This window comes from Nelumbo nucifera, chromosome 6, assembly GCF_055504915.1.
Source record: "Nelumbo nucifera cultivar China Antique chromosome 6, China Antique-T2T, whole genome shotgun sequence".
Lineage (NCBI taxonomy): Eukaryota > Viridiplantae > Streptophyta > Magnoliopsida > Proteales > Nelumbonaceae > Nelumbo > Nelumbo nucifera.
The window spans coordinates 15,214,743-15,286,831 of NC_142654.1; the positions used below are offsets into that span (position 1 = coordinate 15,214,743).

At 37.8% G+C, this 72,089-nt stretch overlaps 3 protein-coding genes across 6 annotated transcripts in view; 2 read left to right on the top strand and 1 right to left on the bottom strand.

The window, feature by feature from the left end:
* Positions 1 to 7,526, top strand: part of LOC104589890 (uncharacterized) — a 12,928-nt gene extending 5,402 nt beyond the window's left edge. The window contains exons 4-8 of one of the 4 annotated variants that reach the window (XM_010248349.3): positions 582 to 823; positions 4,612 to 4,698; positions 6,166 to 6,265; positions 6,885 to 7,083; positions 7,183 to 7,526. In XM_010248349.3, coding sequence (XP_010246651.1) covers positions 582 to 823; positions 4,612 to 4,698; positions 6,166 to 6,265; positions 6,885 to 7,083; positions 7,183 to 7,463 — 909 coding nt within the window. In that variant the 3' untranslated portion in view covers positions 7,464 to 7,526. Of the gene's footprint in view, positions 1 to 581; positions 824 to 4,611; positions 4,699 to 6,165; positions 6,266 to 6,871; positions 7,084 to 7,182 lie in introns of those variants that run through there. The other 3 variants (XM_019196385.2, XM_010248359.3, XM_010248367.3) reach the window with 3 other exon arrangements.
* Positions 7,527 to 18,458: 10,932 nt separating this feature from the next.
* On the top strand, positions 18,459 to 42,102 carry LOC104589916 (uncharacterized). The gene is made up of 6 exons (XM_010248395.3): positions 18,459 to 18,587; positions 18,680 to 18,726; positions 24,132 to 24,298; positions 24,382 to 24,504; positions 38,703 to 38,921; positions 41,498 to 42,102. Exons 3-6 carry the CDS (start codon positions 24,137 to 24,139, stop codon positions 41,888 to 41,890), a joined length of 897 nt encoding a protein of 298 aa, XP_010246697.1. The 5' UTR covers positions 18,459 to 18,587; positions 18,680 to 18,726; positions 24,132 to 24,136; the 3' UTR covers positions 41,891 to 42,102.
* Positions 42,103 to 44,370: 2,268 nt separating this feature from the next.
* LOC104589920 (cytokinin riboside 5'-monophosphate phosphoribohydrolase LOG7) lies at positions 44,371 to 49,040 on the bottom strand. The gene is made up of 7 exons (XM_010248401.3): positions 48,916 to 49,040; positions 47,727 to 47,824; positions 47,060 to 47,090; positions 46,419 to 46,518; positions 46,255 to 46,325; positions 45,467 to 45,610; positions 44,371 to 45,154 (listed from the first exon to the last, which is right to left on the bottom strand). Exons 1-7 carry the CDS (start codon positions 49,024 to 49,026, stop codon positions 45,062 to 45,064), a joined length of 648 nt encoding a protein of 215 aa, XP_010246703.1. The 5' UTR covers positions 49,027 to 49,040; the 3' UTR covers positions 44,371 to 45,061.
* Between the last annotated feature and the right edge of the window lie 23,049 nt (positions 49,041 to 72,089).

Sequence of the window (72,089 nt, forward strand, 5' to 3'; positions counted from 1 at the left end):
CCTCTGATTTGGTGTTTCAACTCCCCCTCCCCCAGTCTAACTTTTCTCAATTTTAGTTATAAAAACCTTTTCAAAAACTTCCTGCTGAATACTAAGCACATATGCATGTGTTTTGGAATTTGGAGATGGAGACCAACCATAGATAGTGCCATGACATGTGGTGAAATGCCTTGCTGCCTGTGGAACTTTTTCGAAGAGCAATTGATGCAGTGTGAGATGACTACTAGAATGACAGAACATGCCATACAATGGAATTTGGTCGTAGTAGGTGTGAGAAAATTTAAAATGATGACAGACATTTAAAAATCATATAAACTCATTCTTTTGCCTGCCAAGATTGTTGGGCATATTGCATTTTTTGCCCAACTTCTAGTCAATTTTATTATGGTGTTGATATTGTTATCTCTTTCACAAACTCCCTTGTTCTCCATTATCAGGTAGTTCTGAGGGTTAGCTCTCTCTGTTTTGCTATTAGGTTATTTTGCTCTTGCTTTCTTGATAAGTTACATGTGATGCTGATTGGAAGAGCTAAAGGGAAGCATGATAATTATTACAATTATATATTCTCCATATACTTACAGGTAGCTGAAAGACTATCAAACATGCTTGGCATCTCAAACCCTTTAGGAGGAGGCTTCTCTTGGACTCTATTAAAGCGTATGAATGAAGATGAGGATACCATCTCGGGTCACAGGCTATCTTTTATCATGGAATGCAATGTAAAACTTTCCTTGGCTCTTTCTGTACTGGATGAATGTTTCTCTCCTTTGGTGGACCCCAGAACAGGTTTAAATATGATTTCACAAGCAGTTTACAGTTGCGGGTATATTTCATCCTTGAGTATTAGTTCCTATTTTAAGTTGAAGACTTGAAGTATCAACTTTCTCATGTTGTTTTGACGTTTATAAGGTTTGATGACATATCTAAGTCCTTTGGAACCTTTTTTTGAGACAACAAACTAAAATGACATGTCAGAACTCAAAATTTACATGATATGGAAGATCAATCCCATTTACATAAAATAAATTGCACAATTATCCACTGATCCATAGGCCACAATGATCCTCAATCCTTTAAATTCTTTCAAGGTAGATTCCTAGTCCAACATGCATAACCCAGCAACAAATATCCTGCTGAAATTTCATCAAAGCCATTAAATTTCCTCATTTTCTCTTCTTCCACACACCCCAATAAATAGCAAAGGGTAAGGAACTCCACTAAATTTTCTCTCTGGGTCCAAAAAGAATTTTAGGTCAGGGAATTAACACACCTCACCATGGTGGGATTTTCTTGTATTGCGAGAGAATGGTGGGACTCTCTCTTATCCTACCTCCATCCTTTCTTGTAGGGATACCACGGGCCTTCTATTGGTTTTGTCCTTTAGGTATTTCCATTCCCACAAAATATAATATTGTCTTACTGGTGGTATTTGATATTCCATAGTTGCATAGGTTGGCCTTTCTGTCTTTTCAACTATTTGTGAGCAAACTTTACCTCAGATTAATCAGCTAAGTATATGCAACTGTAATATTCTTGGAAATGTGCTATACTATTGTGCAGGAATCAGATGGAGTAGGGAGCTAGGTGGAGATAGGTCTGGTGGAGAGGTGGATGTGGTAGGGAGAGAGAGGTTCTTGAACTTGAAGGTGAAGAAGAAGAGGGGGAATGGTGATGGAGTGGAATAAGGTTAATAGAAATACTTCCAATGATAAGTCATGGACAGAGGATGCCATGGAGGGGAATTTCCATTCTGTCTTAGGGGTGATCATGGGCCAGGCCTGATTCCAAGCTGTCTTTTATATATAAAATATTACATATATATACTATTTTATATTAAATGGCATATAATATGTATATAAATTTATTTTGTACATTATATAATATACAATCTTATATATATAATATTATTAGTGTCGTATTATAATATTTATATAAAATATATAATATAACATATGTACATTTGTACACATTATGTATAAAATACATTATATTTAACTATATGTGGGCTGGGCCAGGCTTGAAGTATTAGGCTCAGGCTTGGCACTGAAATTTGCAGGCATGATGCGGGCCTGGGCCTGGGCCAGGCCTGAACACAAAATGTAGGCCCAAGCCTGGAATTTCCATTGTTTCTCCTTTTCTGTATTTTTTTTTAACTTTTTTGTTTTAGGATGTTGATTCATTCCAGTTTCAGGGCTTCTCTCTTCTAGCTATGTAAGGTTGTGCCTGGGATCTTGGATTCTTCTTCTGATGTAATTATAATACAATATTCACTTACCTATCAAAAAAGAAATCTGGCAGATGAGTTTCGTGTTCTTGCTGGCATTTTTGCTTTGCATTCTTGAGAGGTTTGTGAGCAGGAGAATTGAAGCTTTTTTGTCCCCCACCAGTTTCCTATTTTTCTCCTTGTACACATATGTTTGTTTCTTTAAGATTTTTTTTTACTCTTTAGACAAAAGAAATATTGGAAACAAAATATATGTTCATTTTCTATGCACTCTTTGCTCTTCTTTTATAGATTCCTTTTCCATGGACTTTGTTCACTTGGGAAGACAAGAATGTATACTCATTTATCAAAAAAAAAGATAAGAATGTATACTTGTATATTCAGAATTCCAAAAATTATTGGATGGACAAGCACAGCACCTTCTTGCAATTAGACAAAAGTTTATGTGAGTTCCACTTTCAGTTTTAGTGAATCATCTTTGCAGGGGGGCTAAAGGAGGAATGAAGTTAGCAATAGTGAGTATAACCACATGGAGCAACCACAAATGCTCTCAAAGTGCCTCTGCCTATGAGTACTTTGTTAGTGTTGAGAAGCATCTCAGAAGATTCGTACTGCCTTAGCCAAGTTAGTTCCGGTGAGTCCTTGGTGGTCATCTCTACTTTAGCAAAAGTGGTGAGATAAGTTTGTGAAGGAGTGGTCCCATTGGCTTACCAGGAGCGGAAATTCCATTAAGTAATAAAAAATGAAGGTTTGGAGATAGAAAGATTATGGTCATATAATCTGGAAACCTGTTGGGCTCTAGTGGCATGTAGGATGAGAGTAAGTGTTATGTAGAGAGTGGTGTCTTTAGGTGGAACTGGAGCCTCCAGTGGTTCAAGTTCAGATGATCTGATGATGCAAATTAGACTCCTAACTTTTGAGTCCCTTGTTTAGTTGATAAAATTTTGGGGTTGCTAGGTGTTACAAGGGACTGTTTTTTTCAAGATTTTTATTTTTGGTTTTTAGGACATAAACATGCAGCTGATTATTTTTGGCATTTGGAGGGGTAGGAGTGTCAGAAATGGGTCCATTTTAGTACTGTAATGGGTTGGATCAGGGCAAACCCAATCCCGACCCAATAAGTAAATATGTATAACCAGCGTTGGTGAGGAAGGCAACCGAACAATTTGAACTGAATTGAAGGCAGGAAAGCAATAAGAAGACTGCAGTTGAGGAAGGGGGTGGGAAATGGGAAGAAGGTGAAGGAGAGGAGTTTGACCTCGTTGATGAAGAGTGTTCTGTTGGTAATGATGCAGATGAAAGGGTGAGGCTTGGTTGTCTTTGGTTGTTTCTGCATTGGTTCCCGGGCTTAGTTTGTGTTCTCATGCAATGTTTCAATTTCTGGGTTTCAGTTTTTATGTTTTCTATTGGGGTGGTTGGTTTTGTAAGATGTTTGAGGGTCTGATGTGTTGGGATATGGGTGAAAAATATTTCAAAGAAAAAGTGCCTGGGAGAATGTTGTTCCTTAGCTTTGTTTTGGAGGTGTTTCCTCAACACCTCTCTAGGTTCTATTTGCTTTTTCTTTTTAATGAATTTTCTTTTTTACTTATAAAAAAAAACTGTTCTGAACCAAACTCCTAATTAGGATTTTCCAGTTTGACCCATTAAGACCAGAATACAATTGACATCTATACTTTTAACCTGTACTTTGATGATAAACCTACTTATTTGTTAAATTGACACATCTGGACATCATAATGTGATATACAGGTATGCCATGAGAAAAATAGTTCTTTTTTTAATGATGAAAGAGAAAATAGGTATTAGACTGGGGGTATCTTTGTAATATACCGATATAACATAATTATATGTAGAGTCCTACTATGATACTGAAGAGGATACCTGAAATTTTGGTAACCCTATATAATTGGGTTGGTTCAGTTCGAGTCTGTCAGGTCTGCCCGACCCATTGAGAGCTCTAGTCCATTTCGGGTAGATGCTGTCAATTAAAATTACGCAAAAGTAAAATGAAATCATTCCAGTTCATGTGGTATCCAAACAGGTGATATATATTGTTACGTTAGAAACAGATTTGAATTCAATGCTTATGTATCACACCTAATTTCTTTGCTCATTTCCTCTAAATTAGATTTTTAAGAATCAACAAGTTATGAAGTAAACAGACAGTATTTGGTACATGACAAGAGATCGATGATGCTACTTATTTGTTAATTGTTTATTTTACCTTTTTTGCCACGGTGATCAACACCATATGATTATTTGGTTATTGTCATTTCATGCAAGGATTTTTTAATATTAAAATGTTAATTTTCCTCTTGTAACTGATAGATACAATGTTTAGATACTGAAGTGTTATTTTGACATCTAGATGCTTATTCTTTATTCAGATCAAATTACAACCGTCTTAATTGTGAAGGATTTTACACCATAATTTTGGAGAAGGATGATGAAATAGTTTCAGTGGCAACATTAAGGTATGGTGTTTCAGTATAGCATTTTCTGTTTCTTTAAGGAAATTCTTGTGGTACTTATCTAAAAGAAAGATTCAGCAAAGACTATTTTCCATTTCCCTCATTGTTCCCTTGCTGAAAAATGAGCATGCATTTGTTATGCACTCTCAGTAGTATAGATTGCTGTTAGTTTCTCATAAGAAAAAGGTTTTAAATTTCTTTTCTAGAAACACCTAAGGTAGGTTTTATTGCATGAAAATTTTGGTTGTCTATAAAATGGAAGAAAATCTTCTCGGAGGAAATGTATACCACCAAAAAATAAAAAAGATAATTGTATTTACCAGGGCTATAATCGAGTTGAATCCAGCCATATATGAATCCAATTGGATCTATGGATTTTGGATTGGATTCTGATTCGAGTCTGCATACTTGTCTTCAAAATAAAGAAAAACTAAAAAAAGTTAAATACTTATTAACTTATTTATATAATTATAAATTCAGAATCAGATCTTAATTGGATTGGATGTGGTTAAATTTGCAACCAATCTGATTATTAAATGGATTTAGGTTATAAAATCCAAATCTGACCTGATCATGCAAATGGATCATCTTAATCCAAAATAATGGGATTAGATGTCAAATCAAGCTTCAGACTTTCAAATTCCATTGACAGCCCTTGTACTCAAATGGATACAAGGGTTGGGTAACTGTTTAGCAGATAACCTGGAGAGAGGAGGTATAAGATGAACTGGGCTGCACTCCTTTCTGATGTATTACCATTATTTCGCTGTCTTGATTGACTCATATTTTGGGTCTATTTTTCCTGCTCCAGATCATGTTAGATGATTGTTCATCCATTTTATACCTCATTAATAAAATTCTTCTGATCTTGTTTTAATTTAATAGAAAAGGCAATAAAGTTAAAAGTATTTCTGGAGGTGTAATATTTGGAAAAAAAAGGTAGAAATTCATGGCCAAATTGGAAAATTTCATGATCAATCAATTAAATGGTTTGGATTTGGTTGTCATATTGTTACACATATACCCGGAAAAAGTGGTCACTTTGTTATTGATCAAAAGGGGAAAAGTTAAAAAAATGAAGTCACTCTCTTTTTCTCATCCCCGCTTGGTTCCAAGCATGCACTTCTAATGCAGAATAGTTGAACATTATATATAATCTTGCACACATTTATGACTGAGATTGAGCTGCAGAACTTTGGAATTTTATCATGGATATTGACTCAATAACTTGTTTCTTTCATTCTTCACCCCCCCTCCCGCTACCTCTATATGTTACATTGTGTTGATTATTTTCTAGGTTATTTCTGGATGCTTCTCAACTTAGTGTATTAGTTAAGCAACAGCCGTTTATTATTATTATTATTATTATTTTGATAGATGTTAAGCAATGCCAAGCCATGATCAAACTAATGGTTTTCTCTTATGTATGGTGGCGTATGGGTTCTAAATTACATATTTCTGTCTCCATAGGCTCCATGGTGTGCGTTTAGCAGAAATGCCATTCATTGGAACACGACCTATACATAGACGAAAAGGCATGTGCCGTCGCCTTCTCAGAGCCATTGAAGAAGTATGCAAACTTGTAAATATGGTGTTATTATTATAAACTAGATAACATGGTTTATGCCATTTAGCATTGGCTTCTTTCAAGGAACCTTCCAACCTAAAAGCTTAAGCTGTTAAGTGAGGTCCCTAAATAGATTTTTATTCTCTTACACGCCCCCTCACACAAAAGCCCATCAGGCTTGAAACATTGACAAGCACAGGCCCACCCATACCTTGTGCTGAAGTTTAATTAATTATAATGGGGGCAGTGAGGTCCTCCTGAAAATGGCCTTTTTGAGGTCATGGTTTGTTTTTTTACAACTTCTCATTGTACGAAGGACTTTTTGATTACTACAATTATACTTTACCTTTTCTCAAAATAACAGGGGTAGTGAGAATCAAACACTAGACCACTTGGTCAAATAGATTCTGACATGGAACTGTTCAACAGGCTTAAACTTTTAGGTTGAATGGTTCATTGACAGCTTCATTTTAGATTTTTTTTATCACCATAAATTTCTTTACCTTATATGGTTTGTTGTTAAAGATCAATTTTCATTTAAACCCCAAGCTTTTGCATTTTATTTCTATCACAAGAAATCTACTATGTTTTTTTATCAACTTTATTTAGTTCTGTTTGCTAGATGTTATCTTCATTACACGTCGAGAAACTGATCATCCCTGCAATCTCTGACTTGCTGGAGACATGGATGACATCGTTTTCCTTCAAGCCGCTAGAGTTATCCCATAAAGATGAGATTCGGAATTTGAGCATGATGATCTTTTTAGAAACAACATTGCTGCAGAAGTCCTTATGCAGCATAAAAACAGATGATACTAAAGGTAATTATTTTCACGATCATGGCCTCTCTTAGTTGCTAAAATCCTTTTATGAAGTTCCTTTTTATTTATTTATTTTTTCAACTTCTGTATTTTGTTTAGTAGACAAACAGGTTGACTCTGTTGGAACTTGTGATAAAGGCATTGATAGGACCGGTGACTCTCACAGCACTGATGGCCCAGTGGTTCCATGTTTCTCTTGCCCTGAGAATAGTCAACATGGGCTTACTGGCTCTACCCTAAAACCACTTGAAGATCCGAGTTCCACTGAAGATGTTCTGCCGTGTTTCCAAGCAAAAGCTTCGAGTGGATGTGTTTCTGAACTTTTGCCTACTCAAAGCACATCAGTTAGAAATCTGGAAATGGTGCCACAGAATCTTTGAACCCCATCAATCCCATTAACATCAGTTTCTGACACAAATTTAGGCTCTAAGATAATTTCCAAACATGTTCCTGGAGGGTTAGAAAGTAATGAGGAGGCTAAAGGTGCTTGTGTTTATCCAATTTTCTGCAGCCTTCCTGTTGATGATAGCCTTCCTAGCATCAGAAGCTAAGCTCTGGCTGATGCACAAATTTTGTTCCATTAACTACTAAGAGGAGGCTTCTATAAACATTCGCAATAGATAGCCTCCTTAGTAGAACATGAACGTTTGATGGTTTAGAAAAGAAAAATGAAAGAGAAAATGTTGCCTCATTAACCACTAACATTTCTTTGTATGTTCAGATTATCCTTGGTTCATACCAAAATAAATAGAAGATTACCCCTGACCACTGAATGTTACATTGTTTCCTTTGGTTCATGTTTTCAGCTTAAACGAGTAGCTTATTTTCTAGGTTTGTACTTTGTACACGGTATCCAAATTCCAAAATCCATAGAGGAGATGACAATCTTTTAACATATTCCGAGTTTATTTACTTGAATCGGGAGCTAGATTAATAAATTCTTTGAACAAAATTAGTCATAAGGGTTCCCCCTAATAATGGGCCTGTGCCAAGGAACGGCGTAATCGGATGGCTTTTGGCCATCTGATTCTTGCAGGTTCTGACATGGAACAGATGCTGCTAAGTGAGATGCCTGTCTCATCTTGGTCTAGCATAATCTACCACTGGTTATAGACTTGGATCAGACTTGATGGTCAGAATGTGCAGAACATGAACAGCAGCACTATATCTCTAGCCGTTGTTGATTGATGCTGCAAATCCGCCACTGATTCTTGATGGTGCACGATTTAGATACTCTTAGCTAGAAGATGATCTGAATTCTAGTTGTACGGAAAGCTGGACCAAGCTGTAAAATAATAGATCAGAGAAACCGAGGTGATTAACCTGACGAGATCGTTCTGATGCTTAAGTCAATTCTATACTGTGGATGCGAGCTGAATACTTGAATGCTTGAGTGCTAGTAAGTAAATAATCATGCGTACCTTTGCCTTGGGGTTTGATGTCCTTATATAGTGGAGTAGTCGTGGACCTTACAAAAGAGCTCTGGGATCTCTGGGCTGTGCGGATAAGATCTGTTTTGTTTTTTAAGGAGAGCAATGCGTTAGTTGATAAGGTTTATCGTTTTCCTCCGATTCAGGCGGAGGTAGGAGGAGTCTCGTCGTGATCCCGAGAAATTTGGGGTCCATTAGGGAGGCCTTTGGGGTCGATTACATGGTGTTTCGGCTCTTTAGCTCCGAATTGGTACTTCAGTTCTTTAGTTCCAAACTGGATTGGGTGTCGAGGTATTTCTACGCCAAGGTGGTTTTTGGGCCGAGGTGACTGAATACCTGAACTTCGATTGTTGCGGACTGGGTTCCTTTGGCTGAGTTGTCACCTCTTGAGCAGATCGCGTCCACGTGATCTCTTCTTACTAGGTCGTGCCAAATCACCCTTCATCAATTCCCATAGAGCTATAGAAATCACCCGCATCCTTTTCCTTTGAAGCCTCCAATTGATCCAATCTAGTTGACAAACTATCAAACATTTGGATGACCTGCTTCTATCATCAGTTCTTGCACAGTCAGAAGTGAACCCCTTGCTCTCCAATTGTGTAATGTGTTCCAAAAAGGCTAGGGTCCATCCCCATCTCTAATACCATTTGTCATGTTCTTGGGTAGGATGTAATTGCTAATTCATCTTCTCGAGGGAGACTAGAGACTTCCAATTATAAATCTTAATTGATAAGGATGATTTTATAGCATGACATGTCATACTACAAACAAGCTATTTAAACTTCTGGACTTGGACCCACCATTGTAATCGGGTTGTGCCACCCATGGCCTGGCATGGCACAAGTGTGTGTGTCGTGCTACTTGCGGCCTGCATGTCGGCACAGCCCGATCCATATATATAATAATATAATATATAATTTTATTTTCAATTTTATTATATTAATTCATTTTCTTATTGTATATATAAACAATTGTATACATCAAACTAGACCTTTTTTTAATTTTTTGCCCTTTTTGTTAATTTACTTTGGATTTTTTATTATTTTTTTCATTTTTTAAATATACCTCTCATGACTTGGCCTGGCCTAGCCCAAGGCTTGACTCGTGGACCAGATTGGCCTGCGTGGGCTTGGGCCATGGGTCGTATCGAGTTGACCCATCGAAGTGTCCCAGGAGAGGGAAGCACGACATGACCAGCCAAAAGTACAAGTTGCCCATGAGTCGTGCTATGTCGGCCCAGCACGACCTGATCTACACCTTTGGTTGGTTGGTAAGGCCTCCTACTAATTGTAGCAGATGTTTGGGATCAAATCTCGCATGTATCAAGGTTGGGGGTTATGAGTTGGGGGATGGGCTATCCTCTGTTGTGTAGCCCCATGGAGGAATAAATAAATAAATAATGACTAATGCATGCCTATAGTGTCCAATGGGTAAGGATGTGGGTGGGAGATCCAAGCTCCACCTTGGATGCATTACATGGGTTCTAACTGATGCAATGTAAATACTTATGTACTAGTGGTGACTTGTGTGATGCATAGGCTGCTTTCAAAAAATGTATTTGTGATGGAAAAAATGAAATAATAGTGATTCACTAAAGTTTTTATATATTTCTAATTCTTTACATATAAAATAGTACAAAAAAAATTCCTTCTTAGTTATTGAGCTTCAAATCCCATCATTACTAAGGTTAGGGGATGTACTACCCCCTGCTATAGTCCTATAAAGCTAAAAAATGTGCTTAACATAAGATCAATAACCAAGTTTAAAAAAACAATTTCAAAATTGAAATGACAAAAATAACCAAAGGCTCATGTTAAATGCCTTGTGCATTTTATTGTTAAGCCAGAAGAACCCATGAAAAGAATCTACATTAAATGAATAAATTAAATAGGGAAAAGCCTAATAATCCATTAAAAGGAGAAATGGTTTCTTTAGACTTTTGTATCAAAAGAAAATTAATTTACCCCATGTGGTGGGCAAATTTGGGTTTTGATATTAGTACTTGTTTGTTTGCTCTAAGTTTTGACATCTGAAAGTGCAATAATTACATTAAAAGGTATATTGGTATTGATGAACTTTTCTTTCCTTTGACTTTAAATGCAGAGAATGGTGTTTTGAATTATAAATTCTAAAAATTATAAAATATCCATTTTGACCCATATATGAGAGTTTTTGTTTGTCTTTTTGGGGGTATTATTGGAAAACAAAAAGTTGTATGATTGTACTTTAAGAGATAAAAGATAAGAGGAAATGAACAACCATTTTTCTCTTAAAGTTAAAAGATTCCTCTTAAGAAATAAGAGTTAAGAGGAAACGAACAAGCCCTTAGTTTGGGTTAGACTCCAAGGTAGTGTTAATTTTGCCTTGTTATAAACACACATGAGAGAAAGGAAAGTAGGGAGAGACACATGCGAGCTTTGTGGTGGACCCCTCACCTCTAAGATTGGATTCAATGCTCACACCATTTGCACAGTCTTTTTATAGCCATTCATTAGAAATATCTCCGTACTTGTATGCTTTTTTCATGGGGAGATATTCCCAATGCAAGGTTACAAATGATTGTGTGAACATATGAGCTTGGTATCATGAGAATCAAGTCCTATTTCCTCACCCTTCCAATATATATATATATATATAAACAACATCCGATTTTTGTTTGGTTTGCCGCCTAAACCTCAAATTCACCCCGAACATCCGATCAGACCCTTCAAATCTCCCCGAAACACCCAAAAACCCAAAAAACCCAAATTTTACCCCGAGAGCCCTTAGATACACCGTTAAACTTGCCCAATACCTATCTAATGGCCTCGATCAACCCCTACTTACACCTCAACCATTAGATCAGACATAACTATCAGACACAGGACCTCCCAAAATACCTACCCATGGAATTTGAACTCAAGATTCCTTCATTCACCCGTACATCAAACCGAGATTCCATTTTGACCTCTCTCGTTAACCTAAACACTTGGAACCTAGATTCCCTTGATCTTGCCACATCCGAACCGATCAAACTATACATTGAACTTTGGATACATAAAAACATCTGCCCATAAAGTTTCAACCCCGGATTCCCTTATTTGCCCTTTTATTAAACAAAGATTCCATTTTAAAACATCTTGTTGACTCAAATTCTTACGATCTTGACCCTCTAAGACTAATCAGACCTCACCATTAGATCCCGAACACCCCAAATATTCACCTATGAAATATCAGCCCAAAATGCCTTCGTTTACCCTTCAATTGTACCAAGATTCCATTTTACGGCTTCAAATTGACTGGATTCCAAATCCACTCCATCCGGGCCCAATTGGCCCAATACAACCTTACCAATCACCCCAAACTTCCCAAAAACCCTACCTTGTAAAATTTCACCCAAAATTGACCTTGTTTGGCCCTTGATTACACAAAGATTTTGTTTCAAGATTCTATATTGACTGAATCAAGCCCTTTCCAATTTTGTCCAACCCGGGCCCATTTGGGCTAATCCAACTCTAACAATCAACTCAAAAAGTCCGAAAACCCCACCCTGTAAAATTGCAGCCAAAAATATCCTCATTTACCCTTCTCGTTTCAATTAATCTCGCTAGCCCAAACTTACACAACCCTCTTTGTAGTCCGCCAATCTCAACCCCTCATTTTGACCCAAAATCTCAGATATTGATCCAATACCCCCGGTTTGATCCGTCAAATTCGGTTTGACTTAGTTTTTTAAAATTACCAAAATACCCCTAGTTTTTTCTGAAATCACCTTCGTCCCTCCTCGACATGCAGCGGCGCAAGCTACGGTAATCCCCCACCTCCGGCCCTATTCTCCCTCTCTATATCTCTCTTTCTTCTTCTTATTCTTCTTCTTCTTCTTCTTCTTACCCTTGTTTTGCACGACTGCTACTGCAACTCTTAACAGCAACAATTTTTAGTCTGGCAATCTTCTCCAGCTACGGAGTATCCTCTCCCCCTCGCCGATAAACATACTAGGAATCAACCGAATCATTTGTTGCAGCATTCATTTCAAGCCAACATACGAGTTAAGTAAGTTCCCTGATTTGCAACCTCCAGTTATCGGAACTAATGGTGAAGCTCTGCTGAACTGGTCCCATTAGAACCCTTAAGACCCATCCCGTCCCATCACAGCTTCCGTTTGGAGCTTTGATTGTCGCATGCTTTTGTTCATTAAGGAAGATAATTGCTAGAGAATAGACCTCCATTTTTTTGTTTTTCTCTGTCAATGATTTACAGACCTAGCAATTGGGTTGGGTAGGTCGGGTTCGGGTTGGGTCAAGAAACTTCTGGTTGATTTTGGGTCGATAGAACTTCAGGTTGGGTTGCCAAATGGTAGACCCTAACCCTAAATGTTCGGGTTAGGGTTAACCCATGGGTCAATTCAGGTTATCCCAAAAAAATTAATTAAAATTTAAAAAATAAAGATTAAATACATGAAAAATGCCAAAATTAAAGGAATTAACCTTAAAATTCTAAATATAAAATAATAAAACTTGAACATTTAACAATTCAAAGAGTAAACAATAAAGAGTAAAGGCTAAATAGTAAAAATTGAAGAGTGGAAACTTCTACAATGCATAAATAATCCCAATTAGACCTAACAATCAAGTCAATGGGTTGACTCATGACCCAACCCAGTTTTTTTCGGGTTGGGTCAGGTCATTCTCACATTCGGGTAGTTCAATATGAAACCCTAGCCCTATTTTTTCGGGTTGCATTCACAGATTGGGTCAACTTTTTGCCAAGTCTAATGATTTATATTCTCTAATGTTTACAATAGAGTGATGTTCACTTAACTCTGTTCTTCATTTTAACCTTAGTATGAACTATCTGAATACAGGTCCTAGGTTTCAGATCTCATTTTACTAGATTGGTGTTTATTGTGTTTATTATGTTGAAAGGCTCATATGAACATGGCTTTCACTTTGTTTCCTGGGTTATCAGCTTGTTTATCATCATTTCAATTGTAGGAATACCAATAGAAGATACCATGGACAGGGGAAGCTATCAATGCTAAACCTCGATTATAAAAAACCTATTCAGACCTAAAAAAAAATTAAAAATAAAAATAAGGACAAATTACAAAGACCCCCCTTGTATTAAGGGGTCAATGACAAAGTTCCCCTGTACTTTTTTTGTGACAGAGACCCACCTGAACTTTAGCGGTTTGACAAAGACCCCTTTCGCTATTAAGTCCGAAAAGCATTAAATGACCAAAATACCCCACTAAACTTTTTCTTGCCTTTTTTCTCTTAAAATCTATTTATATCTGGTCGTGCACAAGAAATTGCTTATGGAAAAAACAAAAGTGCATTGTAAAGATAATTATAGAAGAAAATGGATCTGTGGTCTAGAAAAATAATAAAACAGCAAGGTAAGTCGTCTTACCCAGCCTTTTTGAAGAAATTGTTCAGTTCATCGCTTCTAGACATGGGTAAGCACCCCTCTGTGAAGCCAAACAGCTCGGAACTGTTTTTAACGAACTGGGTGCAGGGTTGTGGAGGGCTTCCCGTGTCGTATATGACCTTATCTTGCAAGGTGCCTCCTAATCTAAGCTTCAAAGGTGAAAAGGCTGCAAAAAGATTTGAAGAGTTCTACTTCAGATTTTCATAAAGAACGATGAACAAAATTAATAAATTCAACCATTAGGAAGTGTTTATTAAGTACTATCAGGATTCTGTACCTTTCACTGCATTTAACAAAACAGTGTTGTTAAGATCCTCTAAAGAGCAGAAGAAATATGCAGATTTCAGAAAACCATCAAACTCAGAATCCATTTAATAATTTATATCAACTTTTTTTTTCTTTTTTTACTTTCACTCAAACAGAAAAATGAGGTAGAAAAGAACAATCTTACCAGGAATAAAAACCAAAGAGGGGAGATAAAAACGGATTGAGAAACCCACATTAAACAGGGTATGGGATTTGATAACAGGAACTATAGATTAATAAAATTTCTAGCCCATTTTCAGTTGAACGATATCATAATGTGTACTTAAATTTAGATGGAAAATGAAATCGATAGCCAATAGATAGAACTTACCAGATTGAGCATAGAAGCATGACCCCACCTGCAAGTCCCATAGTCACATTTCTCTGGTGGCCACCAGTCCATTGTGGCACAAATAAAATCATCGTCTATCCTCTCAATGGAAGTGCTTCCATTAATTAAGACAGTACCTTCAATAGTTCCACCTCCTCATACATTCTGTGGCACCACTATTATCGAACTGTAAATACAGAAAACCACCCAGAAGATCAATGCTGAGGATTCTAATCCTTCTCAATGGATGACCCCCCCCCCCTCCCCTGAAAGCACTAAAGCTGCCCATTGGAGGAAAGGAAGAATGGTAACTGATTAGTTTCAAGATATTGATTTGTACACACTATACTCATGATATTGATCTGTACATCTCCCTTGCGACTAAAACTCGTGAGGGAGAAATCTCGTGTGGCTGAAACTAGTGAGGGAGATGACCCTTGCTACTGTAACTTGGAGCTTGCGATTGAAACTCGTGAGGGAGAAATCCCGTGTGGTTGAAACTCGCGAGGGAGATGTCCCTTGCTATTGTAACTTGGGGCTTAGTTATAGAGGAGAAATCTCTCGATTGCAAGGGAGAAATAAGGTGAGAAAGCGTATAAAACACGAAAAGTGGGTTAAAATTGTCTGAATAATTATTATAAGGGTAGTATGGGAATTAAAAAATATTGCAACGGTAGACTTTTCATCTTTTTGGACTGATGGCTAATAGAAGGGGGTTTTTGTCTCATGGTCATAGTACGGGGAGGGGGTTTATGGCAAAACAAAGTACATGGGGATTTTTGTAATTTACTCAAAAAATAAAATAAATTGAATGAAGAAAAGAGAAGATGGTAAGAGAAGGATAAATAGTTGCAACATGTTGATAAGAAATGAGACAAAAAGAGAGAAGTGGGTGAATTAATAGAAGGAAGTCGAATTGGTGTCTCTGATCTAGAAAAGGGAAAGAATGAGTTGCCTATTTAGAATGGTAAAGAAATATAAATAATAAATAAATAAATAAATAATGATGGGAAAATTCCCGATCAGTACCCTGCACTTTGGCTCGAGTGACAATTTGGTCTCCTAACTTTAAAATGCGACAATTCAGTACCCAAACTTTCAAAATGTGACAATCCAATACATGCCGTTAACGAGTTTGTTAAGCCGTTAAGTGACATTTGAAAAGTAAAAAATGCCCTAAGAATGCCATCTAATTCTCTTTATCAACCATCCAGACATTGACAATAAAAGGAACAGTCCCAAATTCTAGATTCTTTTAAAGAGTCCCCAACTTTTTTGAATAGAATAGGCTAAGATTTGAGATTGTTCAAATTTTTGTCAACGTTTGGATGGTTGATAAAGAGAATTAGATGGCATTCGAAGGACATTTTTGACTTTTCAAATGTCACTTAATGGCTAATTAACGGACTGGTTAACGACATGTACTAGATTGTCACATTTTAAAAGTTTGGGTATTGGATTGTCACATTTTGAAAGTTCGGGTGTTGGATTGTTGCATTTTAAAGTTTGGGGACCAAATTGCCACTCGAGCCAAAGTACCCAACTGATCGGGAATTTTCCCATAAATAAATGAACATAAGAAATAATGAGAGGGGATGGAGAGAGAGAGAGTAGGCTAGTGAGTAACTAATGAATAAATACCCAAATAGGATTCTGTAAGGAAATGACTAGAAATAAATAAAAATAGTAATAAATAGATAAAAAAGGAAAATGATGAAACAAATAATCAAAAAATTAAATAAAAAATAAAAGATAAAATAAATAGAACAATAATAATAATTAAGTGTTCCTATTATGTCTTCGCTTGATTAAATAATTGTGTTTATGCTTGTTTAGAGCCTTCGTGTGGGCCCCATTTATTGAACCTGGGAGAGGGGTGCCTAACCCATTCCCTCTCCCATCCAAGTCTTACCCTGACTAGTTGGACCAACGCCTTGGGTTTTGGAGTCACTATTAAAACAAAACGTTTTGAAGCTCATTCTTGGAGGTGCCTGTCACCTCCATTTCCTCAGGCACCTCCATTTCCTCATCCGATGGGTGGCGACTCCAAATCCAACTCAAGTAAGTCATTTTCACGATGTTCACAATATATATATATATATACCAACATTTAATTCTCTCCAATGACTCCTATTAAGGCCCCCTTTCGCTTTTCGGTAAATTATTTACCCAGGTAAATGTACTTACTCGGGTAATTGTTTCCCATGAAAGACTTACCCGAATAAGTGCATATACACATGTTCTTTTATTTCCCATGTAAATAAGGCAATGACATTTTAGCCATAAAAATCCATTGTTAACAGGGGCATTTTTAAGTGTTGGCAACTCCCCCCCACCCCCAGGTGAGAATGTTATTTACCCACCTAGGAGATGGGTATATACCTAGGAAATTTAACTTTCCTTGATCCCTATATAAAGGTGAAAAAAAAAAGATTCTCTTGTTCCCCTTCCTAATTACTCTCACCTTATGCTCGATTATTTTCTACCAAAAAAAGTGCTCCCATTATTGGACATGACATGTAACATTAAATCCTTATTTATTTGTTTATTTTGATCGATGGCCTTGTTTGGCAAGTGATTTTAAAATATCTAATGGGCTTTTCAGAAAGCCTGGTAGATCAAAATTGGTCTTTTCTTGTTTGGCTCGTGAAAGGATGAAAGCCCACTAAATGAGAAGACAGGACCCAGAAAAAAGACCCTAATGGCCCAAAGTGGTCTACAACTCTACATCTAATAATTAGACCAAGCTTATGGTACACAACTACGGCCCAAAGTGACTCACTTGCCAAATCACTTATTATGTTTTTAAGCACTTATTGAGGTGGGGATGTTTGGTAAGTTACTTTCCTCATAAGTGCTTATATTGACATAAATGACAATTTTAACCCTCACTTCACTCATACATATATACAATACTTTTCACATATTATATTATACATTTCAATGAAAAAATGCCACATCATGACAATTGAAAGCCCATGTTGACCCACACGTAAGCGCCATGTGGACCCAATTAATAATAATAATAATAATAATAATAATAACAAGTCAACAAATAATAAATATTATTGATAAATAATAATAATAATAATAATGAATAATATTGATAAATAACAATAATAATAATTTAGCAAATATTGAATAGTATTTCCATAATTTTTTTACATGATTTTTAACAAAATTATGAAACTGCCCCTTCCCTTACATATAGATTTGAACTTGCGAAGCTGAAGGATTGTCCATCGTCTTCATCTTGAAGGTGAGAACACAACGGCGGTAACCCCCTTGTTTCCAATTCCTTCTCCCTCTTCTTTCGCCCATCTTCCCTTTTTCATTCCTATTCTCTTATTCTTCCTTTCTTCTTTTCCTGCTTCTTCCCCATCCCCATACTTTGGTCATGGAAAGCAGCTTGCAACGGTGATATCCACTTAGTTTTTAATCATATATCGGTGGTTTATTATCGGTTTCCGGAATACATCATAATCTGAAGTGCTTCATCAACTTCCTCTATTGTTTTTGGCTCCTCAAATGCATCCTTGATCCTTTGTTCTTCGTTGGCATGACAAAGGGGATAGTAGCGGTGGTGATTCAAGTTCCTGTTCTTCTGGTGATACCAAACAGTATTCTCAATTCTAGATCAATCCATCTTCATCGTCTTTGATCATTTTCTGGTTCGCCATGTTCGAATGAGAGGAGAGGGAGGTAAAACCCTCATGTGGGGGTATTTTGGGTATTAAAAAATATCAGGGACCGGTTCGTCCCATTCGTCCCATTCTATTGGAAGTGCTGAAAAAAAAAATCAATTTCAAGTCACCTTTTTAAGAAATGCTTATTTTAATAAAATGTACTTTTTCCCCACTTTTTTACCAAATACATAAAAACACTTCAATAACCGATTAACGTGTAGCCTAGCTCTTAAAGGATCTTCTTTAAGAAGTAATTTTTAGAAGTGAAATCAAACAGCTACATTCGACTTAGAAAACCTCTGCCCCAACAACCGAGAGGCATCAATCGACACAGTCACACAGGTACGTTCTTCTCGTTTTCTTTTTCTTCTTATTAATCTTCTTCACAGGTACTAATCGAGACTCACCATTCACGGTGTTCAATTTCTTCACAGTGTTCTCCGTTTTTCATCCATACTCAGCTATTCTTAATCGTGTTCAGGTATAACCAACCACCATCTCTCGTTTTTCCTTTTCAGATTCCATTGATGCATTAGGATTTAACATTTGTTAATGTCTGTTTATGTTTCGAATTAGGCAAAAATTCTCTGAATGTTGTTTTAATTTTGTTCATTTCTTTTATTGTTTGTGTAGTCGTATACTTCTCTTCTCTCTATGAGTTATTTGAATCTGTTTACATCAATTTGAATTTGTATACTTCTCTTCTCTCTCTGCTAGCGTTCTTACACAAGGCAACAAAAGAGTACTTGTTTTGTATTGCAGATCTGTTATGTATCAGATGTTGTTGCATCCCGTTCTCTTCTCTTCTCTATCTCTCTCTGCCCGACCCAAAATGAACGTTAAACTTGTTTTGCTTGGTTGCCCCCCTTTAGGCTTGCTAGAAATTCTATTTCATCTCAGGTTTTGAGCTGAAGTGGTCAATAGCGTAGTATATGGGGGTTCCATATGACTCCAAACTCAAAGTGGGCAGTCATTCCCGGGAACCATTTGTTCCTGGGTCTTGCTGATCTGCAGAGGAAGTACCTACAATAGTTACAAAGTATCGGATGTGAATTAGAAAAAGTGAAAAAAAAAACTATCATTCATTGACTACAGGCTGGTGTCAGCATGTGAAACCCATCCAAATTTGGCTCTTGGTCGTCTAACCTTATAACCTGTGGTAAGTTATGCAATCCTATATGCCATTATTATTTATCAAAAGCCTAGACCTACATGCCCTGTAAGTTTCAGATAAAGTTATTTATGTAAATAAGTTAGCCTGGACCCATCCAAATTAAACTAATGCATTCTATTAGCCGTTCTATGATGTTTTATAGAATATTCAGTGTTGCACTACACTTTGATTAATAAAGAGAAAAATTACCTTATAAACTAGGCCAAAACCCCCTTGTCCAAGCTTGTTACTGCACTTGAAGAGTGGAAACTCTAGTTTTATTTTATTTCCCTCAAGATCTTCAAAATTGGTAGAGCCTTGAATCATGGGATCTCTTGGCATGTCTTATAGGGAATTGATTTTCTTATTTTCTGATCTACATTATGGATTCGATATTTAAAAAATGATGATCTGCAATTGTTATGCAGAGTGATGTTTAAGCTTTGTAAGGGAGAGGTTGAAATTTATCTTATGTCTCTCTCTCTGATGAGTAACTTTTAAGCTTTATGAGTGATGTTTCTTTTAAGCTTTATAAGGGAGAGGTTGGAATTCTTTTAAGCAATTGTTATGCATCTCCAATGTTATTATTATAATCTCCAATCAATATTATCGTTGTATTGGTTTCGACTTCCTCACGAAGTAGATAAAGTTACTCAATTGAATTGGTTCCTCATGTGTTTAGTGATTTGCTAGTCAAGTTGCATAATAGCATGCATGTTTTTTTGTCTACATATATTGTTCTCATCTAACTGTTTGTTGTCCAGGGAAATGAAATAATAAAGGGCAAACCTTCAACTCTTTTTTAGTCAGAGTTTTGTTTTACTCTCGTAATTTTTCATTTCAAATGATAATTTTTAAGAGAAAACAAATTAATGATGGATATTACTGGCTTATGAAAAAAAGAAGATCAAGTGACCTATTCATTGTAGAATACCCCAATTGATGATGTTGAGGGATGCCAACTCTATATTTTTGGAACCCTCCAGTTTCTGAAGAAAGAGATTTGTGACCTATTCATTGTACTAGGAATGTCTAAGCATGAATGAGCAATTATACATGCATATTCAGGTTGGAGGTCTTTCATGTGGCATCCAGCCCTTAATTTGTTGGTGGCTCCTATGTGAGGCTATGACCTTTGACAATATATTGAACTATATGACTATGTGTGTGGACAAAACTTATTTTTGGAAAAGGTAAAGTATAATTTCATTCATCAAAAACAACACCCATGTACAGCAAGAGACTGTACATTGGAAATATAGGATTTGAAGCCACTACATAGCCATATTTTAGATACAAAAAAGAAAGCTTTTCTCAAAACAACTGTCAACAAGCCTTCCTCTGTAAATAGGATTTGAAGCCAACCAAGAAATCAGTAAACCTTTTACTTTTTCTGCTACCAATACTAGCAGAGTGACACATGCTTTGCACGTGTATTTAAAATATGTTAATTATTGCTTTCAATGTAAATTAATTTAAATGAAAAGATGACATTAGAAAACAGAAAATTATTTAGTAAGAGTTATGATCCAGCAAGAACTGTACAGAGTTAACATGAAAGTCCTATTACCATGTTCATCATGAAGTCAATTGCCTTGACCATATCCATACAATGCTGCTCAATTCTTCCCATTGTATTTTTGCTGGAATTAATAGATAAACTCTATATACAAAGATGAATGGTACTAATTTGATGATTTTCTGCAAGAGATACAATGGGTGGTAGGTGGTACCAACTCTAGAGGAAGTAAAGTTTCTTTCTTTTTTTTTTTTTGGTTCATCTAGAGGAATCAAAGTTAGACCAGGCATTTTTGACTGAAAGACTGTGTTAGAAGGGAAGCTATATCTAGAACTATGACTACCGGGATTAAATGCATGGGAGAATAAATAGGTTGAATGTAAATTCTGGTTTGTTTTTGCTTCAAATTTAACTTTGTTTTGTTTGAAGATGACAATTATAAGTTCTTTTGATGCTATTTTGCAAATAACTGAGACACAAAGAGATACTCACAGAACCACAAGTGCAATGGACAGAAGCTTTCTATTGCAAGTCAATTACTTTCCACTGTCTATCCCACCATGACAATCCATTATGGATGCCCTAGACTTAGAAAAGTGGAGTTCCAGTGATTTGTCACCTGAATTCATTTACTCCTTCCCTCAGCCAATGGTGCCTTAGCATCCCTAATTGGTTTTCTTTGATATTAGAAAATCAATCATATACCCTACCTTGTATTGGAGGCTTTCACAATTAATATTAGCCATTCAACCAATTAGCCTAAAAGAAATCCAGTTTTTTTCTCACAACATATCAATCTAACAGTTCACCATAGATTTGGAGCAAATGTTTTAAAAGAAGGAGAACAATTGGACAGCAGACGTTGGAATTTGTTGTCCATGAATAAGATTATCCTCATTAAAACACTCCCTCAGAAAAAAAAAACAGAAATAGATAGCAAAAGAAATTCATATGTTCAACAACGGACGTCCTTATCAGAAATCTGAAATCAACAAAACAACCAAACATGAATTCCTAATTTGAAATCATGCTTTTTTACCTTTGAATAAAGCTTTCTTATGCAAGGTGCCAACTGGCTGGTTGGTAAGGTCTCCTTCTGGTTGTAGCAGAGACTTGGGATTGAATCTTGCTTGCACCTGTGTTTGGGGGGGGGGATGGGCTACCCCTGTTGTGTAGACCCTTCTTTTTTCTTCTTCTTCTTCTTCTTCTTCATTTGATAGTAAGAAGAGTTCTTCTTCTTCTGAATAAATTTCTTTTGAGAGAGAGAGAGAGTGAGGGAAATACAGTCAATAGGATACAGAAGTAGCAAATCACAAAATTCTTTAAGAAAGGAAATAAAGAAATTATAGAGGTGTATATAAATTTGACTATTGATGAAAGACTAAAAACCAATGTTCAGAGAATCACACTGGGCATAGAATTGGAAAAGGGATAGGTTCACAGGTCAGAGGTTCAATTGCAGTCAAACCAGAGGTCGAACTGTGATGTCATGACATATACACACACATACATACAAACATATACATATACATATGTTTCAAGCCATATAAATGCTATATATAACATATTCTACAAATAATATCACACTTTAGTGTGGTGCATAGATGGTTATTTTTGTTAATTTTTAAGCAAATGACCAGAGTTAAAGTCTTTTTTTCTTCATTCTTTAAAATGCAAGTGTATTAAAGCAATATATGCATTTTTTTACCAAAAAAAGCAATATATGCATTAAAAAGGCATAAATAAACATAAATAAAGTGGTGGATTAATGGCCATTGTATAAAACCAGGATCAGTTGATCGATTTTTTTGGTTAAACTGTCCGAGCAGATGACTTTGAATGGTTTTGATGAGTTCCAGATTTTAGGGTGTGACCGAACTGGTTAAGGGTCCAAGTCATGGTTCAACCGGTCTGACTGGACGGTCTAGTCTGGTTTTCTAAACGCTGTCAAATACAGAGAGTTGTAGATAGATAGAGCGTGCGAGAAAAACATTGTCGGTGGGATTCAGAAGCAACACAAATTACAAAATTCTATCGGGAAGGAAATAAAGAAATTATTGTAGGGGTAAATAGTGGAAAAATTGATCATTGACAAAAGACCAAAAACAGAGAGCACGAAACTCTCTTTTTATATAGTAGATGGAAAACATCATTTGCTTTATCAGAGAAGAAAGATGACTATTTCTCTCAATCCAAATTGTCCAAACTATTGCAACAGGACACGTATTCCTCATTGCCTTGTCTGTCTTACTAAGACCATCCAGCTACCAAGCTTCTAGCATGTGGACAAACCTTATGTTTGTTGTTCTATATTTAGGACTTAAGTAATGACTTTTATGATGCTTGATTTGGCTCTATTAGTGTTTAGAAAACCAGACTGGACCGCACTTGATAAAAAAACGGTGAAAACTGACTCGTTTAACTGGAAAACTGGTGAACCAGTCTGTGTTTAGAAAACTGACTCTTTACAACTTTTTGTGGGAGCCTGGAGAGGGAAGAAAGGATCATTTGGTTAGATGGGAATTAGTATGCAAGAAAAAGGACCGGTTCACCAGGGTGGATTGAATTAGAGTAATTCAACCCCCAAGGGACACATAACTTTTCTTCCAAGCTGCCAGTTTCTTAGCACACCTTTCCAGCACGGGATTCCAAAAGCTTACCTCCGTAGGATTGGCTCCTAATGGTATAAACCCAAGTATCTCATTGGCCAACTAGATGTTAGACATCCTAGTGCCTCAGCTAGGATGCTATTTAACTGATTGTAGTTATTTTTTCCAATACATATTACTACCACCTAACTCTGTCGGTGTGATTTTGTCTTACACCATCCGTCCTAAGCCCAGATAAAGGAGGGTTGTGTCAAGTTGGCAGCTGGCACTAAAACTTTTGTCAAACCCTTATGAATGTGATTACTTCATAATAGAAAGAGTTATTGATAAAAAAAAAGATGGAAGAGTGGAAAAATTAGAAAGGATAGGATCTGGAATGAAGGCTCCCTGTTCAATGGCTAGTTTGGGTTGGTTGCATTATTACTCTACATTACCAGAAATTGGGTATTGTGTGGTGAAGCTTCCTGCTTGACCCAATTAAGAAACCATTTTCACACACAGATGCATATATGGATATTTTTCTATGCATTCTGTACTTTTGGTTTTTGCATGATGGCACAATTTGTGATATAGATATTTTTTTTCTTCTTTCTATATGTTGACAGGCAAAATGAAGAAGTATGGTCTGCAACTTAGAGTTCAACCATCACAGCAGAAGAAGCAGCCAAAAAGACCTCCTCTTGCCCCTCCTCCTGGCTTCAATGATGATGATGATGATGATGTTGAAAAGGAGATTGCTCGTCATGCCACCAGGAATAAGTCTCTAAAGGATGTAAGCACTTGAAAATTTTGCATCTCTTGTTTTCCCAAACTTCTTACTAGTGATTTCTTTTCATTTCTCTTTATCTTCTGAAGATTGAAGAACAGCAGAAGAAAGCTTTGGAGGAAGACCCTTCAATATTTGACTATGATGGTGTATATGATTCAATGAAAGAGAAGATTGCCCGACCTCGTGAAGAAGATTGCAAAGAGAGAAAGGTAATATTGCTTGATTCCTGATTTATAATATATTGATCTCATATGAGGATTTGTTGTCAATTGCAATGATTAATGGTAAGTTGGTAACTTAATTTTGCCTTGTGGAATAATTTGCTTTTGTTTGAATGCTATTTCCTTTGTTGCAGTTGATGACAGATTTTTTTTAGCTTTAAGGAGCTTAAGTTTAGTTTATGCTCTCATCAATTTTAAAGTCTATTTTTTATCTGTTAGACTTTTTTTTTCTATTTACTATGTTATCCATTGATGTAGGACAGGGTAGGGGTTCTACTATAAGATTTGGTGGTGGGCTTTGTAGGGGTGAAAGAGGGCTTTTCATGATCCAAGATGAAGAATAAGGGTAGAAAAACAAGTAGATAGCTTTCTGTTCACCAAAGAATGAGCAAGAAACCAGAAATAGAGAGAAGAATTCTTGCTTTTATTGGTAGAAAGAGAGGGGAAAAATGAGAAAAAAAATTTCTGGCAACTGTCATATTTCACTAAACCAAACTTTAATTCTTCCAATCAACTCATCTTGAACTTCAGTTACAATGACTATTTATAGACTTAAGTTATTAACTCAGATGTCCCTTTACAAACTCTAATTTGGACTAGGGATTAGGGAATTGACCCAAAACAACTAATTGTCCCTTTACAAACTCCATAGTGAAACATACTAAGTACTCCCCCCTTCCTGTGCCCTGATTGCTGTTGCTTTTTGTTGTTTGTTGATTACTGATTATTTTGCTCCATAGCTACAGCTTGAGAGTGCTCAATTTTGGTACATGCATGATATTCATTTCCAGAAAGAAAACAAAAGCAGAAAATGTTGTAGAAGATTGGCATTCGCTGGATAATATGTGGGAAGTTTATTTGAAGACTCCTTCAGACCTAAGCAGAGCAGTGTTTTAAAAGCGAAAGGCGCACAAAATGCAACATGTTCCAAATGCGCCTGAGGCGCAAGGCGAGGCGCATGCCTTTTTAAAAAAGGCGCACAAAATAAAAAAAAAAAGCTTAAAAAATATAAAAAAATGTAGAAATTCTAAGAAATCAGGAAAATTTCAAAAAACAAAGTTAATTACTTAATTATTAGCTTAATTGGTTAGATACTTAGATTATCAGACATTACTCATTATTCATTACTCATTATAGGTAAAGTATGTAATCAGCTTATCAGCAATTTGAAGTTGATCAGGAAAATATGCAATCATCAATGATCAATCTTGAATCTACAGAAATAAAAATTAGAGATAAACTGATAAAGTATGCAATCAGCAATGATTCAATATAAAAATTAAGAAATCAGCATTAAATATAAAAGAATTAAAGAATATGCAATCAGCAATGGTTCAATTGGTTAATCAGGAAAATATGCAATAAGTACAGAATTAAGAAATCAGCATTAAATAATTAAAGGAGACTAGACTACAAAAAAAAAAATAACAGAACAGTATAACACATTCAATGGTTCAATATAAAAATATAAAATATAAATATAAAAGAATTAAAGAATATGACTATGAGCACAACCTATACAACATTAAATAATCAGCATTAACAAAGCTAAAAGACACTTAGCTCTTAGTATCGGTATCCTCTCCATGGCTCACACCGTCACACTCACATGTAACAAAATCAATATAAAAATTAATCATTTATTGTAATAAGCAAGTAAGGAATCAGATTTGAAAAATATTTCAAAAAACAAGCTATATATTAAGTATTTAAAAATGCAAAGCACAACCTATACAAAAAGCAAGTTTACTGCCTATACTAAATCTCAAAATCAAATTCTCATATGTCCATTGAATCCATTCATCCATTCTTGATTCTTCTTTCCTCAAGATTCTAGCATTTTCCTCTTCTTCATTTGGAAATTCCATATCATCTTCATACTCATCATATTTGTAATCATCAATATTCTCTTCTTCTATTTCTTCTTCTATGTCAAATTCATCTTCGTCTTTTTTTTTTTTATCATCAAAGGAGAATTTTATTTGAAATTAGAGTTAAAAAAGTTTTACAACTTTGTGTATGGGATTAAAGCTCCCACACTATTACATATTTCTGTCCCTCTTTTCATTGCAGTCCAAAACAATTGTTGCCTCAAAGCCCCTTGTTTAGCAAGATAATCAGCTAGCCCATTTGCACTCCCAACCCATTTGAATTCAGCATCTACCTCCTTTGCAACCTAACCCATTGAAAGTCTACAGAGTACTTCTATTGTTTTTAGCCCAAGAGATGATCACCTTGGAGTCCCCTTCAACCTCAATATGCCTCATTCCTAGTTGCTTAGCTATCTTCAGTCCTTGTAGCAGTGCCATTAGCTCAGCTTTTAGAGAGTTGCCCATGCCAATCGGTCCAGAGAACAAAGCTAATATTCTCCTTTCAGAATTTCTGATTACTCCCCCAATACCTGACACTCTGACAGTTTCGGATTTCCAATAGAGCTTCCATCAAAATTCAATTTAATTATGTTGCCATCTGGAGGTTTCCATTCCATCCTTGCTCTCTCTTTCACTCTTGAGGATTGTGCTACTTCTGTCCAAGATCTTATAATGTCTATGATAGAGAAATCTTGAAAGATATGCAGATATCTTACCCAATGAGCTACTTTAACTTTAACTATGTCGATTACCTCCTCCATTGTTCTACTATTGTCCAAGAATATTCTGTTATTCCTTTCTTCCCAAATCATCCAACAAATAGCTACCTTTGTAGCTTTCCACATAACCTTCCATCTTTTCTTTGGTTGCCTCAAAAAGTCTCGGTTGAACAATTTTGCCACATCTTGAGGGGAAACCCACCTGTAACCAAAGAGAATACAAAAAAATTCCCAAATGTGATGCACAAAGAAACAAGATAATAATAGATGTGCCAAGGTCTCACCACTTTCCTTACAAGGGGAGCACATGTGAGGAGAAAGGCAAGCAAAAGACCTTCTTCTCTACAACATATCACAAGTATTAACCTTGCCAAGGAAAATTTCCCAACAGAAGGCTTGAATTTTTGGGGGGATAAGCTTACTTCAAATTTCTTTCATAGGGAAATCCCCAACCAGGATGCTAGGTGAGGCAAGTAAAAAGGAGGAACAAGAGAAGAGGCCATCTGAGGAGCCTTTCCATATTCTAGAATCTTCCAAGGATGGGTCCAAATGGACTTGTCCTATTAGATCCAGCAATTGAACTAAAGAGGCACATTCATTTTCCCTAAGGCCCCTTCTGAAACCCAGATTCCAATTGACCCCATTTGGGCCAAGATTTCCCAACATACTTGTTGTTTCCCCTTTGAAATTTGACAAAGTGTATAGGTCCAGGGAAAAAGGTCTTTAAGTGGACTATCTCCCACCCAAGAAATGAACTTTATTACCTTGGCCCACATCAAAACGAATGGAATTAAGGAAATATTGGGTAAATTTCATAAATTGCTTTCCAAGGAGAAGTTGAGGAAACATGAGGGGCAACTTTTGCATCCCAACCATTTCCATCCAAACCATGAATACTCACAATGACTTTGTGCCACACCCTGTTTCTCTCAAAAGGGAATCTCCACAGCCATTTTCCTAACAGAGTTGAGTTCCTAAGTGAAATATTTCCTATTCCCAAACCCCCTTTATCCTTGGGCTTTCTAACTTGATCCCAATTAATCAAGTGAGTCTTCCTCTCCTCTCCTGGGTCCCAAAGGAAATCTCTCATGTATTTCTCTAACCTCCTTGCTACTCTACAGGGTATTCTAAAGGTTGAAAGGAAGTAAATAGGGAGGTTTGCCAAAGTGGCTCTAATCAATGTTATCCTTTCACCTAGAGAGATATGATTCCTCCTCCACAGAGCTAGCTTCCTAGCAAATCTTTCAATGATTGGCTTCCAAAAACCTTTTGACCTAGGGTTACCACCTAAAGGTAACCCTAAGTAGCTAATTGGCCAACTTCTAATTTCACACCCCAAAATCTCTACAAATCTATTGAGTTCCCCTTCCTCCAAATTGACCCCTACAATGCCTGTTTTGGTCCAATTTATCCTTAAACCTGTCACCCCCACAAAGTTATCCAATAACAACTTTAGGTTTACCACTCCTTATTACCTCCCTCACAAAAGAAATGTCATCTACAAATTGAAGGTGGGTAACAACCCCTACAATGCCTTTGAGTTCTGTTAGTCTGATAACAACCAAGAAGAGAGAAGAAGAAAGAAGAAGGAAAGAGAGAGAGAAAAGAGGAGAAAAGGAGAGAAGAAAAGTCTGGTTTGAATCAGGGAAAAAAATCACCTCTCCCATTCGGCCAGACATGTTTTATATTACTAACATAATGGAAAAGACACATGTGCCCTTACTTAAGTGAGGGACACTAGTTCTAATATAATATTACAGATCAACAACCTCAACATAAGTATAAAGACAGAAATACCCCTACACTAACACTCCCCCTCAAGCTGGTGAGTATATATCATATAATACCAGCTTGTTACATATGTAGGCCACTCTCCCATGACTCAACCCTTTTGTAAATAAGTCTGCCCACTGGTTCCCTGTGTTAACATATGCAGTGCCCATCACTCCATTCAACACCTCTCTCACAAAGTGACAGTCAACCTCTATGTGCTTGGTTCTTTCATGAAACACCGGATTAGAAGAAATATGAACTGCAGCCTGATTGTCACAATAGAGCTTCATTGGAGTGTTAATATTGTATCCTATCTCCTATAGAAGGTTCCTTAGCCACACTAATTCACAAGCAGTATGTGCCATAGCTCTATATTCTGCCTCTGCACTGCTTCCATGTCACCAGATTACCCCCAAGAAAAGTGCAATAGTCTATGGTAGACCTCCTATCAGACATAGAACCGGCCCAGTCAGCATCATTATATCCTTCTATTTCAAGTTTTCCACCACTTTTGTATATCAAACCATGACCAGGGGCCCCTTTTAAATACCTTACAATTCTTAGAACTGCATCCCAATGAGGAACCAGAGGTTTCTGCATGAACTGACTTACCACACTAACCACAAATGAGATGTTTGGCCAAGCAATGGATAGGTAGTTCAGTTTACCTACAAGTCTCCGGTATTTGCTAGGGTCTTCAAACACTTCACCCATATCACTGCTCAGCTTAGTATTTGCTTCCATAGGTGTTTCAATTGGTTTAGCACCTAATAAACCTGTTTCCTCTAGCAAATCAAGCACATATTTCCTTTGACACAAATTAATACCATGCTTAGATCTTGCTACTTCTATCCCCAAGAAATATTTCAATTTACCAAGGTCCTTTGTTTGAAAATGTTCTTGTAGAAAAGTCTTCAACCTGTCAATGCCCATTTTATCATCCCCGATAATAACAATATCATCTACATACACCACCAATAGAATTTTTCCTGCCTGAGAGTCATGACTGAAGACGAAATGATCAACTTGGCACTGTTTCATACCAAACTTCTTTACCACCTCACTGAACCTACCAAACCATGCTCGAGGAGACTGTTTAAGCCCATATATAGCCTTCTTTAGTCGGGGGAGTAGCAGCCGGTACATGTGGGCGATGTGTATACACTTGACGGATAGGTGGCCGTTCAACAGGTGGTGGCCCTGGAGGTAAGGACTTGGTCATGGCTGGAACAAGGGGAACAGAATCGACAACTGGAAGTGGAAGAGGGGGAGGTGATGAGGAGGAAGAAGCATCACCAGACCCCAAGAAAAACGGAATAGACTCAAAGAAGGTAACATCAACACACACAAAGGAACGTTGAGAACTAGGATGATAACACTTATACCCTTTCTAGGTTCGGGAATAGCCAAGAAAAATGCACTTAATGGATCGTGCATCTAACTCGTCCTTCCCGGGGCCTAGATTATGGACGAAGCAGACACACCCAAAAACCCAAGGAGAAAGAGGAAATGGAGACAAGGTGGGAAACAAGGTAGTTAATGGGGAATGACCATCAAGGATAGACGTGGGCATCCGATTAATCAAGAAGCAAGAAGTAAGCACCGCATCACTCCAAAAGGGTTTGGAACATTCATGTGATGCATGAGGGATCGAGCTGTTTCCAAAAGATGACGATTCTTTCTCTCAGCCACCCCATTTTGTTGTGGGGTGTAGGTACATGAGGTCTGATGTAAAATGCCATGTTGGTCCAAGTATTCTTGAAATGATGAAGATAAATATTCATGACCATTATCAGAACGAAAAATTTTAATGTGCACCAAATTGGTTGTGAATCTCAAGATAAAATTTTTTGAAGATGGTAAACAATTCACTCATTTATTTCATTAAATAGAGCCACGTCATCCTTGAAAAATCATCAACAAAAATGACAAAATATCTATATCCATTGTATGACATCACTTTATAAGGACCCCAAACATTTGAATGAACCGAAGAAAAAGGACTCGACACACGGTTATCAACCCTAGGACTAAAGGGAACATGATGATGTTTCCCCAACTGACACGACTCACAATCTAAAACATAAAGTTGACTCAACGAAGGAACCAAAGATTTCAAAACTTTCAGCGAAGGATGACCAAACCGACAGTGCCACTGGAGAGGAGAGAGAGATGACTGGAGAGCTGTTGATGTTCTTCCACAACCGTCAAGATAAAACAATCCATCAGCTTCATGCTTTCCACCAATCTTCATCCCCGTCTTGAGATCCTGAAAAACACACATAGAAGGGTAAAAAGTAATAGAGCAATTGAGTGACTTGGTCAACTTACTAACAGACATATGGTTAAACGGAAATTTAGGGACATACAAAACTGAGGATAAAGATAAGGGGGTCAAGTTAACATTGCCAACACCACAAATCGAGGATGTGGAACCATTAGCAAGGTAACAGATTGTGATGTTAAGCAATGAGAGAGGGAAGAAAACACAGCTGGAGTTCCAGTCATGTGATCGGAGGCTCCAGAGTCAATAATCCAGGGATTGGGTGTGGATGCCAAACAAGCCATACTTGAGTGTGCGAAAGTAGCCGTGTTCTGCTGAGATATGGATTGGACAAACCTCTCATACTCATCACGGGGAACACTCACCATCTCCTTCCCGGGAACATCTGTGGATGTAGGAGGCATCTGATTAGATGAACGATTCTCCTGTCTGAAACCGGTGCACTAGTTAGGGCATGATTGGCCCAAGTTGAGGGTGGACCATGCAAGTCATAACAATAATTAATGGTATGTCCATCCATACCACAATGAGTACATCTCCTCAGACCCGAGCCACGTCCTCTGCCACGGGCTCCCCTTGAATCTCTACCTCCAGTACGACCACCACCATGGTTATATGTAGGTCCACCACCACCACTCTGGCCATATACCGGACCACTGCTATCACTACGACCAGACTGAGCTCCTCGAGCTCCACCTCTAACACCACGACCCCTTGACACTGCAAAGGCTGATCTATCAGAAACATTAGAGTTCTCAGTAGACCCAATGGAAGTCCTCCGAAGTCGAGCAAACACCTCTTCTAAGGAAGGGAGAGCTGACCCTCCTAGTATCTAAGCCCGCACTGGTTCATACTCAGATTTCAGCCCGACCAAAAATCGAGTCACATCAAGTTGTTTCCTCTGTTGTTGCTGAATTTTGACATCAGAAGTGAGGGGGTGATAAATATTCAACTCATTACGAATGTTTCTCATACTAGCATAGTACTCCTCAAGACTCTGGTTGCCCTGTTGCAGATTAATGTATTCCTGATACAGCTGGTATACTCTGGTTGTATTGTCTTGACCAGAATACAACTTCTTAGCATGGTCCCACACATCTTTGGCAGTGTCAAGAAACATGAAATTTACACTAATCTTGGGTTCCATACTATTTCACAACCACGTGATAATCTGTGCATCCTCTTGTTCCCAGTCTTCATACTCATGAGAATCAGTGGAGGGTTTCTCCTCCCTTATGTGTTTCACCTCCTTCTTTGCCTTTAGAAAAACTTCTACAGATTTAGCCCAAGGTACATAATTCTCTCCATTCAGTTTAATGGAGGTCATTTGAACATTCAGGTAGTCAGTAGGTATCATCACATTAGATTTGCTATCACTGCCATCTCCCATTGCTGAATTCTGTTATTCTTGAATTCGGCACACTACACACTACTTGATCACACTGGTTTCAGCACTTGTTATTGCTGAAGGTTGCACTCTTTACGCCACAAAAAAACCCTACCCTACGACTACCTGAAATCTCACCACTATATGAGAACCACTCCCCCTTCGAATCACACAAAAAACAGCATAAACCCTAGCACACTACAGTCTGAAATCCCATCATACAATCTGAAACATACTTCCTATTTGATTCATAACAAAATATGCATAGAAATCTCTTACCTCATCACCCGAAAAACAAACCACACAAGAAGAAAATCAGACCACACAAGACACTCACTGCACCACACGAATTAGCCCTCTTCTCTTCATCGATTAGGGGAGGGCTTCTTAGAAACCACAGCAACCGACCATGAGCAACACAACTGGAGGCATAGAAACCTCCAAGGGAAGAGGGCGACCACTCCTTTTCAGCCCTTTCCCTTATCTCCAATTGATGGCAGAGAAATCAAGAGAAAACCCTAGATTAAGTGCGCAGAAAACAGAAATCTGGGCAGATCCGAGTTGCTTAGTTGAGCTCTGATACCATATTATGATTCGGCCTGCCTTTGAGTTCTGTTAGTCTGATAACAGCCAAGAAGAGAGAAGAAGAAAGAAGAAGGAAAGAGAGAGAGAAAGGAGGAGAAAAGGAGAGAAGAAAAGTCTGGTTCGAATCAGGGAAAAAATCACCTCTCCCATTCGGCCAGACATGTTTTATATTACTAACATAATGGAAAAGACACATGTGCCCTTACTTAAGTGAGGGACACTAGTTCTAATATAATATTACAGATCAACAACCTCAACACAAGTATAAAGACAGAAATACCCCTACACTAACATAAACAATCCTTGGAAATCAGCTTTCGCCACCATTCTGCTTAACACCTCAGCCACCAAAGTGAAGAGAAAAGGGGATAAGGGATCTCCTTGCCTAATTCCTCTCTCAGCCGATCAAATTCATCTTCATCTTCCAAACAAAGTTGGGAATTTGATGTGCTAGGTCTTCTGGAATTGGTTGCCTTGGGCCACTTGGCTCATAACTGTGAAGTTGAGCTTGAGCCTCTAGATCTTGTATATCTTAGTGGCTCTTCAACTCCAGAAGCACGAGCAACATCTCCCCATGTTAATGAATCACCATCAAACACCAAATTATATTGTATTCCTCTCTCAGCCAATCAAATTCATCTTCATCTTCCAAACGAAGTTGGGAATTTGATGTGCTAGGTCTTCTGGAATTGGTTGCCTTGGGCCACTTGGCTCATAACTGTGAAGTTGAGCTTGAGCCTCTGGATCTTGTATATCTTAGTGGCTCTTCAACTCCAGAAGCACGAGCAACATCTCCCCATGTTAATGAATCACCATCAAACACCAAATTATCTTCAGCCCCATCCATCTCTCCCTATAACCACTCATTATTCTCATCAATATCTTTTAGAGAGATGGGATCAATGTAACTGCGTGAATCAAAATGCTCTTTCAGCATCTGGTTGAACTTAATAAACACTAAATCATTTAATCACTTTTGGTCCAAGCGATTCCTCTTTTTAGTATGAATCTGTGAATTCATAAAATAGCATTGAATTGCTAAAAAAATTTAAATTTAAATGTAAAATATAAATATAAGATAAATTATAACATAAATTTATTAAAGACATACATGCTCAAACACACTCTAGTTCCGCTCGCAACCAGATGCACTGCATGTTAAACTAAAAATTTTGATAGCAATTTTTTGTAGATTTGGAGCTGAAGCACCAAATGCTGTCCACCAATCAATCAGCTGAAAAATATAAATATTAACTAAATTAGCAAATTGACTAAATAAAAATAGCAATTATTAAAATAACTAAACACAAATGTTAATTAACTTTATATGAATATTTACCCAATGCTTTTAACACAGCAGATGAATCTCAGTATACAATGGGTGGGAAGGGAGGCAAATGCATTGGTTGATGCTTTAGCAAAGCAAGGGGTAATTAGGGATCAGTTGTATTGGGCGCAATTGTAATTACAATGCTAGCTCTAATTTAATAGTGAAGCTACATCTCGTGCCTCCCTTTGGGATGCTTGTAACAATGCCTATCATTTTTTTCTCAACGAAATTTAATGATCTTTTACTTGGTAAGTGAGATGTGGTGGGAGTTATACGGAATTAATGGTTTATAGGATGACCCTTGGTGTTTGGCAGGTCTGCTAATGCTATTGGCAGATTATCTTGCTAAGCAAGGGGTTATAAGGGAACATTTGTACTGAGCTACCTTGTAATCTTTATCTATAGTGCTTTGTGGTTTTCACATTTTTAAGGGAGGTCACACCTTGTGCCTCTCAGTGGAATGCTTGTAACAGTTCTCGTGTTTTCTTAATAAATTCCTCTTTCAATTATTAAAAAAGCAGTTGAATTTGAGGCACTTGTGAAGTATATAGGAATGGTAAGGGTGAAGTTGTGGCTTGTTTTGGGCTCAATTGTAATTTTTTCTGCTTTGTTTGCTTCTTGTTGGAGGAGATAAGAGAGGTTATCTCCTCCCTTTGTATCCTTAATTTTCTTCAATGAAATCTTCTGTTAGTGATAAAAAAAAAGATGGTGAAGTTTTGGCTTTGTTCTCAGGACCTATAGGTCAAGGAGACTCACTAAAGGCTGAACTCGTGGCTTTAACACCAGGGTCTGATGCTGGAAAAGACACCTTTTCTTTTCTTTTTTCTTTTTTGATTAGTAACAGGCTTTTATTACTTTAAAAAGTATTTACAAGAGTAATGTTCAAGGAGTACATCATATATTTTAACGTAGAGATGTACCATCACCCCTACTTCTGAGGTCCTGATAATTATTACCCCTAATCCATTGCCCAAAGTTATACAAATTTCACTGAAAAATAGATACCCAGAAAAATTGACTTTGTTGGAGTCCTCATCAGCTAGGCTGTTAGCAGACTTCTTTATCCAATTGAAATTATTCGTCACTTCTCTTATCAATAGCTGTATCTCTCTCAAAGTGTTCCCTATACTTCCAAAGCCCTTCTTTGCTTCCTTTTAGTCATCCCACTTCCAATTTGGTATCACCCTCAACCATCAAGTCGTCAAAATTTTGTGTTTTAGCCATTTTGATCCCTTGAAGGACTGCTCATAGTTCCGCTCTAGTACAGTCCCCATACTGCACTCTATTCTCTAAATACCCCTTGAAGGACTCCTATAGGTCCCAAGTATAAGCATTGAATATACCCCTGACTATCTCTAAATACACTCTATTCTAGACTTTCCCAGGTTGCCCATACTGCACCCCTCTACGTTCATTTTAATCATGCCTTGTTCTGGTTGGTCCAACTCATGACTACTTTGTTTCTTATCAGGGGGGCTTGAGCCACCACTTGCCAACTTCTTATAATTTCATTATTTTTATTAATATGCAAAATTTGGCAAAGTCTTAATCCAATGGGCAACTTGCACAGGAATATTCTCTGATTGCTTCCTTTGTGCGAGATTCGTCTCGGAAAACTCTTGCATTTCTTGTTCAAATTACAGCTGATCTAGAGTATGTCACAAAACTTTCCTCTTACCTTTGTTGGGGAGAAAAAAGTATATTTGAAAAGATCTCTTGGAGAAAAAATGGGTTCCATTTGCATTCAAATTCCAAAATAGTGAAAAGAAAAATCCCAAATATCTGACACAAAAGAACATGAGATTAGTAAATAGAAAGAATATTCACCACAAGGTACGAAGGAAGCACGTATTGGGATTTGGGAGATAAAAACCAGGTTGGCCTCTTCTTCGGCAGAACATCAAAAGATGATTGTGAAAGGTGGTTCAGAAGTTGTAAGCAAGGCTTAAAATTTCGATTTGATACGCCCGATACGGGGCGTATTGTATCGTATCTTTGAAAAATAGATGCAGGATACACATGAAAAATGAGCGTCTCGTCTTCTTTTTTAATGTGTCTCATCTTTTTCCCTGAAATAAGCCTTCTTTCACCCCCAAATGACTCTAAAACTCCAAACCTATTCCTAGAGTGCTAGATTTGCAAAAATTTGCAAGAAACAAGTGTGAATCGTTAATTTTTTTGAAGATTTTTCAAATTTTGAAAAAATATGGCAAAAGTAGGTAAATTTTTTCAATTTTTTATAATATCTTGTGATTTTTTTTTCTTGAATGTTTAAATTTATGTTGATCTACATTTCTTACATTCAAAATCACAATTTTTTGTGTTATCAGTAGATTTATGGAAATTTCATGAAGATATTTGGGGAAAATATAAATTAACAAAAATTTGAAAATGTAATTTTTTTCTATGCCTATAAAGACTAAATATGTTTTAGATCTATGGATTTATCTATCATATCCATAGAGCAATTGAAATTTCTTCTTTAATATTTTTTTGATTTTTTTATATTTTTAGAATTAAAAAATAAATATAATTAATTATATTTTATCATTTGATCACAACAATTGAATATATTATAATCCTATGGATGATCTATCATATCCACAGGCCAATTGAAATTTCTTCTTTAATAATTATTTTTTATTTTTATATTTTTAGAATTAAAAAATAAATAATTAATTAATTATACTTTATTATTTGATCACAATGATTGAATATATTATAATTCTATGGATGATCTATCATATCCATAAAGCAATTGAAATTTCTTCTTTAATAATTATTTTTTTATTATATTGTTTATTTATTTTTTATAATTTTTGGAAATAAATAATAAATAATAATTATTTAAATAATAAATAATTATTAATTATATTTTCACTTGGAAGTTGCGCCAATGCATGTTTTATGGTTGGATAGGAGAGTTGGGTTTTTCCCATCCCATAAAACATTAAAACTTAAGAATTATAATTTATAAATTGTAGTTAAGCTTTAATGAAATTATAATTAACTACAATATATTTCTTCATAAAACCATTAAAATATATTAATTTAATGTATATACACCTCATTGAGGTTTTATATTTAGTGTTATTGATGTATTTTTATGATTTACTAAAGTAATTATTAGTGTTTCCAAGCGTATCTTAGTTTTTCTTTGATACACGTGTATCCAAGGCGTATCCCGATACATCTCTTAAAATTGTCTTTGTGATACTTTGAACCTTGGTTGTAGTGCAACTTGGTCAGGCTCAAGTTGGGGTTTTGTCAAAATTTGAATGGGCCCGGATGGAAAACCCAGCCTAATGCAACGTAAAATCTCAAGATCGGGTACCCGACTTGCACCTTTAGTTGTAAGATGTCTGTTAAATAACAACCCAGGACTTTGGCAATGTCAACATGTTTCTAGAGAAATAAGGAAGCTGGCACATGACCTAAGGGCCCAATTTCTATGGACAAAGGAGGCAAATTGCTTGGCTGATGCTCTAGCAAAACAGAGTTAATAGGGAGAACTTGCATTGGGGAATTACAAGTGAGGATTTAGTGGATATGAGATAGGTAGATGATATAAATGTAAGGAGTTTTTGGGATGCTTTGGAAAATCTTCTTGTAAACCAGTTTCTTATTTAATTGACAAGTATCAAGTTACCAATAAAAAAGTTCTAGAAGGTTGCTGTATTAATTAACATGATCTGGCTAAAAAACAAAATGGAAGGGACGTGGCATTACAGGAACATCATAAGAGAGGTCAGAGTTAGTGCCACAAGATCTGTAATCCACTTTTTCGTGGGTCCATAATTCAGCAAATGGCTTTGCTGATGCATTGGCAAAGGATGGGGTTAATAAGGCTCAGTTCTGGGATTTTTTTTTAATCAGCTTGTTCTGGGAAATTTCTTGAACTGTATGTAAGAAGTTAAAGCCTGGACTGTGTGATTAGTGTCAGCCTAGAAGGGGCCATCATTTAACAGTTATACATCTTCTCTTTATTTATTTATATCTAATAAAGTTTTAATAGTTACCAGTCAGAAAACAAAAAAGTAATCAGTGTATCATCTTCTGTAATTTTGGGAGTATGTTCTCTTTTCTATGTTCTCAGTATTATCAATTGTGTTATATTACATGTGAAATTGGTAGTGCAAAATAAATAAATAAACTAGCAAGACATTTGTTTTTTGAATCTGATGAATGGAGGGATTTGATTATTGTATTTCCAACAGACTTTTGGTTCCTATTGCAGTCTAAATATATTCAAGTACTGATGGAGAAAGCTAAAGAACGTGAAAGAGAGCATGAGATAATTTATGAGAGAAAACTTGTTAAAGAGAGAAGCAAAGACGATCACCTATATTCAGACAAGGATAAATTTGTTACAAGTGCATACAAGAGAAAACTTGCGGAACAAGCTAAATGGTTGGAGGAAGAACGGTTGCGTGAACTTCGCGAGGAAAAAGAGGATGTATGCATCTCTTTCCCCCTTATCCTTTTAGACATGATATAAAAGCTGTGGTTCTGCTACTTAAACTTAACATGCTTGTATAAGTGCAAAAAACAGTCACGGCTCTTTTATAACCCAAGAATTTTCTTGCATTATGGTTGGGGTGCCAAAATGTAATGTTAATAAGCCTTCTAATAATTGATATTATTTGTGGAAATAAATTTATTTTTTTTTGGAAAGGTAAAGTAATTTTATTCAACTCAAAAACATACAAGCTGGGATCAGACCCCGAAGGGCAGTCTGAATACCACAGCAATTACATTTTCCTCCAGAATTCAGAACAATAAAAAGAAGACAAATTCAGACTTTTAAATTCTTCAGATACAGATATCCAAATGGACCATAAAACAGCGGCTGAATAGTCCTCCACACCAGGTTCCCTTTCTTACTAAGGCCTCCCACCTTCCAACAATCGAGGAGATCCTTAACCGATCTAGGCATTACCCAACTAAATTCCAAGAAATAAATTTATTGGTTATTAGAGATTGTTGTTTATAAGTAATTGTCATAAAATTTTCATTTACGGTATTTTTTCTTGGCATCATGTTCTCCTTTACAAATTTTGCCGGTTTATATTTATCACATTAGCCTTGAAAAGGTTAACTTGTAAAAATGTTAGTTTTTCTTTCAGCATTAATCTTTATTCATATTAACAGAAATAGATTTCTTTCCCCTTCCATTGTATTTAACATTGAGTACAAAGTGGAAGATACAGAGGATAGCAAAGAGAGAGGACCTAAATTTGGGTTTTGGCTTGTTCAAATACAATAAGAACTGCAAGTTATTAAAAAGGACCAAGAACATACTTAGGTTGATGTCTCGATGATGGCCAGAGCTACCTTGAGTGAAGAGCGAGGGATAGGAATATGAGACACTGGTTTTGGTGGGGTTTGGGATGTAGAAAGACTTATGGTTTCTTTCTTCTTTCTCTTGAACAGGGAATGCAAATTGTGTAAGATATACCTCTCACTTTTTATTCGTTTATAGTGTCAAAGTTTAAGAAATAAAACTTAAAAATGTTACTTTATATAAAGAATGAGCAATTGATTTCCCATAGATGTCCTTTACACTTCAACTATTTAAGCACTATATATATGAATCTAATACATTTTATTACAAATTACCTTATAAAAAGAAAATGTGCTATATATGAATAAACCATTTAGGTTATATACATGTAGTCTATATAAAATGTATTCTAATATCTAATAACATACCATGAATTTCCTAAAAGATTATTGGGAGTCTACCCCTCCCAATACCCCAGATGGCTGGGAGACAAGGACCAACATTGGGTAAAGGCCTTTTAGATATTAGAAAAATATTACTTATGAACCACTGAACTAAATTGTTTCTCCAGAATTTTATTAGATTATAGAAATTATTTATAAAATAATTTATTATAAGGGGGCTATTGTAAGGGGTTATTTTGGTTACTTTAGTGCTCTTGGGCAGTTTTGCATGGATATGGACACAGGAGTCAGAAAGTGATGTCTACGAGACTAGACAAGATGGAAAAACATGGTCTCATGGATGTATCTAACTGGAAAGGCATATACTATGATAATGGTTCATATATTTTTAATTCTAACATTTAATACCTGCAAAAATGGTCTAAAATGTTGCCTTTGTTTTGTCAATTTAGCATTCATATTTGTACACTAGCTGTTCATTTATATCAATATAGCAAAGATATAATAATGAAATGTTACATAGAAGTGTCTTCAAGAACATTGTAGAGCATTGAACTCCAACGACTTGTGACATGTGTTCAACACAAACATGTCATCCATTTCGGAGAGTCTATGCAACAATGCTCTTAGGCTGAAAAATCGTACTATAAATTGTATGTGGGAACCAATCCACCATTGTCCAGGCAATTGTGACACCTACTCCAAGTCCCCAATGTATCTGGTCTTGAGTTTGATTCATGACAAGCAAATGATTCCAACCATGAGGTCTGCTAAATGTTGTGCAGGAGTGGTCTCCTGAGTCTTAGCGCAGCTTGGTTTCATGATCCAGTTGGTATGAATAGATTTGGGTTATATGGCATGGTTTCTCTTCTGTTCTTATCTGGGTTTTAGCCTAAAAAAGAAAAGAAAGAAAGAAACAAATACCTCAAGAAATTAAATGGATCCTTTGTGTTGTCGTCTTTGCTACCATGCCTAAGAGTCTTGGCTTGTCTAGATCTGTTCTGTGAATCTAGTAAATCCAAGCCTTATCTCTGAGATATAAAAGACAAACAAATACCTCAAGAAACATAAATTAATAAAGGCAACCATTTTCTTAGGTCATGACTGTGATTTGGCTGAGTAATTATATGAACCCCTAAACATCCATATGTGGTTAAATAAATAATAAGTTACACTTCACCCAGCTTTTTTATTTTGGAACTGAAAGGTTTTGAAGCAGATGCACTATGTGATTGGTTTCTGTAGCACAATATTATTTACAGCAATGAAGCATCCTTATTATTATCCTGTTAGTTCTGATTTATAACTCTTTTAATTTGCATGTCCATTTCCTCTCTGTTCAAGGTTACCAAGAAGAAAGACATGACTGATTTCTACTTCAACCTTTCAAACAATGTTGCTTTTGGTGCCAAAACTGCTGAATCAAGAAATCCAGAGAAGCAAGAAGAAAAAGGGACTGCTGATATCTCAGAGAGAGTACTCCCAAAAACCAACTTGCCAACAAAAACTGCTGACTTAGCAAGGCAGAAAGAGCAGTATCATGCTGAGACGTCTCACTCTGAGAAGTTGGAATCTTCAGACAGGATACCAGAGACAGATACTATCCCAAAAGAAAATATTGTAGCTGAACAATCATTAGCTGATGAACCAAAACGGGACCATCATAAAAGAAGTGAAGATGCATTGGCTGCAGCTAAAGAGCGGTTTTTGGCGCGTAAGAGAGCAAAAGAACAATAAGTAAGATGCTATACCAGTCTCTTTCTTTTATCTGTTGTAGCATGTCATGAATGATATATTAAAAAGATATGAAAAAGATCTTCTTTGCTAACTTCTTGGTTGGGCTCTCAAAGTATGTTTTTTGTTTTTTTTTTCTCTGGATCTAGTTGTTAGAGATGTTTGGACACATTTTTCTTACCAAAATAATGATAATATTAATTGTTTGAGGCCAATATTGGGAAACCAGGTCAGGGTGTTATTTGTCGTCATAACAGTAAAGAATCCATTTTATTTTACAGAAAGGGCATACAAATCATCTTGGCCTTCGCTTTAGGTACTTGTTGGTTTGAGGTTCCTGCATTAATTGTCTCGGTTTCTTAACCCGTACCAAACCCGACCTGTTGACATCCCTACATGCCAATATAATATGATATTCTGGATACTGCACACAAAATAAAAAGGATACACAAAATTCATATATTCAGAAATCTGTTTGGTTCGCAGTCAGAATTGGAACTGGAGTCGAATTCATCAGAACCGGAATTGTATGTATCTAATGATGCAGCTTAGGCTGGATTAGCCCAAACCCAACCTGAAAAAAGGTTGGATTAGAGGTCAGGTTGGTTAATAGGGTTGGGGTCTTGGCCTCTTGGCAACCTGACCAAACTGAACCCAACATGTCTATTGTCTTCATGTTACCGTATAAATATCATAAAACGTATATGCATCAATAATTTTAGTTTAAACTTTAAAAGGTAATCTTTTTATCGTTACGTAAGTATGTACTCCTAAAGCATCAGAACTTTTTCCTCTTATAGTCTCATGTAATAAAGTTTAAGAGAAGTGGGAATATTAAAAAAAAAAAAAAAAGAGTGAAGAACTTGGGCTAACCCAAACCCAACCCAATCTAAAGTCATTGGGTTGGGGTTCAACGATGTGGGTTGGGTTAAGGTTGATACTAACCCGACTTGCACCCCTATATGGTCAATCATGTCCAGCCCATAGCTGGCCCAATTAACAGACTGCAAAAGCCACAAGACTTGGACCAGTCTTCACTGCTTTGAGAATCAAAAACCCAAGCAACAATAAGGGTAAACAAAACAGATGATGGGCTTTAGGCCCAACCTCGGACCAACGTTGGCGGACCCACAGGGAATCTCATTGGACCAACCTGATTCATGTGGGAGAAAGCAGTTACAACACTAATGGGAAAGCTTTATTATATGGTATTGATGGTGATGCGCATGATTTGATGATCTTACATCACATGTAGTTGAAGATCATGACAAGAGTTGGACCTCTAAGATACACGCTTTCATATAATATTAATGGAAAGAGGCTTAGATCATTGACAATGATTTTATTGACTTGGTCAAAGATTTGCAATCAATAGAGCGGGAGTGTAGATACACCTGATCAACACAATCTTATCTTCTGGATTACATCCATTCTTTAGAATTTCCCATTTCCATTAATTAAAGGGTCCATGTGGGTCACCTGGTACACCAGATCCTACAAGAAGAATGAGAATCCAGAGCTTGTTTCTATTTTATTTTACTCGATTTATATCTCGGCAAGGTGGTTTCTGTTTTTGTGAATTTATTGAAAGTCCAGAATCTGAATTGGATCCAAAAGCTAGATGGGCCAGAGTGAATGTGAGATTGGATGGACGGTGCCCGGCTGGTCCATGGGGTTGGCTGTGTGAATCGTTGGATACAGGTGGGCCCCACCTAAGGCGAGATGGGGAATCTGACGGTATTTATCCTGTCGAGAAGGTGGTGGGGCCCACGGGGAAGAAACCTTGGGAATATTTCCACGACATTCGGAGCTTATCCTGGTTAGAGAACGAATGTTTATTTTGATTTGGGAATTAAAAATTGTGATGGGAACGTGGACGTGCTGTGGAGCCGCGGAACACGGAGAGAGAGAGAGAGAGAATCATCTCTCCGTCAACCTTTGGCGGGCGTAAGGCGAGCGACACTGCATAGAAAAGTGGGTGGGGGTGGGGGTTCTTTTTTCGTGTTTGGTATACCGACAGTCTCGCTTGTTTTTTGCTTTGTTTTCTTCTGCTTTTTGTTTTTTGGCTTTTTGCTACCTAGGTTATTTCTTGTGTAAAACTTGAAATCATGGGCTTTGACCCGACCCTTCTTTCTCTCTCCACACTTTTTCAGAACATGGGGTTAGTGTAAATGTGTAATGGTTAAGACTCTGGTTCCGGAGCAGAAACCAGCATTTTACACAATCCCTTCTTGACATCTTACCTTCTGTGATTTAATTTGAAGCCTGAATCCATGAAATTACCATTCCGAAGTGAATTTTGACAGTGCCATTAACAGCTTTCATGTAAATCTATCTGAAACTGACTTGTTTTCTACATCTCTACCGCCTTGCTCGAGAAGGCCAAAAAAACAATACATTCTAATCGTCTCAGTCAAGCTTCCTTAATTTTATCAACAATGAGGACCAACCGTGCTTTCTCATTAATGAAGGCTGAACACCTTAATTGGAACCGACTTGTTTTCTACATCACTTGAGAAGTGAATTTTGACAGTGACATTAACAGCTTTCATGTAAATCTATCTGAAACTGACTTGTTTTCTACATCTCTACCGCCTTAATCGACAAGGCAAAAAAACAAAACATTCTAATCGTCAAAAGGTTTCTGTCTCTGTCCTCGTATTTTTAGTTTGTTGAATGGAATTTGCCGTTTAGGCTTCAAGAAAAAGATTCATTCAACACACTCCCATTTTGGAAGAATGACATCAGTTGGATATATAAATTGCTGATAGTTGGATATACTGCGAGGATTCGTTAGTATAAGCCATCAAATTTGACCTTCGCCATAACGTTTCATTCCCGGCCATGTATTTATCTAGAACCGGCTAAAGCTCAATTTGGTAGTCTACCCATCACTCAAAACCGGCAAATCTTGATTCGTCTGTATCCACTCTTGAGTCTTGACAATTCATCCACATGCACGAGAAAGGGAGAGGAGAGATTTTCTCATTTTCTACTAACAAAAAAGTTTCAAGTTCGATCACTAATTTCCACAAATCTTTCAGAAACAAATTAACAAGAATGACACGTAGAAATTTTCACATTGGGGAAATGTATATGTGAGAGTGTGTAGATGATGTATGTATAGATATGTAAAAAAGAGGAGGCCAAAAAGCATATACAATCCATCTTTTGTCACATGGCGACACCTGATTCGGGCACGTAGCTTAGTCTCTCAACCTCCCAGACCAACTTAGATGTAATCTCATCATACTCTGGAACATACTCCTGATACACAACAAGAGAAGAATAGAAGCCATTAGAAAACAATTAGTTAGTTAACTGGGTAAACGTATTAATTTCAAATACCCATCTCGTCAGACCTTCACAAGTCTTAACTTGAACCAATTCTAGTTTTCTTTTTTTTTTTATATATATATACTTAAAGAAATGGACTATTTTAGTATTCTCCCAAGTCAAACCATGCCTAGTTTCAAAGGGAATTAAGGGATAAGTTTTAACTTAAATATAATATAATATTCAAAGTGGAACAAGAAATTGTTTAAGGGTATCCATCCCTTTTTGATGAATTGTTTATACCTCAAGCTCCCTCACTAATTGCTTTGCAGTTGGAGCAGATATAATAATGCGTCGTGCAGATGGGGAAATAAAGCCTTCATCAACGGCCTTGTCTATGAAAGACAACAAGGAATTATAGTATCCATCCACATTCAAGAGACCCACCTGCAGAAATATGTATACTTTAGTTAAAAAATAATAATATAGAATTAGTCCTCAGATGATGCATAATATATTATTAATTATTACAGCCAAAAGCACGAGCAAACAGACTCCCTTTGACGGAGTTCTAATTGATTGCAATTTTCCAAACCATCTTCCCCATTCAACCATTCAAGATGGAAATACTCCCCAACACGGAAAGCAAATTAATAGACTCCATATTTTTTACATCCATGTCATCTCTTCTATGTGAAGAAATGCAACAGTTAGAACATGGTAATGGTGACAAATTCTGAGATCGATATCTGAAGGAAAAAACTTGTAGCCTTGCTTGTGAAAAATGGCTTTAGGCTTGTATATACATTGGCTGTTGAACAGTTTTGGCCCCATTCATGGTGAGTTTATTAATGGAGTGCACCACTGCATGATAAAGAAAGAAACTTATGTTGTGGTTTAGACCCATCTGAGTCAAAAATTGCAATTTGTCAAGAAAGAACCAGGAAAAACTCTCTAGTTATGTTTATTTTATCATATTAATGAATTTTACAAGAAAAGATGATAATGCGTCCATTTCCAAACCTAAGCCACTAAGGATGAAATGAAAATTGTTACCCCATGGCAGACAAGCATGGAAATGAAAGCCTTACTGGTTTTTTATGAATACCAAGCTGAGCCCAAGTGATGACTTCAAGCAGTTCTTCAAGGGTGCCATACCCGCCTGATATAAATGAAAAAACCAAAGAATCATAACATTGATGGTTAAACAAAGTACAGAGGTTTTATACCATTGAAATGGTAATCGAGACAATACCAGGTAGAGCAATGAATGCATCAGCTTGACGAGACATCTCAGCTTTTCGTTGATGCATATCAGATACAGCTCTCACTTCTCCAACAGTCTCACCAGTTATCTGCAATGCCACCCTATGTTATATAATTGCATGTCTAGGGAGCTCTTGAGTGTTTTCAAGCATTTAATTCTAACTAGGTTGGGTATCAATCTACTATAAACAGAGTGACCAGACTGTTCTTTTAAGGTCAAGCTCCCCAACTTTGGATCAAGCCATGTCCAGAAGAACCAAAACCTAGATTTCAGAAGCTCGACACCAAACATGATACACACTGCTGCATGCCTAATTTCTGAGGACATCAATATATATACAACATCCTTTTCAAACAAATATTCACATACAGCTCATGAATGAACTGTAAGACGAGTACAAATAAGGAAAGAGCAGATAAAGATGTTAAATACAGAAAGGAGGCCACTGTTACGAATAACGTAGAGACTCAACATCTCATGAATGTTGACAAGCTGCACCATATCTGAAACAGCTTACATTTAACCCTGGTACTCTAAAAAATCATCGTTTTCCCATGTTTGTCATCAGAAAGAATTTCAAGGAGGATTTGTTTAAACTTTAAAACTTTAAATGAAGCTTTCCAACTTACCTCTCTAGGCATTAGAGTCCTCGGAATAACACTGCAACAAAACCCATCAAAATGTAAGTCATCACCCAGACGCAGTAGCAAAATATCTTTAGCTTTTACACAAATAAAATAAAATGAAATTTAGAGTACCATTCTCTTACGTTATAATTAAAGATTCCAGAAAGCAAAAAAAAAAAAAGGTTCTATTCCTATAGAATACAACATTGTTTATATTTTTGTTTAGGAATAAAAAGCTTCAACAGTTCCACCGGAGCAGGTGGAAAGAAATCTTTGGAAAGTTCATGAGCTTTTTCCTGATCTATGTTTCAGTGTGTACTGACATTACCGACCGACACCAAATCGATTTCACTTTATCTGGTTGACGAAAATCTCAAAAGTTTGAAAAACAGGTGTCTGGTTCTTGGTTCTTACCGTAGACAAACGAAGAATGTACACGGCACTACGGCAGTAATAAAAAGGGCCGTAACACCATTTCATGAAAAGAAACCCTCATTGAAATGAAGCCTATTGGCAACTATGAACGAAGTTGCATGTCAATGCTTAAATAATAACTCAAATAGCGTGTCAAAAACAAGAACCCAATTTACAATATCAGACATAAAAATCATGCAAGAGACGGCACTAGTCTTCTGAAACTTCTTCAAAGGAGGAGAGAGAGAGAGCAAACCCTAGAACATGGCGCCCGCCATCATGAACAGCCTGAGAAACAAGACCCATCAGTCCCACGCTGCCACCTCCATATACCAAATCAATCCTTCTCTCCACCTTCAGAGTTCCAAAGCATCGAGAATGCAAATCCACGTAACAGGTGTCAGTCATAATAAAAGCATCAGAGACCAACATTATTACTAATTAAATAATACCGATGTTAAGCAACTGATACACTAATCATAACAAGGACTTTGGTCAAATTTAAAACCCCGGAAGCTGCCGAGTGATGCACTCTTCATGGAACCCATGAACAAAAAATCATGGAGTTTCGTCATGGGAAGAGGGTGTGGGGATTGTGGAGCTACCCAAGAGAGGACATGCTTAATGTGTCATGATACCAAGGTAGCACGTTTGCTCCCTAGGGGAAGCAGAAGAGATTTTTTTTTTTCCTTTTTTCCCACTTACAGAGAGAGAGAGAGAGAGAGAGAGAGAGAGATCATGCAAGAAGACTTCCTATTAGACAGGCAGGTTACAGCTAGCTAACTCTCATGCCAAAGATAAACTTAAAACCCCCGGAATTCACCAAAGAATCAAAGCCTGTTTGTTACAAAAACCACAAACACAGTAACATGACACCAAATGAGAAAGAGTTTCATCAGAAAACGAGAATAATAATGAATTTTTCAGAGCTTTGGAACTAAGATTTGTAAGTTGTAACATTGCAAAGAAGTTAACACAGAAGAAGACAGAGGATGGAGAAGAAAGCTTTGGATTTTGGATTTTAGATTGCATCCGTCAGAAGAAAATGACATCTGAAAATGCACCAAAAGAATCCGCCAAATATGGAAAGAATGCAGAGGTTCCTCTTGGTATAGAATACAAATCAAGATTCATAAAACCTATCCATTAATGGAACAAACTAAAATTGAAGAACTCAGAAATCTAACAACAGAATCGAATCACAGAAACCCCATAATTTCTTCTTGGACGAAAATGATACCAACCAAAAAAACACAGGAAAAGAAAGGCGGAAATGGGATCCCATCGAATCCAGAAATCATTAATGAAACAATAAAAACTGGTTTCATTGGGTGGTTTGAATTTTTCTAGCTGTGAAAGAGAAACACCAGTAAAAAACTGTTCCTGAAAGAATTTTTCAATAGTAAAAGCAGTGCTGACAAGAATAAAGGAGAACCCATTATTACCAGCTCCTTCCCCAACTCAACTGCAGCTTCTTGGTATCTTGCTTTCTTCCCTGAACTGCTCCCACAGAACACACAGATCCTCCTGAATCTCGACTTCCTCTCCTCCTCCATTCCTTCTCTCTCTCTCTCTCAGAGTAGTGCGTGTGTGTGTTCGTGTGAACCAACAATTTCTTCAAACAAAAGGAGGAAAAGGAACGGTGTATAGAGATGAACCGAAAACGAGCTCTATTTATTATACAAACAACCCCTCACCCCACCTCGTAGAAAGTCCCCTCTATTCTTAAATCTTACATCACGCCTAGCAAAAAAAAGAACTTCATTTTATTTATTCCTTTACATTATTTTATTTCTAAAAATGGAAAAGGAGTATAGGATTCTGCCAGGGGCCAAAAGCCAGGAGGAAAGGAAGGTCTTTCAGTTTTAGGAATATAGGATTATTCTCACTTGGTTGATGCATAATTAATTTGATTTTTTATTTTAATTTCTTCCTTTATATTGTTGGGTCCTTGCTTTTGTTTATTTGGCACGCTTCTCACGTGTGAACCTTCTCTTTACCCTCTCAATGTCAATGGTAGGTTAAGAGTTTTCTGATTTTCTGCAATTAAAATATGTATTAGACAACTGTATAGTGTATATACTATTTAAAAAAAATACTTGAAATAATAATTGTTCACAAATCACAAGGGTAATGAGGCAATTAATCTAAGGATACAATTGAATTATCTATTTAGCAACTTTCTTCTATTATTGTTTTCTTCCTTTGATGAGGAATGCTAACCATTAACAAACTGCATACTTTGTGGGCCCACAAAACACAATAGGACAAAACCAGATCAGGGGGTGTTTCCATTTGGACCACTAATTTATGGGCTACTTGATATCCAAGGGGGCCCATGTTGCTTTTGTTGCTTTGTGCCTGGTGGGCCCGTAAGGCTTCTGCTTTGCTTCTATCTCCAATGGCTTGTACTCTGTATGAGAGATACTGTACTTGGGTATTCTTGTTGATACAAGCCTCCAAAGTCCAAAGTGTTTTCATGTATGTGGTGATCGGACGTTCTAGGCTTCTGGCATTTGCTTTGGCACCGTCTTTGTCAGAATTGGTCTGACCACTTGGACCACAGACCACCGGCCAGAATGGATCTCGGAATGCTTGATTCTTAAAAGTTTATTTATTGATAGATATACAATATTATAGCATTTATTTGTTTTTAGCCCTATTGTAGATGCAAAATAGGTTCAAAAGTAACGTGAAAGTGTTTTTATGTTTTTAAATTCTTGAATGATTTAAGTGGTCGAACCGGATAATTTGCCGGTTTGACTTGTGATCCAGTGCCCAAAAGTAAATATCCAATCAGAATCTGATAAATTTGCTCGAAAGTCGAAACCCTTTCTTACAAAGATTAAAAAATGCTTTTTTCACAATAAAAAAGAAAGTAATTTCTTCTACTTTCTTACAAAGATTAATAAATTGGGCAAATTTATTCTTTTTCTTGTCCATGGGATGTCCAGTAATTATTCCTTTTGTTTTTAATTTCTACTTTCAATTTACATAGATTAAAATATTGGAATCTCGTTGAATAGCATCACGCAATTTGGAGGCCGCAAGGTTCAAATCTAGAGTCCATTTGGGAAAAGATGAATTGAATTACTTATTGATTTGCCTTTTAGTGGATAAAACAGTTGTGGGTATGGCAATCCAATGTTTTAAAAAAGATTCGGAATCGGAATCGTTCTGACTACCATTGATTGATCGTCTGTTTTGAATGGATGGTCCGTTTTGATAAAATAAAAATAAAAATAATAAAATAATAATTAAAATAAAAAATAGTTAAAAATTATTGAAGGGATCAAACAAGTTGATGATTCGATCACTCTAAGTCAATAATTCAACGGATTTTGGCCAAAAATTAGGTTTGGAGTAAAATAAAACCAGTTGCCTAAACAGCTCACGGGCCAAATGATCTGATCATTCGGATCAACAGTGATTCGAAAACATTGTGGTAATCAACCCAACACTAATATTCAATTCAGCCATTAAATAGTGTCTTATTCATTAAAACACAGAAAATTTTAATTTAGCTCAGCCACTATAACAATTATATGACTCCCAAGTCTCCATCTATATCTTTATACTAGGAATCCGAAAAATAGAGAGAGATAGAGAGAGAACAAACAAGATTAAGGTTAAAGTGGTAGGTGGCATAGAATGTTGAGAAGGACCGATCGAACACAAGGCAATTGAAGAGGGCCCTTGTTTCCCCACACGTAAAGGGAAGGCATCACTTTCACCGAATGAAATTAAAGAGATGTCGAGAGAGGCATAAAGGACCCACATAGAAGACTCATGTCTGGTTTTTGATAAAACTGAAGCCTGATATTTGAAAAGCAAAAGACCTCTACATATTTGATATCTAAAAACAGTAAATCTCAATCTCACTCCTGTTTTTATAGATGACAATATTAAAAAGGAAGGCATCTTAGTTATTATAAATACATTTGAAACATGTTTAATCATATTTTACGTATGGATCGCCTATTATCACTAAATCAAATCTATTATTACTTTAAAGTGTGATTTAAAGATTGACAGATATAAGATCCAAAGACATTAACCTTTCATAATTAACTTTCATAATTGATTAGGTTCAACAATGTGTTTCATATACTTGCATCATCGCAAATTTTTAACCCATGAACAAGGGCTTTTGCCAATGTAGACTTGGGGAGATACAAACGGCAAAGGGTATAAAAAACCCTTTGTTAGCCGCATTTGAGGAGAGTAGATCAACCGTGCACACCCTTGTGAACACTAAAGGGGGTATTCAACAACATATTTGATTTTGTCTTTGAAAACAAAGCAACTACTACATCAGTAAGTTTGGCAACATCTCAAATGTGAGTCCAAAACAATTGGATGAAATGATTCAAATCAAACTATTAAGACAGTTATCAGAATATTTATTTACTGCTCACTTGGGGGTAGACCTGTTCATGGGCCGGGCCGGGCCGGGCTCGGGTCAAGCTTTTAGTGTTCATTAACAGAAATATAATAGGCCCGAGCCCGAGCCCGGTCCTGATAAAAAGCCCGAAACCCGAGCCCGAAGTCCGACCTAATAAAAGAAAATAAAAATTTTCCCTATTCAAATAGACATTATCTATTTTAATTCAGATGTTTTTTTCTCCTATTTAAATGAACAATGGGCCTACAAGTGAATCAACAACCTTCTCAAATCAAAAAAATTATTCAAATGGACATCACATAGGGTTTTTACTTAGGTTTAACTATAGGTTGGGCCGGGCCGGGCTTGGGCCGGACTATTTTGACAAAGCCCGAGCCCGACTCGAATTTTATGCGGGCCGGGCTTTTTGGCCCAAAGTTAAGCCCGCGGGCCAAAAAAACCTGTTCAAGCCCGTCCGGAGGTCAGACCGGGCCGGGCAGGCCCGTGGGGCCACCCGGCCCATGAACAGGTCTATTTGGGGGTAATGGACAACATGGTTCATTTTGTTATTCAGAACTTATAAACCCCAACTATATTGTGAAACACCCCCTAAGTAAGCACTAAATAAATATTCTGATAATTGTGAAACTTGCTTTTGAATCAGTTGAAGGATAGGCTGGGGGTAATTTATGAGATAGGAATCAGAAAATTTATTGGGTGCTTTTATCAGCATACTCATCCAACTGTACCTGATTTAGACTCAAATCTCAGATGTTGCCAAACTTCTATAGTCTATGGTCAATAATAGCCATATATTTTCTTATTTTAAACAAAAGATGACCATGGAAAAGTGACTTTTTTTTTTCTTTGTTACCATGGAAAGGTAACAAAGTGGGTCAATCTCAATTGCTTCCACCTCAGTTTGCCACATGTCAAAATCATATAAAGCAAGATTCCAAGTCTTCATTATCTGAATATTAAGTTGTCTCAATTAATTAAAATATACTTATGGTTTTTTTTATAATATCGTTTCTAACTCACATAATTAATGCATTTCATCTCTCCCACAAAAAAGGAGCAATAATGGTTTGAATCTCAACTAACTTCATTAATTCAATAAATGGTCAATTGGGGATTTGGTTAGTTGCATTATACTTCTTAACTATAGAAGTAAAAAGGCATTTGATCCTCCTATTTCTTTATTTTTTTTCTCAAATCGATTATATATATTTATCTTCCCTAATCATCATTCTTCCTTTCATTGCAGCCTATTGATGGATGGCCATGAAAACAATTGGATCCACTTAAATTGCAAAGAAATAAAAATGGTGGTGTCACTCATTAGCCATTAGCTCAAAAGCTCAAAGGAATATTTATTTGAAAGTTGAAAGTTGAAACCACTAAAGAACATGCCTAATAGCTGTATTCAATATGTGAAGGGCTTGCTGATAGCATCATTTATCATTTAAGTCTTCTCCATGTCAAACATGGCTGTGGGTCTACCTAAAACATTTAGATTATTGGTAAATCATCCCCAAATGTGGCCGAAATTATATAGTGGGGTTGCCTAAAGAACATCAGAAGATAAACTCTATTCACTCAACTAATTTAGATACCTTTTCCTAGTCATGAGTTGCCCATTAGAACTGATACAGTTATAATGCATGGGTTTGTGAAGGTTGATCAAAAGATATCTCAAAATAGAGTCCGAGACCAACTTCCCTTGTAATTACCACAAACCAAAGAAGAAGAATGAAAGATCACTTGTTTCCCACTCACTAGCCTAACGTAACTTCTAATCCTTACTGGTGCAGTTCAGTCATCCACGATTCTTCTATCTTTAGACTTTAATTTATATGTTAACGTCTAAGTGGGCCTTAAGTGTTCAGCACCGTCTTATGTGTTGATTGGGTAGATAGATATTACTTGTTTTCTAGTCATTTACTAAAACACCATACCCTTTATGGCTTGCAATCAATTTACTTAATCAAACTTTTATTAAGAATGTCTTGTATTACATGACCATCTAAACTAAGTGAAAAATGTTTGAGGGCACGGCCCATTTTTTTTTTATTTCAAAAACACCCCTAACACTTCATATCAAGCTTTTGGAAAGATATATCATTTGATTTTTGAATTTACCAAATAATGGTTGGTTTCAACTTTCAGAGAACGAAGAAGAAGAAGAAGAAGAGAGAACGGTGACTTCTAAGGTTCTTTGTTTTCAATGCCATGTCTTCCTTCCCAAACATAAAATAAAGTTAACCATGACAGTTATTGCTTGCATATTATTAGGGGCAAAAATGACATTTTTTTATTTTCTGTAAATTAAATTTATTTGAAAGGATATTAAGGCCAAAACTGTCATTTTCCACTTGGCCTAATGGAAAGGTGATTAAGTAAATTAGCCACTTGGTTTTAATAAATCCATGAAAACTACCTATATACATGAGTGTTTTTGTAAATGATCCACAATATAAATTTATGCTAATTTTTATGTATATGGATTGAATCTCTCAAATTCTTATCAAATCGAATTTGGTTTATACCTAATCCAATACCAAAAATAAAAAGAGAAATCAAACTCATACCGTTCGCAGCCCTACCTCTATCAAATCTATTTTATTTTATTTTATTTATTTATTTATTTTGATTGCGTTGGAGTCTTTTCACGGATTCGGCTCCAAGCCTTTCAAATAGTCCTTTATTTCAAGTCCTTGAATCTTTTACTTCACTGGGGAGAGAGAGAGAGAGAGGAATGATTCACATTCATTGGCTGCTCTGCTCATGCTTGGTACTGAAACACTGCTGTCCTTCACTTCCCTCACTTACGAGTTCTGCCTTGGATATCTCTATCTTATTTGCTCCTCTGCTCTTGGTTGGGCGTGATTCCTACCTTATTTCGTTGGTCTGTGAATTTGAAAAGCTTTCACATTGCACATTGTTGGGTTCTGGAGCCAGTGATAGATGAACACTGAACACAGTAGTAGGGCTCACACCATTAATTCGACGTGATCGCTCCCCCACGATCATGAACCCATTTTGGTTTTGAATTTTTCGGACGTAAAAATCTGAGAACAGGGAGGACGCCGCAACGACGTCTATTTCAGTTCAGGTGAAGTATCATCACTAACTTCCTGACCTGGTTCCGTCCTGGAAATACTTTCCAGTTCTGTCACTCTTCGTCCTTCATATTTACAAACATTACCCTCCTGTTCACTACTGGCTCATTCTACTCTTGCTGCAGGTAGAGCTGCAAATGATCCAAATTAAAGGTGGTCTTGGATTGGATCCAATTGTATTCGGGTTTAAGGATGCATCAACAGGCCGGGTTTGGTGCGGGTTCAAATAAACCCGAATCTTACCCAAAGGAGGGGTATTGAACCAACCCGTCCCATATATACTCAATATTTCTATGTTTCAATCTCAATGAATGCTGACCTGACCCACTAACACACCCAGTTGGATCAAATGCTAATGTATCCCAATTGACATGATTTAACATTTGATTTTACTAGAAAATGCTCACTTGTTTTGTATATACTAATTTTAGATGATAATAATAACACTAGTAATAGTATGTATTCAAATATTTTTTTATAATTTATTTTATATTTTTATGTTTACAAAAATAATTCTTATTTATCATACTAATTTTTGTTTAATATGATGAATATATAATATTAGGAAAATGGAGAAATGTTTTCTATCAAAATTTTGTATTTTTATAAAGTTTTTTAATATTTTTATATATATTTTATAATTTTATTATGTAATTATGACATCTAGGGTTGATACTGATGGAGCACGAATTGGATGCTCCCTTCTGGAGGATGACCTAGAGCTTCGTTGTGTGACGAGCTATTTGTTCTGCAAAACAATGAGTTCAGAGAATCCGAGGTGGCTAACCCGACGAGATCGCTCCGATGCTTAAGTTAGTATTCTTGCGGTAGACTACGAGCTGAAAATGAACTAGAGTGCTATTGTGCAGATGATATTATGCGTACCTAGGCCCCGGAGGGGTTGCTACCTTTATATACAGAGCAGCCGTGAACCTCACGGAACAGTTCCGGGATCTTCGGCCTAGATTGATGAGGTCTGTGTCCGTTTTATCCAGAGGGTATTGTGCCAATTTACGATCCTTATCGTTACCGCTCGATCCGGACGGAGAGAGGATAAGGCCTACCGTCGTGCGGCGTGATCCCGTGGGGTTTAGAGTCGCCTAGGGCCGATTACGTGTCACTTCGGCACTTATGTCACGAACTAGTCGGGACGCCGAGGTGACCTGATTCCAACGTGGCTATATTCCGAGGTAGCTTTGCGCCGAGGTGACCGATCATTCTCTCCACCTGTTGACGAGTCTCTCCTCACTGAGTTGTTGCTTTGTTGGCGGATTGTATCCACATGTCCCCCCCTTGCTAGGTCTAGTCAAATCACCCTTCATTAATTGCCCCCCACTTCCCGTGCCAAGGGTTTCAACCTGCTGCGGGGAGTTCATGACAAGCCTAGGTGGATTTGGCATGATGACCAAGATACAAGAGGGTGGTTCTCCTAGTTGGTTCTAAGGGACCGCCCAACTCGATCAGGAAATGACCTAGATCGCATGTTGGCTACGTGTGGACGTCACACTGTTTATAAACTCTGCGGACGTCAAAGAACACGCTCAACTGATTTCGTCCTCGGGTAGCATGCAGTCAGTTTCCGTGGGAGCTGTCGGATCGCGTAGATCACAACCGTTGATCGTCGGATGCGGTGGATTATAAATAGGGGCTGAAGGGGCCATCTTCCTCACCATAAATTGTGTGACTGAGCTTTCTTGAGATCGCGTTGAAGTCCTTCAACTCGTCATTCTCTCCCCTTATGTCCGAGGTCGTTTTTGCTTTCTTTGGTGAGTTCGTTTTCTTGTGTTAATTGTCCCCTTTTTATTTTTTTCTTTTTTCGGTCCAATATGCCTAGCCTTAGCATAGATAGGCTCCTTAGCGATTCTAGTGAGTCTGGGGGTGCCGAGATGCGATCCTCAACACCCGTTGGTGAGGCTAGCTCTTCGTCAGAGAGCTCCTCCTTGAACCTTTTAGGGAAAGTGCCTTTACCCGGAGTCGGGTCAGATTGGTTTGAGGAGCCCAATCCTTAGGCAGAGCGGCCAACCTCCAGGGAGGGGGTCTCGACTTCTACACTAGCTCAGTTTGAGGAACCCGAACCTCAGGCAGAGCTGCCGACCTTCAGGGAGGGGGTCTCGTCTTCTACTCGAAGTCAGGACCCAGACAATTTCGGTCCTTCCACGATGACCTCGGACAGGTTACTATCCTTAATAGCTCGTTACTGTCTCCTCAACACCCTTGTCTTCATTATTCCCTTGGGTCAGTACCCTTGGGATCATGACCATTATGAGGTTGCGATTTTTGGGGAGCAGCTCAAAGCCAGGCAACGCTTCCCGCTCCACCCCTTCATCATAGAGATTATTAAGTTCTTTAACATCACCATCGATCAGCTTCACCCGAACTCCATCCGTACTGTTGTTGGTACGATCTCACTCTTCCACGAGTATAACCGACCTCTCTCTCTAGATACCTTTAGCTCGATTTGTTCTATTAAGAGAAATTCCCCTTGTCTTCTCGACGACACCCGACAAAGTTATTGCATTTCACCTCACCCCGGGTACAAGGTTCTATTCGGTAACCCGAACAAGGTATCGGCTTGGAAGAGAAGATACTTCGTTGTTCGGAACCCCGAAGGATGGCCATTTCTGACTCACAGGTGAGTGGCCATTAAAGACCCCGGGGTGAGGTTGGATGTAGAGACCAGGGCAGTCATCCATTCTTGGAGGGACCTTGGCCTCGAGATGGGAAATTTCCTGGCTAAGGAGAAGCTTGTGCGAGCTGGGCTGAGTTCTCCTGGTAGACCTCTACCTCAGCACACACGGTACTTCTCTCTTTGTCTCTGATTTACACTTACCTCAGTTCGTAGCTGACTGGATTTTTTTTTCCTTTGTAGGAGCTATGACGGGTGTCGACGCCGCTAACCTCCTGAAGAGCGTTCAGAAGGGGAAGAAAAGAAAGGCCTTGAAAAGGTATCGTCGCGAGGAGGCTACCCCTTCGATTCTTGCCGAACCCGAAGTCGTAGTGCCAGAGCCTACCACTGTCGAGCTTCCTAGGGAGAATGTTCATACCCATCCTCCGGTTGTCGACCTAGAGGAAGATCGGGGTGAGGAGACCCCACCCCACGAGCCCGAAGGTACTTCGGTGCCCGAGCCTCAGCCCCCCTCGACAAAGGAGAGCACAATGACTCTGAGACTCAGGCTCCTCAAGAGCAAAGATGCAGTGTTCCTTCCGGAGGTCACGAAGTGAGTTGTCATGCCAACAAGCCAGCTCGGAGGAAGAGCAGCTAGCTATTGTATGGTGGTAAGTAACCTACCTCTTCATTTATTTTCTTATTCTTTCTTCGGTAATACTTACGCTTGCTTTCCTTTTTAGGTCAACTCTGCTATCAACTCGCTAGTCTATCAATCTGAGATCCACTTGAAGCAAGCTCGGGAAGCTGAAGAGAATGCTCAGAAGATTCATCGCGAGATGGGCCTAGCTTGGGGTGAAATCCTTAGGGTGAAGAACAGAGCTCGAATCCAGGAGGAGCTGATTCTGCTACTAACGAAGGAGAAGAATAAGCTCAAGGCGGAGAAGGAAGCTCTCCTGAGGGAGAGGGAAGCCCTCCATTGAGAGAATGAAAACCTCGAGGCAATGATCAAGGAGCGCTCCGAAATCTTTGACTGCAATTCAAGAGGCGAGGATTTAAGAAAGAGATCATGTAGTTAAGGAGTCCCCTGAGTTTCAGAACCTCTAAGTCGAGTATGGCTCCAACTCGTATTGATCGGGCTTCAAGCTCTATAGGTGGCTGGTGCGGCAGAAGTTCTCCGAGCTTAACCTCGGATCCATCTCCATGTCTTCCATTACTCCAGAGATGGCGAAGGAGGCCGACGAGGAACCTGACTCCGAAGAGGGAGAAAGCGATGATGAACTCCTCAAAGTGGAACCGTTAGAGGAGGTAGGCCGAGACGACGGGGAGGAGGACCACATGGAGACCGACCTATTTGCTAGAGGAGATTCTGAAAGTCCGATGTCTAAACTTGCCTCTTTTCTCGAACCTCCTTATAATTATGTGCATATCCCAAGCCTCCAAGCTCGGTTGAAACTGTAGTTAGTCTGTGTTTTCTTCTTCTTCTTCTTCTTTTACTATGTACTTTCAAACTTTCATCTAATGAAATACAGAAGTTCAAAAAATCTTGTATGTCGAAAAAAAAATTTCCAAGTGTTGGTTATCCCGAAGTGCCGAACTAGCGAGGTAGGCTCCGAATTGGAATAGGCAACGTTGTTGTACACTGAAGTAGATTGGCACTGTAGGGCATATGCCCGACCTGTCTGTATACAGACTACATTATTTCATATACTGATGTAGTTGAACCTTTCCCCTTTTTTTTATGACCTATGTCGAAGCGACTAGGTCACACTAGGAGTGACTCATTGTCCTCTCTCCAGCTTGGTCTCGTAGCCCTTAGTCTTGTGGGAGTGACTCATTGTCCTCTCTCCAGATTAGTAATCCCACGGACAAGCTCATAGGTAGTATCTTCTTAGGTTGTAAACGTTCCAGGCACGAGGTACTTGCTTTCCTTCCATGGTTTTGAGCTCATACGTGCCTTCCCCGAATACTCTACATGGTAAGGACATTCCCAATTCGATCCTATCTTACCCACACCAGGCTCTGGTACCATAATCTTCCAGAGGACCAGGTCACCGACACAGAACTATCGCTTCCTTACCTGAGCATTATAGTACCGAGCTACTCTTTATTGGTAAGCCATTGTTCGAATGTAGGCCAAGTCTCGTACCTTTTCTATCAAGTCCAGGTTGGTACGGAGCTCATCATTGTTTGCTTCCCCGTCGTATGCTTCAAATCGCAATATTGGCACTTCAATCTCTATTGGGATCACCGCCTCTGTGCCATACGTGAGGTTGAAGGGTGTCTCACCTGTCGTGGTCTTAATGGTAGTTCGGTATCCCTAAGGACACTGGACAACTCATCTACCCACAATCCCTTAGCTTGGGCCAGACGATCTTTCAATCTATAGAGAATCACTCTGTTTGTCACCTTAGCTTGTCCGTTCGCTTGCGGGTGTGCCACCAAGGTGAAATTTTGCTAGATTCCCATCCCGACACACTAGTTCTGGAACTTGATATCTTCGAACTGCTTCTTGTTGTCGGATATCAACAATCGGGGTAGTCCGAAGCGGCACACTATGTTCTTCCAAAATAAGTTCTGGATGTTCCACGTTGTGATGGTTACCAAAGGCTTGGCCTCCACCAATTTTGTGAAGTAATCTACAGCTACCACCAGGAACCTCCTCTGCCTGGTTTCTAGGGGAAAAGGTCCGAGGATGTCAATCCCCCATTGAGCAAAAGGCCACGGGCTGGTGGGGTACTTAAGGTCGGTAGCAGGTAGGCGGGGAATGTTGGCATGTCTTCGGAAATTGTCACACTTCTTGACTAGCTTGTGGGCATCTGCCTTCGATCCATCCTAATTTGGAATGTTGCCCTAGCGTTTTTCAATCCAAAGGGCACAACCTTATAACAATATAGTCAGAGCTCAGTTACAAATGCGGATCCTAATCTGGTTGTAACCAGAGTAGACATCAAGAAAACTCAGCAACTCGTGCCCCGAGGTCATGTCTACTAGGCGGTCAATCTTGGGCAGTGGGAAGTAGTCTTTCGGGCAGGCTCTGTTCAGGTCGATGTAGTCGACGCACATGCGCCACTTGTGTTGGCCTTCTTCACCAGCACCAGGTTGGCAACCCAGCTCGGGTAACAGACTTCCCTAATGAATTCTGCCACGAGGAGCTTCCCAACCTCCTCAGTGACTACCCTTCATCGTTCTGGGGTGAGGTTGCGTTTTCTTTGTGTTACTGGCCTAACTAGAGGGTCGACATTAAGCTTGTTAGTTATTATTTTAGGGTTAATTCCAGGCATCTACGCCGTGGATCAAACAAAAATATCTAAATATTTAAGTAAAAAACTTACTAGTTGAGTTCGGAGTGGCTCGCTGATTAGTGCACAAATTTGAAGGGTTTTGGCGGGATCGGTCTCTGAAACCGGTATGTGAACCGTTTCTTCTGTTGGGGTCACTCGTTCCACTGTGTGCTCCTCTAGTTGCTCTAGTTCGACGTCTTCCACCAATTTCGCCTTTCCTTTAAGGGCGGCCACGTAACATTTGCGTGACTCGAGCTAGTAACCTCGCACCATTTCCACGCCATAGTCAGTTGGAAACTTCAAGGCTAAGTAATAGGTAGACACTATTGCACGTAAGACATGTGTGATAGGCCAACCTACGATTGCGCTGTAGGGGGATGGAGTCGCAACCACCAAAAAGGTGTGCTCGAACTGCATGATGTTCGGCCATGTGCCTGCTTCCACTGGTACGGTAACTCTGCCAAGGGGTCTAACCTCTTATTCCCTGAACCCCACCAATGGCGTGTCTGCTGGCTTCAGATCGCTCCTCTATAACTGTAGCTGGTCGAAGGTAGTCTTGAAAAGAATGTCCGCCAAGCTGCATGAGTCTACTAGAATCCGCTTTACCTCAAAGTCGTTGATTCTGAGTTTTATGACTAGGGCGTCATCGTGTGGATACAGAATCCCGCGCACGTCATCCTCGGTGAAATAAATAGGTTCTTCAAGAAGAGGTCGCATTGGCAGGTTTTTGCCCTCATTTTCCAACTCGCGGACTAACGTCCTTCCAGCTGCCGAAGTGCACCCCACAATAATGGACCCTCCGATGATCATATTGATCACCCTGTGGAGCGGCTTCTCTTTTGGTAATTGCCAAGGTGGGTCAGGGTTCCTTCTTACTGACTCCTCTTGGTTGAGGAGCTTGCGTTGATCATGATAGGCCTGGAGGGGACATGCCTCAAGTTCGCGCCCTGAGCTTCAAATCGATGTTCTTCTCTTTGCGACCTATTGTTCTCAGGTCGTGGGTGTTGTGGCTGGTTAGCTCGACAGAGTTGGTTGCCTTCACGCCTCTTGCCCTTGTTCCCCCTTTGAGAAACCGGGGAAGCACACTATCTGTCCACCCCGCCTCATGGTGGAGTTTGGTTTCTGGGGAATGCCGGTACCTATGATGTCCCTTTACCATGATGGGGAGATTGGTGGACGTTCTAACGTTGAGCAACATAACGAGGCAGGACTGGTTGGTGGCTCGGGTGAAGAGGAGGAAATTGCTACTGATAAAGGAAATGATGTTGGAACTGTTGGATTTGTTGCATTTGCGTTTGCATGGTTCAAACACATGCCACTGGGTCATTGAATTGCAAGTGCCCGACCCCTGAGGGAACCACAATTGGGTCTGAAAAAGAGGTTACCAACTGGGGGAGTGGGGCACTCACTTGCGAAGTGGTCTATGGTACAGACAGTGTTGGGGACCCCGAAATTGTGAGAGGGATGGTAAACTGACCGATCACACCGTGGAACCCTGGGGGAGAGTTGATGGCTAATCTTGCCCCCCAACGATGTTTATGTCGATACCTTTCCTGGTGTTGCTGGAGGAATCCATTGAGATATTAAGATGACCTTTTGTTCAGATTCCCATAGACGGTGCCAATTGATAGAGCACAAACTGGATGCTCCCTTCTGGAGGATGACCTGGAAATTCGCTGTGTGACAAGCTAGTTGTTTTGCAAAACAGTGAGCTCAGAGAACCCGGGGTGGCTAACCCGACGAGGTTGCTCCGATGCTTAAGTTAGTATTCTTACGGTAGACTGTGAGCTGAAAATGAGCTAGAGTGCTAGTGTGCAGATGATATTATGCGTACTTGGGCCCTGGAGGGGTTGCTGCCTTTATATATAGAGTTGTTGTGAACCTCACAGAACAGTTCCGGGATCTTCAGCCTAGATAGATGAGGTTTGTTCCCATTTTGTCCAGAGGGTGTCATGCTAGTTTACGATCCTTATCGTTACCGCCCCATTCGGGTGGGGAGAGGATAAGGCCTACCGTCGTGCGACATGATCCCATGGGGTTCGGAGTCGCCTATGGCCGATTACGTGTCACTTCAGCACCTATGTCACGAATTGGTCGGGATGCCAAGGTGACCTGATTCCAAGGTGGCTATATACTGAGGTAGCTTTGCGCCGAGGTGATCGATCACCGTGCTCCCGACTTGCTGACGAGTCTTTCCTCGCTGAGTTGTTGCTTTGCTAGCGGATCGTATCCATGTGTCCCCCTTACTAGGTCGAGTCAAATCAACCTTCATCAGATACATTTGATGAAAAAGGTTGAATTTTACTTGCCACCAAACAAGATACCAATTTTATTTTTTGGTAACTATCAAATTTTGTATTTTATTTTTATAATCAATAAAATAGTTCATATTTATCACACTTATTTTTCTTTGGCATGATTAATATAAATTGTTAGATATGTGCCCAAATATTTTTTATAAAATTTTTGTATTTATTTTTTAATTTTTATTATTTAATTATATCATTTTATTTATCACACTTTTTAGTTTTAATTTTATTTTTCAATTTCTTCCTTTTGGATGATTGAATGGTCATTTGATGTCTTGGGCCAAATCCGTATAATGCAAGCTTTATGTGGTAAGGTTAGTTTACCTCACATGCATTCTTTTGTGTGATTGTGTCCGACTGCTTAATCCCCTCTTATGTATAATATGTAATACCGTTGAGTTTGTGGGCGTGATAATGTTATAATTTTTGGGGTATGGGTAAGGCTGGCTATATCATACTCCTTTGTAATTTTATTTCATGTCTTCGGATGTAAATAAAATTTTAAGGTGATCATCCTCCAATCGAATAAAGTCAGGGGATAAAAAACCATTATTATATGTCAATACATGTTACTTTTTTAGTCACATCTTATAAATCATAGTATTGTGCCATCAAATGACTAAAATCATAAAATGGACTATAGAATTAACGGGTCCAAATCATGGTTTTTAAAACCGACCCGGTGATCGAATCGGTTAGGGGTTCGGTTATTGGGTTGAACGTTCAACCGTTCAAACTGAACACTTGTCCCATTCTAACAAAAAAAATAAAAAATGGTCAAAACCATTAGAATGGTTAATCGCCCGATTCAGTGGTTCGTTGATCAAAATCAATGGTTTTGGGGGAAAATCCGACTTTTGGGGAAATGGAACCAATCAGGTGACTGGTTTTGAAAACCATGGTCCAAATAAGATGCACAAGTCAAGCTAAATTAGGTTGGATTGAGATCAACCCAAACCCAACCCATGTTGTTGAACCCCCAACCCTAAAACTTTTGGTTAGGTTAGGATCGAGTGGGATCAAGTCAGGCTTGGGTTGGGTTTGAGTTGGTCTCTGGTTAGTCCAACTTTGCCAGCCCATCCCCCTTCCCCCCACCCCACCCCCACCTCCACACACACACACAACTCAAGCAGGCATGATTTGATCATAAGTCTTCGCTATGACTAACAAGTGACCTTATTAATCTACTAATTTGGCACCTTACTATTTGAAATTGAGGTGCAACACGAAGACTTCTTAAGAAGTTATCTATTCCACTACTACTCTTGCCCAATCATATTTAACTTCAGAATTTTGAGGAAATTCGATACACTAATGCTGGTGTAATCACACCCAATGCCAAAACTGGCTCTATAAACAAGAACGTGCTACTTAGTCTTGCCATGCCTGGCCTGGCCGATACAAAACTTGCACCTACCAATGAGTCGCATTAACCCCTGATTTGGCCTTGCTGGATTTGGGCTTTGCTAACGAGGAACTAGCCTATACGCATGACTTCCTCCCTAAGAAAGTAAACCGAAGCACTTAGTGTGACGACTGGCTTAGGCACTAGGGTTGTGCCACGTGGTGAGGTTAGAAGAGAAAAGTTTGCACTTGGAATCTGTTTTCCTTGACCAATAGGAGATAGATTCAGAATATTCTAAGCTGGTACATAGCCTACATGGGTCAGATTTGGTCTCCCATTTTTGGGATCCTTTTCAAGAAACCTAATACTTCTCCCTACTGTCACAAATTTCGCATCTAAACCCCAATCTTCAGAGCTCACATGCCATCTTATACCCATGCATATGCATACATGCACAAATAATGAATATGCATATATACAAATAGTTCGTGTATAAATACATATTTATATGATATTTATACATGCAAATATAAAGTTAAGTTGGGTTAGCCAAGCCAACCCTAGACATTTCAAAGTTGAGTGGGATTCATGCTTTTCAACCTAACCCTAATCCAAATTTCAACTCAACTTAATCCCAGTTTTTTGAGTTAGGTTCAAGTAAGGTTTGGGCTAACCTAGCCTTAGTTGCAACCCTAGATACATGGCATAGGCCTATGATGTGACTAATGTCGTTTGCTATTAATAGATCTAGGTTTTAAAATTGTCGTTTGGATAGACAATTAAACTAACTGTTTGGCCCAAAACCGGACAGGTCACCTGTTTTATTTTGCCTTGTATCGCTATTTTCTAAAAGAAATATTAAAAAAGTAAAAAAAACTGCTTGACCTATACAGTTGAACCATTCTACAGTTGTATTTTACATGCCATAATTGAAATTAGGGAAAATTCCACTTTAGTACCCTGACTTTGCAGGTAGTGTCAAGTTAGTACTTGAACTTTAAAAAGTGTCACTATAGTACCTAACTTTCAAAAAGTGTCAAGTTGGTCTCTATCGTTAATCGACCGTCAGTTATCCATTGGAAATGTCAAAACTACCCTTCAAAAGAAGACACTATTCATTGTCTTCTACCTTGAGATTGAACCGGTTGAGGTGTTTGAGATTCTAGACTAATGAAGTCATTGTCTTCTGCCTTTGGATCTGAAACACATTCTTGTCTAGTTATTTCTTTACTTTCATTTATTGTTTTCATCTATCATATTTCATGTTTTTTTTCTCTCTTTTTCTTTGGAAATAACTAGTTTAGTCTCAAGGTAGAAGACAATTAACAGTGTCTTCTTTTGAAGGGTAGTTTTAACATTTTCAACAAATAACTAATGGTCGGTTAATGACAAAGGCCAACTTGACACTTTTTGAAAATTTAGATATTGTAGTGACATGTTTGAAAGGTCAAATACTAACTTTAGACTATCCCCAAAGTTCAGGGTACTAAAGAAGAGTTTTCCCTAAATTAATTTAACTTAATAAAAATAAGAAATATAGCTAATTCAAAGAATAAACTATTCTTCCTCCCAACAAAATGAACCAACGACCATGAGTCGGGAGTCCTCCATCTTTCTTTTTTATTCTCCTCCTTTTTACTCTCTTTCCAATTTCTCTCTCCTTGTTTCCTTCTCAATCACTATTCATTGTCTTTCCCAACTTGCCACCGAAAATAGTTGCTACCTGCCACCAGTTCTTCTCTCTCTCTCTCTCCCTCTCCCCATTCTTCTCAAGCTAGGCAATGATAGAGTACATCAATGGTGTTTGTGTCCAAGGATTCCATTAACGATGTTTGTGTCCTGAAGAATGCCACTGCGAATCAACATGTTGTAGTCCTCTGTAATCATCCTGTGTCACAAGAGCTTGCAATCCTTGGTGCGTTGGTTGAGCTTGGCAAAAGCTAAGCTGATTTGCTCTGTGTTTTGAACTTGGCCTTGGTCAAAGTTGAGATTTTGTAGTCTAACTCTGAAGACAACGAAAAGGGGAGGTTAGGGAGAGAATTTATTATTATTATTATTATTATTATTATGGATCAAACTGTTTGATTCGAACAATTGAATCACTATCTGAGAAATCAGTTTCCAAAGCAGTTTCATTTTTGGGTCAGTTATGAATGGCTGCTCTCAAAGTTAACATGGCACAAAAAAGTGAATAAATTAATGGTTGATTTATATCGTTCAATAACTAACAAATATAATTTGTCAACTCAATATTAATCCCAACTAAGTAAATTTTTTGTTTTTCTCTTTGGGTTTCCAGAGGTTCCTTCTCTCTCTACTTTGAGAGAGTCTCCATCTCGGGGTTCCTTGGATTTATTTTCACCGTCCACCCTTTGTTGTCCTTCTTCTGTCATCGGACGCTTTTGGAGTGGCTCCTTTCGGGGAGTTACCCTTATCCCCATTCTTTTCTTCCCACTCTCTCCCTCTTTTCTAGGTTCTTCTCCCCTTCTCCGTTTCCCTCACTCCTCTCTCTCATTGATTGACTTGTTCCACTTCTCATTCTTTCCTCTCATTCGTTCTTTTCCTTTATTTATTTTTTGTTTTTTTTTTTTTGTTCTTTTCTGTAGGGATTTTGGTATAGGAGGCTGACTATTCCTTGAAGATTTGGATTTTGGGCAGTGGCCATCATCGCTACTTTGGATTTCACCGTTAGTGGCTGTTTCCCGATTATATTTCACTGGCGTTTATAGTTCTAGGTGATTACAGTTCCGGGTGGATCAAGTTTCTTGGTGACAGTTGCAGTTCCTTGGTGGCAGTTGCATTTCACCTCTCATGCCTTTTCAGACTCTTTGTCTTTACTTTTGCGAGTCGCTACTGTCTTTATCCTTCACTTTTGATGGTTGGAGATGCGCTTAATTGTTTCTTTTGCCTCATCTTATGCCAGTTGCAAAAGTTCTTTCTTTTCTCTTTTATTCATTGTCTATATTTTGTTCATTATAAGGAATTGCATTTACGTTTTCTTGCTTGATACTGTGATTACTTCTCTACATTCATACAAATTTCTTAGTTTGAATGAAATATGATTTTTGCCTTAAAAAAAATATTAATCCCAACTATTTAGGTTTAGCTATATGATCAACTGTTTGTAATAAAGATCTAATATTTTTTTAAGTCATAACTATGTTTAAATGTTTAATTTAGTACTGTAATTTTGTCTATTATGTCATATGAATGACATCCATAGCTAATTGTAGAAATATCTACAATATTGTGCATTTACCTCTTATACCACAATGAGACATTTTGCTTTTTAGTCGTTTTTCCCTTTGCGGATGGAAGTAGAATTAGATGAACTAGAACGGCAAAGTTATTGCATTTTCAAATGACTAATTAACGATTTCACATCAGCCTCTCACACCACATTCCAGTCATGTATTGGGAACATTTCCCGATGATGTCTCATCATTTCTTGTATTATCATTGGGAGATATTCCCAATATACTACTGAGATGTGTTGTGTGACATTGTGGGGCGCTCTCTTGTGGAGGGCTGATGTGAATTCCTAATTAACTTCTTCATTCTCCATGGATTTATAAATTATATCACTTTTGGGTTCTATATTTTTTAGTTTGTGGCAAAACTTAGAAAGTATTTTTTTTTTCAATCATGTGTTTATATTCTACCCCAATCTAAAGAAAGTTACATTGATCTCTATGATTACTAACCTTCATCATCATCCAAGTGCTGTCCCAACTTACAGTCATATTGGTCGGGTTGGCCAGATGAATCATATTTTTCTATTCCATTATGTTTAATGCCATATCCATTGTTAAATTATTGTTGCTTAAATTATTACTAATTACTTTCACCCAAGTTGTTTTTAGCATGCCCCTAGCACTTCTAGCCCCTCAAATTGTGATGGAACATTTTTCCTAGGTGTTATAGATGGTCTTTCATGCACATGACAAAACTATATTAATCTATTTTTTCTCATTTTATCACCAATTGGAGCTACTTTCTTAGATTCTCTTTAGATTTACTGTAAGCATTTGTATTTCTATTAGAGATTAATGATTATGAATAGTTAAAATTCTGATCAAACGTGGACCAACAATTATCAATCGGTGTTTCATATGATTGGTTCATAAATGTAGGATTTTCACTTGTAAGTTAACCAAATTCTCTATAGAAATTTAAAGCCTTAGTTCATTTGAGGTTGAAGAAGATAAGTTATTCTAGTGCACTTAAGTTATATACTTTTAAAATAGTATTAAGTAATTAAAGTACCTCTAAATCTGAAGTATGTTTTTATAATCATGTTGACACAAATCACTCAATGGTCTCGTAAGAGTTGTATCCCTCAACATCATCTAACATAATTGCTGAGATTGGGATTATTCATCTTTTACAAACATTTAATCGATACTAAATTATTAAATTAAATCTTTTATTTGAAAATTTAGGGCCCCTGTTTGGCACATCTTTCTGTGCGATATTTTGGTTGTTTACAAGTTGGGAAGACAAAAAATCGGTCTATTTTTGTTTGGTAAGTCTTTATGTGCGATCTTTTGGCTGTTTACAAGTTGGGAAGACAAAAAATCGGTCTATTTCTGTTTGACACGTAGAAGATCTAGCCGCCAAAAGATGGGATGCCGAAAAGACTCGATCAACCCATTTTGGGCTAATTTCGGGAAGCTCCAAATGAAGCTTCTCACATCTTTCACATTTTAATATTGTACGGAAAGACTTAAAATAATGCACGAAAAGATGCACATCTGCTAAACGGTCTTCGGACTGCCCAAATCGTATGTCAAAAGCTCAATACATCTTTTGATTGTCAAAGCTAAAAGAAGATATTCTCAAAAAGACTTGTCAAACAGACCCTTAATCATTATTAAACTAATACTAACCTATTATTAAAATTAAAAATTTTCTTTTTTTTTACAAATTTCAAACTAAGATTTAAATATATTCTATCTTATTTGGATTTGGATTTGGGTTGAAGTTGAAGAATTTATTTTTAGTCAAATGGCAGGTCATGTCAGTCCTATATAGAACACTGCATTTCCTAGTCCGTGACCATATTGGATCAACGGTTAAATTTTGGATATTCCACATGAATTCGAATAAGATTTCAATTTCATACATGCTCACATCAAAAATCAAAATCATATATATGGACCATCAAAACAACCTTATTAAATGTTATATTTGGCTCACTCAATCTCTATGACTTGTTTGGGTTCTATTATTTGATTTAAAATTTCAGAGAATGGAATTAAAAAAAAAAAAGGGAAAAAATGAAAATAGGATTGGAAGGGCACATTGGTCAGTGGAAAATTGAAGAACGAATTTTTAGTTCAGTTCAGTTGGATGCGAATGTCTTTCGGTTACATTTCTTTCAACGGCCGGGCGAACCAACGAAGAACAAACAAAGGAGTGACGACACTTTAATTACTTGCTGGCTCCGCCCAGCCGTATGAATGTCTGTCTCTGTCTCTCTCTCTGTGCAGAGTCTCGGAAAGCGGAGTTTGGACTGTTGAGTGAAGGACTTGACCACTGACGTCGGCGCCCGTCCCGACGTCGTTTCCACGCGCGACACGTAACTTTACTTTTGCTTTGAAAATGACGTGGGAAGATAAGACCCGTGAGATTAAGAACCGAGGGAAGAAAAGAGGTGAGAGTGATGATGAGAGTGCATTTAACAAGGAACAGGAAAAGCATGGCGGGCCTGCTCAACCCACTTTCTCTCTCTCTCGTCTCTACAGAAGAAGAAGGTCGAACAGGTGGTGGTTGGATGGTGGAGCCCATTCAATTGAGTTAGCCACACGTGCATTCAGCCGCCGGCAGCGCACCGACGGATGCATGCGGCCATCAATGTCTCTCCCCTCAGATGTCGCGCAAGCTGGTGGACGAGAGGTGGGATAGATGAGCAGCAGACCGGCCGTCGCTTTCACTGTTTCATTTCACGTCACTGTGGTGATCCTAAAGCATACACTGATACACTGTGGTGGCTCTGGTGGGTATTGTGTTGTATGACATCAGTCCCAGACAATAAAATCCTGTTAAAGATTGTTCTGTTTCTTCACAGTAATCTCTAGATTCACAAGTTTTGTTTTCTTCCCGGGTTTGGTTAGGATTGAGATAATTGTGATTGGTAGCTTACTAGCTTCTGGGTTTGGTTAGTTGCCCAACTTTAATTGTTGTTGAAAGGGTGAGATATCGTGTTTGAGAGATTGGTTTGGAACCTCCATTAATTACTTGCCATGTCTGTCCTGTGTTCAGACTGCAGAGTATCAGGTCCCACTCAGCATGATTAACTGATTTGGAGCTTTTCTTCTGTGTCTTGTTATGTAGTGTCAGGCTTACAGTTAACAGGTATTCGACTTTATATACAAATAGAAGAAAAAAGAAACTCTTGAGTATGAGCATCAAAAATTTCCAAATGGGTATATTCCATCTGGTTGATATATTGGGTTTAGCAAGTTGCACCAGTGAAATATTCTGGGAGAGCAACAAGTTTAGATATAAGATATGTATTAGTGTTGGACCAAACAGTAACAGTAATATGTCTGAAGATAAATTTATGAATTAATAAGAATCTGATGGAATGGAAATATTCAGAACCCTCACCTCTGCTAGACTGACCCACTTCACTACCTTGTAATAATTAATATAAATCAAACAGCCGTGATAAAGATTTGGTTTGACACTACCAGCTCCAGAAAATTCAAGCTATCATTCTCAGAGAAATTAATTTAATTGATCATACAGATACTGTGTGACTATAAGCATTGAATAAGAGCTCACGGGTTCCAACTCTGCTAAGTTTTTCTGAAAGGAGCCGATTTATATATGATATAATATTCAATGAATTAAATAAGTTGTCCAAATTGCTATATTGCATTACATGATCTAGGACTAATAATCCAAACTACCTGCAGGCACTATAAGATCAGATTAGTTAGAATAATTCCAACTTCTTTTCAATAGATGCATTCTTGACTTTGACAGTATTCCTGTATGCTTGTCATATGGCATATTAATAAATTTGGCTATCTAGAGTTCAAGAGAAGGAAAGTCATTCAGAAATTCAAGTGTTATAACCCTAAAAATTATCTGAATCAGTAAAAGAAATTTATTGCTTTATTTGCTTTAATTTTACTTCTACTTATCGCTTCTCTTGTCTCTTATTCTTCTTTGTTCTCTGTTGAAACAAGAAATGCGGCATTGTCTTCTTTTGGTGAAAAAGAAGGCATAGGTATGGAATTCTTCTTTCTTTCTAAGGCTAAGACTTTTGAAACTTTTCACTACTTGCAATGTTTTATTGTTTATGTTGGAAGAAAACGAAGATGGGAACATAGTACAAAATACAATATTTTGCACCTACATATTTGTATTTGTGTTATACTCTTTCTAAACTGAGCCTAATTAATTGACTAGTGGGAATTGTTGAATTTAGAGAGTTTAGTGGTGGGTAGAGTGTCTGTCTACGTCAGGGTAGACTTGATTATTAACTTAAAACTATAATACGGGAATTGTTGAACTCATTTGGAAAAGATGATATGACCCAGGTTTTAAATCCATTCGG

Excerpts from the sequence above, each read along its gene's own strand:
- LOC104589920 (XM_010248401.3), bottom strand. The coding sequence starts at position 49,026 with ATGGAGGAGGAGAGGAAGTCGAGATTCAGGAGGATCTGTGTGTTCTGT. Across the intron at positions 47,825-48,915 it reads TTGAGTTGGGGAAGGAGCTG|GTGGAGAGAAGGATTGATTT; the intron begins GTAATAATGGGT and ends GGAACTCTGAAG. Across the intron at positions 46,519-47,059 it reads GGACTCTAATGCCTAGAGAG|ATAACTGGTGAGACTGTTGG; the intron begins GTAAGTTGGAAA and ends GTGGCATTGCAG.
- LOC104589916 (XM_010248395.3), top strand. The coding sequence starts at position 24,137 with ATGAAGAAGTATGGTCTGCAACTTAGAGTTCAACCATCACAGCAGAAG. Across the intron at positions 24,299-24,381 it reads GGAATAAGTCTCTAAAGGAT|ATTGAAGAACAGCAGAAGAA; the intron begins GTAAGCACTTGA and ends TATCTTCTGAAG. Across the intron at positions 38,922-41,497 it reads TTCGCGAGGAAAAAGAGGAT|GTTACCAAGAAGAAAGACAT; the intron begins GTATGCATCTCT and ends TCTCTGTTCAAG.